This window comes from Scyliorhinus canicula, chromosome 9 (assembly GCF_902713615.1).
Source record: "Scyliorhinus canicula chromosome 9, sScyCan1.1, whole genome shotgun sequence".
Taxonomy (NCBI): Eukaryota; Metazoa; Chordata; class Chondrichthyes; order Carcharhiniformes; family Scyliorhinidae; genus Scyliorhinus; species Scyliorhinus canicula.
Genome location: NC_052154.1, coordinates 59,185,701 through 59,257,789, shown reverse-complemented (window position 1 = coordinate 59,257,789; position 72,089 = coordinate 59,185,701). Strand labels below are relative to the sequence as shown.

The 72,089-nt window shown below is 46.0% G+C and overlaps 1 protein-coding gene across 5 annotated transcripts; it reads right to left on the bottom strand.

The window, feature by feature from the left end:
- Positions 1-35,921: 35,921 nt before the first annotated feature.
- On the bottom strand, positions 35,922-44,887 carry irx6a (iroquois homeobox 6a). 5 transcript variants are annotated; one of them, XM_038806741.1, is made up of 7 exons: positions 44,559-44,887; positions 39,393-39,659; positions 39,136-39,245; positions 38,630-38,937; positions 37,636-38,217; positions 37,072-37,180; positions 35,922-36,559 (listed from the first exon to the last, which is right to left on the bottom strand). In XM_038806741.1, the coding sequence occupies exons 2-7, from the start codon at positions 39,486-39,488 to the stop codon at positions 36,550-36,552; spliced, it is 1,215 nt and encodes a 404-aa protein (XP_038662669.1). In that variant the 5' UTR covers positions 39,489-39,659; positions 44,559-44,887; the 3' UTR covers positions 35,922-36,549. The 5 variants fall into 5 exon arrangements, with proteins under 5 accessions (XP_038662669.1, XP_038662667.1, XP_038662668.1 ...); XM_038806739.1 differs by lacking the exon at positions 44,559-44,887 and adding an exon at positions 40,562-42,698; XM_038806740.1 differs by lacking the exon at positions 44,559-44,887 and adding an exon at positions 40,562-42,696 and having other exon boundaries at positions 37,067-37,180.
- Between the last annotated feature and the right edge of the window lie 27,202 nt (positions 44,888-72,089).

Here is a 72,089-nt window from a genome sequence, read left to right as displayed (position 1 = left end):
CTTAATAGAGCAGATTATTGGCCTCTTAAAGATGCATTTCAGATGTTAGAAAGAATCTGAAGATTCAGGCGAACTACATGAGGATGGCATTGCATGGGCACGGTGTGGCAGATGTGCCCATGGCAACTTTGTATCTACAAGAGGAATAAGGTGAAATCAAGTTGTTATGAGTGCAGTTTTCCTCAGGCTTTGCTGCAGAGGAGACAACACCACCTTTACTGTCATCTTCAACATCTCATGAATGATCATTAATCCCACAAAGAGAAGGAGAAAGAATAAGTCACCTTCAACCCTAATGATGGGGCCATCCTTGGAAGGTACAGTAGCCTCAAGACCACATGGCTGCTGTGAATCTGATAAACGTGCCACCCATCTTTAAGCAACTACACTTAGTGCAGTCTTTCAACCATGGCAGCAACAAGTCATTGGCCATTGCATCCTCCAAGAGGCTGAAATGTTTTTGCCCACATGGATGCATTCATGTCAGTGTGATAGCAGCTTAGCAAGGCAGCCCCAAGATGAAAAACATTTGTCAATTGTTTGTGCTTGACTGTCTCAAGGGGCAGCTACATTTGGACAGCACCATTTCTCTAAACCCCAGCTCTTGTGCATGAGGCCGCAGCTTGATACTGAGCCCCTGATATCATCGGACATCAGTATGCAGTGGTCTCTTACATGCACCCAAAGCTACAAGTTATGTTTGCATTGTCCACACAGAGAATGTTTTCAGAAGAAACATCGTATTATTGTTGACAAGCACTAATTACCCTACATTCGTCGGAAGCCAGCCACATTTACGTTCTGCATTGCCTTGGTATCTGGGATTGCCGTGGCCCAGTCAGTTTTGACACAGCATTCAATAACTTATTCCCTTTATAGATATTGCTGAGTACTCAGGAGATGTGCCGGAGCATCCTTTTCGTACCATTGTAGTCCTTGATCTTGTCCATCTCACAAAAGGCTAATCCTTTCCATGAACCCAAAGTCAATGAGTGCACAGTCATGCAATGAATTCCATATTGATTTGCGTTCTGGGACTTCACAAGGTTCCGTGAAGCAGTGCTAGGCAGCTGCTCAGGAACAAAGTAAGATGCTCACAGATAAGCATCAGGATGGGTCACACACTAATTCCGCTCTAGCAGTCATTTCAAATGTCACCAAGTGGAACCAATTTCCATCGCTCAGCATCATGCATAGGGAAAGTGGGAACTAATAAAGAAATAACATTCAGTCTTAAACCTGGGAATGAAAAGTGCTGCAGGGACGCAAGAAAGGCGAAGGTGCTCAACAATGAATACTGCTTTTCCCGTAACCTCATAAAATAAACACTATTACAAAGTGCACGTGGCCGAAAAGACTCCAATATCGGTCATGACAGATACTCATAACATCTGCAAACTGCAGACGTCAGTGTGACAGCATCAGGATAATCACTCACATGATGGACAATTCCCATGAGGTTACATTATGTCTGCCTGAAATGCAGGGATTATATGTGCACTACTGGACCTGGCTCTACAAGGCGGCTGCCACACTTCCCATGGAGACTTTGTTGTGCTCACACATCAGAGCCACACATCAGACAGAATGTGAACAGCCTCCTCCATCATTTGTTTCAGCCTGGTGATGGCCCCTGACAAAGCTGCCTGATCTTTCACTGCTATGTTTGTATCTCCAATATTTCTCTCAGTGCCGATTACAAGAGGCACATCATCAAACTCGAACACAACAAGGGCCTTGTCTCTCGCAGTCATCCAACTGTCAGAGGCCTCAGCTGTGACTGCCTTTGCCTGCTGTGAACAGGAGTCGGTGACCACAGGATTGTGACCTTGAGCCTACTCTAGAGCTTGGACTCACCAAGGCACGTGTATCTGCGCTGGTGGAGGGCGCAGGTGAATGCAGTGATGGGTCTTTCTCGGATGTTTCCTCTGCTTCCTCATCTGGAGGTTGGGGCTGAGGCACTTGCTTGTTGTCGTCCACCGCCTTTCCTTGTTGTTGGCTGGAATAGAGAGAATATATAATTAGTGATTAACTAGTCAAGCTCCAATATAATTGGGCACTCATAGTCATTGACCCCATGTTGCCAATATATTCTGGATGGACCCTCAGAGGTGTGTTGGCAACAATCTCACCTTCCACATAGGAGTGATCTCTGTCCTTGTTCTGTGTGTCCTGAGCTCTGGGGTCACCCCTCCATTCTTCACTCCCTCCCGTCAGTTTAGGGAGGTCCTGTCCTGCATAAAGACAGATGCCTTAACTGTGAACACTGTGAATGAAAGAGCGTTTCAGAAGTTAGCACGCCTGTTGTGTGTGCTGAGCCGTACCCAGAAGGGATTAAGACACCACATGAGATGGTGATCTTAAAGGGGTTGGCAGACAAGCAGAGCTGATGTCCCATCTGTTGGTTATGTATGACATTCCTGTGGACTCTAACACTTAGAAGCTCTTAAGAGAGAGAGTTTGGAGCGAGTAGACCTTTCACATGGTGGATCACAAGAGATCATTCATTCATTTCCTGCACTATCGAGTGGTCCTTTTCTCTTGGTCATGGTTGCTAACCACCCTGGTGACCCTCTCCAGACGGGCATGGTCATATGGGAGGATCTCCTGCTGCTTTCCCTCGGAAATAGGGCCTCTTGCCTTTCCTGGGTGGCCTGGAGGAGAATTCCCAGTACTGCCTCCCTGAATTGTGGAACTGGGGGTTTGGTAATGCACAAGTTCACAGCCATTAATCACATCGACTCTCCCACTCACTGCCCCAGTTAGCCTCCAGAATGGAAAGTTCCGCCCATAGACTTGTATTTTGTCCAAGCCATTGAGATTGTTCTAACTTGAAATGTATATCACAGGGATTCTCTGCTCTGGAATCTAAGTGCTCCCGTCAGTGGTAAATTGCGATGTGGAGGTTAGTTGGATTGACCATGCTAAATTGCTCCTCAGTTTGCATTGATGTGGAGGTTAGGTTCCGTGGATAGGGCAGAATGGGCGGAGGAGTGGACCTCGGTAGATTGCTCTTTTGAAGGGTCAATGCAGACTCGATGGACTAGATGGCCTCCTTCTTAACTGTAGGTATCCTATGTGTATGACTGTGTCCCGCTGGCATGAGGAATGTCGCTGGGGTGGGATTCACATGGCTTGACGATGCAGAAATATGTGTAGCGCTGAACTGCACTTACTGGGGTTGTGTCACCAATCCCAATGTCCAGGGACAGGCCCCCCTCCCCCTCACAATGCAAATGTTGACCCCCCCCCCTCCCCCCATTAAACAATACAGCTCTTGTTCCACTTACACATCCAGGCAAAGGCCGGACTTTCATTTAGGAAACAATCTTTCTTCTGTCAGGGAATCTCTTTCAGAATCCTATTTCAAAGCTTTCTCTCGCTGTGGCAGTTTCCATGATCTGTTCCACAGCTGCTTACATCTTTAAGTTAGCAGGCTTCATGACCTGATTGGCTGCTCTCCACAGCCTTCTGCTTCCAGGTTTCCTGACCTGTCTTCTTGGCTGCCTATTTGCTTCTGCCTTTGTTCTGCCTTTGTTCCCAAAATTATTACGCTCTCTCTCTCTCTCTCAGCTCCACCCAGGCCTTCAAACAAAGCATCTCCTTGGATCTGGTCAAACTTGAATCTATTCTTGTTATTTGGCTGATAGCCCATTCCCATTTACATAAGAGGCCAGGTCTATGCCATTCATGTGCAACTACCTTCCATTGATAGACCATTAGATCACCAGACTCTGTTAATGGGATAATGGCTCGTCATGCAGGAATGTCCCAAAAGGCAATGAGTATTTGGTGAATCATATTATGCATTCCCTAATGGGTTTAAGTCTGAATGGGAGCAGGTCAACCAGGTATAGGTGTATACCTTTGAGTTCGGGCTAACAGACTTTCCTTCAATTTGTTGAAACCTTTAAATTGTCTGCTTCATTTTTCGTCCCCATTTAAGAACTCACATTTCTAATATCTCCCTGTCATGATAGGACACCCAAATGTCCCATAAGGGGAGTCCCATATCTGGGATGTCCCTTTCAGCGCTGGGCAACCTAAAGATCACTCTTGGCATGTTGATCTCAGGCAGCTTCCTGTTCAAGATCCGAATCCGGGTCTGACCTGTTTAAACTCTGGAGTTGGCATCTCACTCTGAACATGCTCTGCCTGACAGCTGATGTGCAAACAGTGCTAAGTGCTTTCTGCAGTTAGGAAAGGGGAAATGAAACTATTTAGCTGCTTTGGAGTGGTCAGCAGATGCCAACCATAACAAGAGTGTTTATAAACATTTGGTTTGGATCAATGGAGGGTAATCAGATGCATTCAAGCCTGAAAGGAAAGATAAATAAACAAACCTGTGTTTACCGCATTAAGCTTTCAATCAAAGGTAAGTTAAGGGTACTGCACTGTGAAATTGAATGAATATTTAGCATTTCAAAAGATCTAAAGGTTTTGCAAGTGTTGTGGTCTTTGTAGGAAGTCTGTGACTCTTAAGAAAGCAGAAGTTTCAAAAGCATATGGCTAAGAGAGCAGATGTCAGGAAAGGAAGAGTGTCCCTGGGTGATTCTTCACTGAATTGTCTGGTTTCCTTATCAGCTGTCAGGCAGAGTAGCTCAGAGTGACAATGTCACCTCAGAGTTTAAACCGGTCAGACCGAGATGATGATTTTGAACGAGGTTTGACTGAGATCACCATGACAAGAGTGATCTTCAGTTTGCCCACGGCCTGAAGGGGCAGTTCAGACACGGAACCCCCCCCCCCCCCCCCACGGGACAGAAACGGGCCTAACCCCTCGGGACTTCCCCCCTCCCCCACCATCCCAAGGCAAGGTCCTGGCGTCAACCCCTTACCTACAGCCTGAGCCCACCCAACCTCCAGGATCCTTGGGGAGCCTCCATCTGCAGCCTGACAGCCGCAGAGTTGCACATGAGAAAAGGGCTGATCCCCTTGACCCTCCTCAGTCTTTCTCATGCCAGGACTGCACTAGGCAATACTTACACTGAAGCCCCACCTGGTGGAGTTCCACTGTGAAGGCCGGAGCATAATGGGGGTTGAGGGGGAAGGGGGAGATTTGGGCTTCCTGCTCGTTAAATGCAGTCAAATCAATGCAAATCAGCTGTTTGCATGTTCCCGCTGGCATGTGGCAGGAGCAGAGACTAGGGATTGGTCTGCCACCTGGCACCGATCCCATTTTAGGCCCATGTAGGATCCTCCAGCCAATCGGCCTTCCCGATCTTAAAGGTGCGGAATGGAGAATTCTGCCCAATATTTCATATTTCTTCTTTACTGATAAAGAGTGAGAAGATTCACTTGCCTGTCACACAGCAAATAGATCTTGTCTACTTTAAAACCAGAATGTTGTGTGGTTTGACTGAGGAAATAAATCTTTCTTTTCATGATGAACTATATCAAATCAGCAGGAAATAAAGGTTTTAATTGCAACAAAAAAAAATGCAGAGGCGTACAAGTCCTTCAAGTTTCCAAAGTGGTATGTGCTACTATAAACCAGACAAATACCAGAGACATGTGAAATTAAAATACATCATATTTTCATTTGTCTTTTAATTTAAGATGCCTAATTCAGACCCAGACAGCAATCTGTCACGTCTCCAGGAGAGAATCTAAATGCCTTAATAAAATATTGATGCAGCTGCACATATGAAGCCTGACCAAATACCTTACCCTAAACATTGCAGTCAGTCAAATAAAATCATCATCCTGATCTTCAACAGCATTTCTTTCAGTAGAGTGGAAAGGTGCAATGTACTGATCATTTCAGCTATGAATGGGAAACAATTCAGAAACAATAAAAAAACAATCAATAAAGCAAAATATCTGAAATCCATAAGGTTTTATATTGGTTCTGTTATCCCAAGAATTGTATGTTGCTTAACTTTAATTTCCTGGTGCTCATCATTGGTAAAGTACATTCTATCAAGGCGTGCCGATTTTATTAAGTATTAATTCTACCTTTTTCAATTTTTTTTCATGTTTCATATTAGTTCTGCATCTAACCCAGCTACAATTTTAATCAAAAACAGTATTCAGAATATGATTTCAAAAGATTATATCTTTGGAGATTTGCGATACATATCTTCGCTGTATGACAGATTGCATAGACTTCTGATCTGTCTGGATAATCTGAATGACTGTGGGTTGACCTTTAATAAAAAGAAAATAATAAAACGTCTTAGGAGATGGCAACCCGGTCACGTTCTCTTCCAAAGAAATGGCTGGACCCATAGATTTATCTTAATTATTATTTTCAAATAATAAATCTGCATCTGTGGAAATATAAATCATTAGGTATAAACCTCTCAAATGTATTCAGACAAGTGTGCAGATAGTGGAGGACAGGAAAACATTACTATTACATTCCAATAATGCCAGTCTGATTATGGTGTGCAATTCAGACAGGCAAGTGTTAACAGAATGACAAGTATGTTTTCATTGTCCTGGTATTCATCAAGACAAGGTTTATTCTTTGGGCAGTCATTTACTCCACATTTCGAAAAATATTTTATACCAGATTACACTTTTCAATACTGACCGCAAATATTCTATGCTATCACACCTGCAAAATGGCCAACTTCAATGAATTTGGGTACAAAGGTAGTGCTATAAATGTAAGTCATCACCCCCCCCCCCCCCCCCCCCCGCCTTTTTCTGCCAATTTGCTATCCCTGAAGGTATTAATGCATTCTAGGGTACAGTTCTGTCAGTGGACATCATTTACTTGTACCTCACTCAAGTGGTCACGTGAGTCTTGACAGTGAGTGCTGATGGGCAATTCAAGTTTGGAGAGCAGGAAAACTGCGTTTGCGCCCCAGCTGACATTTACACATTCAGAATTCCACCAAGGATTAGGAAAGGGAATTCCAGACAGTTTTTCTTTCCTTAGCTCGGCTGTTTGAGGCTAATTGTTACACTTGTACTTCTGCTCAAGCTTGGATCAGCTAACTAAGCACATTGTGAACGTACTTCTGCTCAAACTTGGATCAGCTAACTAAGCACATTGTGAACGTCCAGATATGTAGGTTGAATGGCTCCCTAAAAGAAACTTGGTGAGATGCTTGAAACTTCGACCATTTTTTTCAATAAGTGAGGAAAGAAAATTCCAGATTCCGAACAACTTATATTTTAATGCTGCGCTTGGGAACATCGAGGACAACTTGCCTTTAGTAAAGAAAAATGTTCCAAGGTGCTTCACACTTAGATGCAAATGCCAAGCACTTCTGGAGGATTTTTTTGAGGCAATCAGGCACTTGGTCACGATATATGGTTTGGAAAGTTTCTTAACGATGGGAAGAGTGAGTGGGATATGGAAACAAGACAGAATCAAAGAACGGGAGGACGCAGGAGGAGACATAATTCATCAAAAAGGTTGTAGAGGGAAAGTGAAGTGAAGCCATGGAAGGATCTGTAAATGAAGAAATTATTGTTTGGGAGGAAAGAGAGGTTGCAATGCCAATGTATACTATTGAGGGGTGGGGGGGGGGGGGGGGGGGGCTGGTGAACATGTGTGGCTGAATGCGGTGCAGAATGATGCTGCTGAAGTCGTGGATAATTTGGAATTCAACGAGTGTGAAGGTCAGGAAGCTTGTGAGGAGGACTTTGGAAAATTTGTATCCGAAATGGAAGAAGGCGTTTTGAAAGTTTACGAAGACTATGTAAGTATGGTAAGAGTATGGAGGTGGAAATGAGCAGGCTTGATGATGGATAGGGTGTGTGTGTTTAAAAAACAGCTCCTGGTGTTGAACAGAATACAAGTGCAATTCAGCCTGAGCGGTGAGGCAAGGTTGAGGATGAATCTAATGATAAGGACAGGGTACTAGGCTGATTTTATTTACTTCACTGACTAATTTAAGTTGTAGTTGTAATGATTTGATTACCTGCAAATGCCTGCATTCCAAGTATTGTCCAGCATCTCTGACTTTGTCTATATAAATGTTTCTGGAACATACCTCGCCATTCACCTGAGGAAGGAGCTGCGCTCCGAAAGCTCGTGTTTGAATCAAACCTGTTGGACTTTAACCTGGTGTTGTAAGACTTCTTACTGTGCTCACCCCAGTCCAACGCCGGCATCTCCACATCATAATTTAAGTTGATTACTAATACGTAGTAAAATCATCTTTTAAAGTCAATGTTTGTTGACATCAGCTACCATCAGCTGCTGTGGGCAGCACGGTAGCACAGTTGCTTCACAGCTCTAGGGTCCCAGGTTCGATTCCAGGCTTGGGCCACTGTCTGTGCGGAGTCTGCACGTTCTCCCCGTGTCTGCGTGGGTTTCCTCCGGGTGCTCCAGTTTCCTCCCACAGTCCAAAGGTGTGCAGGTTAGGTGAATTGGCTATGCTAAATTGCCCTTGGTGTCCAAAAAAAAAGATTTGGCGGGGTAATGGGGATAGGGTGGAAGTGTGGGAATAGGGTGGAGGTGTGGGCTTAGGTAGAGTGCTCTTTCTAAGGGCTGGCGCAGACTTGATTTGCCAAATGGCCTCCTTCTGCACTGTAAATTTTACAAGAACAATGAATCATTTAACCCCTTTATTGAGACATTTTTTGTCATCAATTGAATGCTACCTTTGCAGGAAAACTGGAAATTTCAATATATTATGATTTATTTCATTGGCACGCTTCTTTCAGAAATAAAGCATTTCAAGCTATAAAATATGAAACACATCTATGTTCATTGGTAACCCATAAGTACACATTTTCTGTTTTATTTGTAAAGTGTAAGAATGTAGTAATGGGAATATTCAGGACTTTGAATTTGACTGAAAAAGCACAACTCGCTGAAGAGAATTGCTTCAAAGCATCACTTCGAACTCAGTAAAACTAGCAGTAAAAGTCTGACTGAATCTCAGGGGAACTAACGGATCAATATGCAGGCTAAGTAGCATCAGTAGCAGCACAGACCTATCCATCACCAAGCCTGCTTACCTCCACCTCTCCACCCTTACCTTACCTACACAGTATCTGTAGTCTTTACATCGCCTTCATCAATTTACTGCTAACTGAAGTGTCAGCTGTGGTTCAGTTGGTAGCACCCTCACCTCTGTGTTAGAAGGCTGTTAGTTCAAGTCTCACTCCAGAAACATTGGCACTGACATTGGGAGTGCTGCACTGTTAGAAATGCTGCCTTTTGGATGGGACATTCAGTCGAGGACTATCTCCTCTATCAGCTGGATGTGAAAGATCCATTACAGGATTTTGAAGAACAGGGGAGTTCCCCACCCAGTGTCCGGGCCAATATTTATTCCTAAATCAACATCACTAAAATCGAGTGGCCAATATCACATTGCTCTTTTGGGAGCTTCTTGTGTGAAAATTGTTTCCTGCATTACTGGTAACTTCAAAAGTACTTTGCTGGCGTTAAAATGCTATGGGAATTGTATAAGTCCAAAGGTCATGAAGGGTGCTATATAAATTCAGATCTTTCTTTCTGGCTCCACAACTACAAAGAGAAAGGCACACATCAACATTTTACTTCCATTTGAATGTATCTTTGGCTGCTGGGGTTCGGATGGTTTGCTGTCAATCATGGTCCTTACTGTCGCAACTGCCGTCTGAGTTCAAATTGGTTTTAAGTATTCCACCAAATTAAGATCGAGAAGCTATCTTGTTCCTGTTATTTTGATTTTTAAGTATATGCTAATATCAAACATAAAAGTGATTCCTGAAGCAGATATAAATGGAGATGGTTACATTGTGTGTTGCTACTCTAGGTTGGTGCTTCTTTGCCTTCATACCAGTTAGTTCATTCTGCTGCTATTCAATAAGGACATTTACTGAGCTCTCAGTACTGCTTTTAATTTGGACCACTGGTTTTCCCTGCAGGAATCCCTCTAGTCTTTGAAAAGGAGGAAGGTGAAGATATGGAAGAGGTCAGAATGGCGCCTCTTCAAAGAGTCAGGGTGCATAGAATGCCCCGTATTGCTATACAACAGGGTGTACAGAGTAAGAATGTCTTACTTAACCTCCAAAACCTCCAAGGACAGGATAGACCAACAGGGTAGCACAAGTGGTTAGCACTGTGGCTTCACAGTACCAGGGTCCGAAGTTCGATTCACCGCTGGGTGACTGTCTGTGCAGAGTCTGCACGTCTTCCACATGTCTGCGTGGGTTTCCTCCGGGTGCTCCAGTTTCCTCCCACAGTCTAAAGACGTGCAGATTAGATGGATTGGCCATGATAAATTGCCCTTAGTGACCAAAAAGATTAGGAGGGGTTATTGGGTTACGGGGATAGGGTGGAAGTGAGGGTTTAAATGGGTTGGTGCAGACTCGATGGGCCGAATGGCCTCCTTCTGCACTGTATGTTCTAATAGCAAAACATTCAAAAAAAATAATTCCATCTCAGAGACGAAGGGCGGGATTCTCCGAGCCACGCCGCTCCGACGCCGGGACATGTTTCTCCAGCGACCGGTGAATCGGAGGTAATTGCGTCCACACGGGCACCGCGGCACCGGTCGGGGGCTGCTGAAATAGGCCCCTGTGCCGATTCTCCGCCGGCGACAGGCCGAACTCCCGCCGAGTTCAGCCGAGTCCCGCCGGCATGGTTACAACCTGGTACCACCCGGCAGGTGCTCGGACCTGCGGCCGCGGTGGATGGTCTGGTGGGGGGGGGGGTGGGGGGAGGTCTGACTCCGGGAGGGGGTCTCCAGGGGGTCCAGGCCTGCGGTTGGGGACTTCCGATTTGTGGGTGGCTGCGATCTGGAGGGGCCCTGCCTCCTTCCGTGCAGCCCACTGTAAGGTCACCGGCATGTTGCTCCACGCTGGCGCGGAGACGGCAACCGCGCGCATATGCCAGCACGGAAATGGCAACCACGCGCATGTGCCGGTGCGGAGACGGCCGTCGCACGCATGCGTGGACCCTAGACAGCAGTGCAGGGCCGCCTTTCGCCACCGGAGCAGCACGCAGCACTCCGGCGCCATGCTAGCCCCCTGAAGACGGATGAAATGCTGGGCCAGGAGGCCCGTTTACACTAGCGTACAGCACTCCGGTGATTACGCCAGCGTCAACACTTGGCCGGGATTCGGAGAATCTAGCCTAAGTGTTGACGCTGGTACTGAACCAGTGGACTTCTACCACAACTAAATTGGCACCAACTCCAGTCTAATTCATGATCGGTTAATAGGCTAGCACTGGAGACATGTGGAACACAATTGATTCCAATGAAAAAAGGTGTCTGATTCATCAGGTTTGGGATTGCCACTCGAGAGGCTGAAAAACTGTGGCTGCATATTAGCACTCCATTCCCCACACATACTCATACCAGCCAACAAGATGGCAGCACGGAGAGCGGCACCCAGGTTTGCGTACATCGAGCTGGAAACCCTGTTTGATACTGTGGAGGAGAGGTGGGCCACCCTCTTCCCTGGGGTGGGAAGGAAGCTGCCACCCACCGCCGTACACCGGGTCTGGCCGCAGATGGCAGAGGCCATGAGCACTGTGGGCCCCAGTGCCAGGACCGGCCAACAGTGCCGAAAGAAGCTGCTCAACCTCCTTATGGCGGGCAGGGTGAATAGGCAGCACTGTGTCCCTGGCACCAATCCCCCTCTGATGCAGCCATAATGCCCCCCCCCCCACCCTAGAGGGCGACTGAATCCAACCCGCCGGCAGTGTGCTTGTGCTCCCCACCTTGCACCAGCATGGCCGGTTGCCTTAGCCATTAAGGCCACCAGCCGCCCACTCCTTGTTCTGTCCACGTCCGATTGTCTAACATTCTGCGATTTCTTTCTCCCCACAGCCCCCTCTCCCCCCCCCCCCCCCCCATGCCAGGAGAAGGCAGCACATAACCACAGGAAGAGGGAGAAGACCCGAGGGGGACCACCTGACCTGCGGCTCCTCACAGCAGCGGAACAGCGGGCAGTGGACCTGGTCGGTGGTGGAGGTCGACATGGGCAATGAAGTGAGAACCCGCTGCACTGTGGTTTCCCAAGGCATGTGTAGCACGACCCCCATCCCACCACACCACCCTCACACAACCCCCTCACAAACCCCACGCCACCCCCTTACCATCCCCTTCCCACTCCCACAACACCCACACAGCACCCCAACATGCAATCCAATCATATGTCATGTCTTGTGTCTTGCAGTATCATCTGCCGATGAAGCCAGCCCTCTGGACTCCCCCATACCCAACCCCAACACCAAGCAGATTCCAGTGATGAGGCGGCAGAAGGCAATGGATAGTAAAGAGAGCCCCCAAACACCAGCCCGAGACACCCCGGAACATCAGTCCGGGGACAACACTGTCTTCCCATCACAGCTGTCACCAACAGCCTCCTCCATCCCAGAGACACTCACCTCGGTTGGGAACTTTAGAGTCTCCTAGGGCACTTTCTGGTGTGCACCACACACATGCTGAAGTACATCAGGCGGATGTAAGAATTCCGAGGGGGAGGATGGTTGGAGGGCACCCGACCTCAGGGACTAGCTGCTGTACAGACAGGTCTGAAGCTTTTGAAAGGGCGGTCCCATCGATAATGGAGATGCAGACACAGAACAAGGGACTACATGAGGTGCTGTCAGTAAACACTCAGCGCGGGATTCTCTCACCCAGGGGCCGGGCCGGAGAATTGCTAAGACGGGTTCAAATCGCGCCATGCCGCCCCGATGCCGGTCCACCAATTCTCAGGAGAGCGGAGAATCGGCGGCTTTGGCGCCAGCGCGGTCAGCGTGGCACCGGTCAGGGGCCGCTCTATGTGGCCCGTCCCCGCAATCCTTCACCCGGGATGGGATGAGCGGCCATGCAAACAAAGCTGAGTCCCGCCTTTGCCATTCACACCTGCTCTTACCCGGCGGACCTCAGCATGGATGCATCCGGGGTGGTGGGGGAAGGGGGGTCCGACTCCGGTGGGGGCCTCCTCTGTGGTAGGCCAGCCTCTTGGCCTGGGGGCCTCTTTTACTCTGCGCTGGCCCCTGTGGCCATACGCCATGTTGCATCGGGGCCGGCGCAGAGAAGGGAGCCACTGCACATGCGCGGCAATCACGCCGGTCCCACTGCGCATGTGCGCGTTGGCGCCGGTCCCACTGCGCATGTGCAGACCTGCGGCGCTCATTTGATGCCGGGGATCTGCAGCTGAAGCGGCGTGTGTTGCTGTGCCCTGTAGGGGTCAGAATTGCTGCTCCTGAGGCCATGTTGACGCCGTTGAGATATGCGACGGCATCAACACTTAGCCTCAGGATCTGAGAATCCCGCCCTCAGTGTCTGCAGGTGCAGTTGGAGCAGTCTAACCGTATGCAGGGGCAGGAGGCTGTGCTGACAATACCTCCCACCCAGGCCAACACAGAACGGTCCGCGGTGGAAGCCTTGGGGGTGGACGTATCACCCATGGGTCAGAATGTCTAAGGCCTGGGGCACTCTGAGGGCGGTGGCCGAGGCACAGGACACGGCTGCCCTGTTACAGTCAGCTATGTATCAGGGCCCCCTGAACGTTGCAAGAGCGCTCCAGAGTTTGGCCCAGTCACAACGGGTTGTGGCTAAGGGCGGCTCCGGCATTGCCTGGGCGCGAGCTGACCTGCACCAGTCCCAAAGGGAGGTGGAAAAGTCACTGAGTGAGATGGCACAGTCGCAGAGGGAGGTGGCCAAGTCCTTGTGCTCCATGGCTGCGAGCATGGAGGCCCGTGTTGAGTCGAGAGTGTGCCTCCAGCACCTGCGTCGCCAGGTGATGGGGAGTCCCAGGAGTTTGTTCCAGACACGCCCCTGTTCCACGAAGTAGCCCTGGGAGGATCAGGTGATGGGGACCATACTGGTGACTCCCGCAGGGGAGGTGCCGAACACCACAGGACCTCAGACTTTCCCCCTCCTGTCCATGATGCATTCGATGGGCAGTGGGTAGAACAGGGTGGCAGCACATCACTTCGGACACCCGAGCAACTGCTGGGCCGATCCAGTGCCTATCGCTCCTGAGTACAGCTGCCAAAGGGGACCCAGGTCACAGGGCGCGGTTCACAGTAGGTAGCCTCCACTCCTGGTGTACAGCCTGGGGGTCCACCTCGATGTAGCGTAGGGCCTATAAGGCCAGAAAGGTAGACACCAGTTAAGAGGGCATGGCTGCAGCACATAGGATTGCATTATGGTCTTGTGCACAAACCGTTAAAGAGATGTTCACATGTTCTTTGTAAAATAAACACCTGTGTACAAAATTCCAACCTGTATTCCAGTGTTCCATCAGAAAGGTGTGCGAGATGGGCTGAGCTGGGCTAGGCTGGGCTGGGATGGACTGGTCTGGGCTGGGCTGGGTAGGACTTGGCTGGTCTGGCTGCAGAGAGGAGCACTCGGCCATGAACCTGGATTGTCGATTGGTAACCCCCCATGTAATTATGGCTGATGATCTGGGTTAATTCTCCACAGATGGAGGAGACAACAGGTATAATGAGGCCCATGCCACAATAAGTATGATAGGTCACTCTGAATTCTTGTTTTAGATAACTAGTGGAACCCTGCAGTACAGCAGAGTATGAATCTCAGGAATCATCGTGACTGTGGAGTGCAATGCACCCTTGTGAGAAAGAAATTTTTACTGCTTCTGGAAGCTCAAAGTGTTCATGAGGAAGAAGAGGTGGACACACACAGAAATCCTCTGGGCAACATGAGTGAGGTAAGCAGGAAGGAGAAAATGGGTAATCGTGATAGCCAGCAGCCAGAGAAAGGAGTAAGTAACTGGTAGGAGGAAATAATGTGTGCTTTCAATAAAGAATGAAAGGTCAACTCACAGTTCATGCACTCTCAACATCCTTCAAGATCAAAGGCTTTTCCTGCAAGTTTCTCAATGAGACCAAAATCTTCAGTACCTCCTGCTGTCATCCAAACCACCACACATTGAAAGTATGAGCAGAAATGATGTCTAAGATTGATGTGTACATGGAATTTTTTTTTACATAGAATTTACAGTGCAGAAGGAGGCCATTCGGCCCATCGAGTCTGCACCGGCTCCTGGAAAGAGCACCCTACCCAAGGTTAACACCTCCACCCTATCCCCATAACCCAGTAACCCCACCCAACACTAAGGGCAATTTTGGACACTAAGGGCAATTTAGCATGGCCAATCCATCTAACCTGTACATCTTTGGACTGTGGGAGGAAACCGGAGCACCCGGAGGAAACCGACACACACACGGGGAGGATGTGCAGACTCCGCACAGACAGTGACCCAAGCCGGGAATTGAACCTGGGACCCTGGAGCTGTGAAGCGATTGCGCTATCCACAATGCTACCGTGCTGCCCACTACGTATCATGTTTACAGCACAATTCACTAAATTGTGTGTAAACTTCAAATCATCCGAGGAGCAATGACTTATCTACAATTAACACCGTGTCCATCTTTTGGGTCTCATAATTTATTTGCTCAAGTACCTCTTAACTTAGTTTCAGACCTGTTGGCAGTGAGGTAGTTTAAATTATTCCGTGGAGCTTTAGCCATCCTAAGTGAAGTTGCTGCCTGAGAGGGGCTCGCTTCCCTCATCATTCTCATCAGTCTCAGTTCTTTGTCCAGTGAACTGCATTCTGGGTCTTGATTAACTTTGCACTGACTGAATTTCTGGCCTGGCAGGTGATGGAATGGCAAAATGTGTGGATCTAGAAGTTAGTGGATGGTCATTAAATGGTCACCATCTTTGTCCAAGAAGTCATTTCTAACATTTCCTTGAAGCAGTAGTTGCTGAGTGCAAGGGCATTTCAGTATCTTTGGCAAAGCACATAAAATAGAGACTATGCATGATGGGCCTTGTCCAACTGTTACCTAATGTCTGCGACCAACTTATGTTCAACCATCCCATTTTACATAACCTGTCCAGTCTGTCCGTCCATGATATTTAAGGCCTTCTCCTCCTTTGAACTCAGATTTCACACTCCTTCATCTGTGTTTATGGGTGAGCTTTTCCTTTGGAGAGATTAAAAAACTTTGATGGAATGTAAGTGGCAAGGACACTTAGGGCCATTGAACATCCCATGAGGATGCAATGAGAAGGTCCATTGTCTGTGAAGGCCCATATGACAGACCAGAGAGTCAACATGATGATAATTAAGATGGTTCTTAAGTGCTAGCAAAGGTTTTCCTTGACATAAATTAAAGGTTATTTCAATCAGGAATGATGGAATAGGCTGGGGCTCTTTCCTCCAGAAGAGAAAAGACTGAGAAGTGACTTGATGGAAGTCTTCAAGATTCTGAAAGGGTTTGATGGGCACCGAGCAGATGTTTCCACCTGTTAGTGAGTCAAGAACTAACAGCTATAAATAGAAGATAGTAGCTCATAGATCCGATCAGCAATTCAGAAAAAGCTTCTTTAACCTAGAGAGTGGTGAGAATGTGGAACCTGCTACCTCAGGAAGTAGTAGAGGTGAACAGCATTCAAGGGGAAGCCAAATGAGCACTGAGGGAAGAAGGTATATAATGATGGAGTTAGATGGAGAGGGGTGGGAAGAGGTCGTGTGGAGCACAATCACTAGCATGAACCTGTCGGGCTCAATGGTCTGTTTCCATACTGATAATATTTTGACACATGTTAATTTCCCTTGCTAAAGGAGAAAGTGTATAATAGATCAATTGGTTAATTGAAAGCTTTAGAAGCAGAGGGAGGGCAAAAGGAAGAGTCGTGTTGAACAAAAAGTGAAAACACTCAGGTGCCAAAAGTACCAGTCTCTGAACTCCCACAGGTAGTCACTTAAATCAAGCTAATCTGGTACAGAGGGTTGCTTGAGGAAATATTCCAACAGTATTTTAAATAGAGAATAAAAGTTGTAAAAACCTAATTTGGAATGTGAACATGATCTTTAACAGAGTGCATTATTTTCCAGAACATTATTTGGAGAAAGATCATGGGCGAAACTCTCCGACCCCCAGCAGGGTCGGAGAATCGCTTGGGGGCGCCTAACATCCCGCCCCCGCCGTGGCAGAGATTCTCCACCATCCAGGAAGTGGCGGGGGCAGGACTCTCGCCACTCCGATCGGAGAGGCCCCTGCGGCGATTCTCCGGCCCGGATGGGCCGAAGTCCCGCCGCTGGGAGGCCTCTCCCGCCGCCGAGGTTTAAACCACCTCTGGAACGGCGGGCTCAGCGGCGCGAGCAGGCCCCCGGGGTCCTGGGGGGGCGGGGGGGCGATCGAACCCCGGGGCCCCCCCCCTCAGAGTCCGGGCCAGTGCCCTGGCTGCAGTAGTTTCTTCTGCGTCCGCCACGGCCTCCACCATGGCGGATGCAGAAGAGAACCCCACATCGCGCATGCACCGACAATGACGTCAGCGGCCAGCTGCCACTGACGTCACTGCCGGCGCATGTGCGGACCGGCGAAAGCTTTTCGGCCAGCCCCGCTGCCGGGGGCGCCGGTTTTTTGCGCCCGTCTTCAGGTGGCAACCGCTCCGGCGCGGGGCTGGCCCCCAAAGGTGGGGAGAATTCCCCACCTTTGGGGAGGCGCAACCCCTGAGTGGTTGGCGCCACTCCCCTACTCCAGGACCCTCCGTCACGCCGGGTAGGGAAGAATGCCGCCCCATGTGTGAGATTCTCTGACCCCCCCCCCCCCCGGCTGGGTCAGAGAATCCCCGGATGGCGGCTTGAATCCCGCGTATTCTCCGGCGCCGGTATTCGGGCGGGGGCGGGGATCACGCCGCGCCGGTCGGGGGCCATTGGCAGCACCCCCCGCCCCCAGCAATTCTCCGGGCCCCGATGGGCCATGCCACCGCAGTTTCTGGCCAGTCCCGCCGGCATGGATTGGACATGGTCCCACACGGCGGGACCTGGCAGGTAAATTGCCAGGTGTGGTTCTCGGGGGGGCGAGGGGGGATCCAACCCCATGGGGGGGGCGGGGGGCACGGTGGCCTGGACCGCGATTGGAGCCCACCAATCTGCGGGCGGGCCTGTGCCGTGGGGGCACGCCTTCCTTCCATGCAGGCCCCTGTAGGGCTCCACCATGGCCGACGCGGAGAAGACAGCCCCCTGCGCATGCGCTAGAATAAAACGGCTGGTCTGCGCATGCGCTGAACCATGCCGGTGGTTCTGCGCATGTGCTAACTCGCGCAGTCCTTTCGGCACCAGCTGGCGCGGCACCAACCCCTCCGCCACTGGCCTAGATTTAATAGCCTCCTAATTTTGGTTGTAGCAATGGATGTCCAGTAATTTCTCAAAAAAGGCTCACCTCTGTTCTCACAGACTGCCATCCCATTTCTAACCTCTCTTTCCTCCCCAAAGACTTCAATGAGTTGCCACGCCCAGACTCTGCCCTGCTCCCCACAAAGTCCCTGTTTAATTCCTCTAATGCCCCTTCTAACAGCATCAAAATGGCCCTAATAAATGTCATGAATTAAACCTTTTGCGTTACAGTGACCATGGTGACTAGCCCTCCTTGTCACCTTCTACATTTCTACAATGACCACATTATCCTTCTACAATGTCTCCGTTTCATTGTCCAGTTCAGAGAGAAAGCTCCAGCTTGGTTTCAATCTTACCTGTCCACTTCTACACAGAACATAGAACATACAGTGCAGAAGGAGGCCATTTGGCCCATCGAGTCTGCACCGATCCACTTAAGCCCTTGCTTCCACCCTATCCCCGTAACCCAATAACTCCTCCTAATCTTTTTTCGTCACTCAGGGCAATTTATCATGGCCAATCCACCTCACCTGCACGTCTTTGGACTGTGGGAGGAAACCAGAGCACCCAGAGGAAATCCACGTAGACACGGGGAGAACATGCAGACTCCGCACAGACAGTGACCCAGCGGGGAATCGAACCTGGGACCCTGGCACTGTGAAGCCACAGTGCTATCCACTGGTGTTACCGTGCTGCCCGCTTCTAGCCACAGCATTTCCACCCGCCCATCCTCAAATACCTCTAAATTCTCTCTCAGATCACCCTTCCTTAACTATATGCTCCCTCTTGTAGAAATTATTCAGGGACATGGGATCAGTCATCATTTAGGAAATTCGAAGCGGGGGGCAGCGCGGTGGCGCAGTGGTTAACACTGCTGTCTCACGGCGCCAAGGACCCAGGTTCGATCCCAACCCCAGGTCACTGTCCATATGGAGTTTGCACATTCTCCCTATGTCTGCGTGGGTCTCACCCCCACTACCCAAAGATGTGCAGGGTAGGTGGATTGGCCATGCTAAATTGTCCCTTAATTGGGAAAAAATAATTGGGTAATCCAAATTTAGAAAACAAAAAAGAAGGAAAATCGAAAGGACTTGCATCTGTTTAGCTTTTTTAAAATCATTTCAGGACCTTCCAAAGTCCTTCTCAGCCATTAAACTACTTTTGAAGAGCAGTCATTGTTGTAATGTCAGGAAATGCAAAGCCAATTTTTCAGGGCAAGGCAAATGATGAGATAATCAATTTGAATGATATTTATTGGGGGATAAATGTTGGTCAGGACACAAGAAGATATCCACTGTTGATGATAGCTAATTTTACTTTTCCGTCACCTCTCTGAATCCCTCCACTGCTCTTGCTGCAGACTGTTCAATACTCAATGACCATCCTCTCCAATGCTTTACCGAGAGAGCTGCCTCTAGATCATTGACCCCTCTATCCTTATGGCCTCAGTTGTTGACTGACAATTGCCCTCCTTTGGCACATTCTCTCTTCCTGATCCTGAGGTTGTAGGAATATTGGCTGTATGAGAACCATAGGTATTCCATCAAGGAAAAAGCCAGCATTTTCACCCTCACAGCTGTTGAGCAGTGAGATGTTCCATTTCCGCCATTGCCCACATCCAAAATTCCACCCACCCACACTGGATCGACAGTACTGCCAGCTAAAATTAAGTTTATGTACATGGCCCATTCCACCGTATGAGTGATGCTTTATTTGCCACCTCCACTCTCCCTGCCACCTTTGACTTTGTCCCATCACACTTGACCCTCCCGACACCTCTGTGCGCCTTCCCTCTGTAACCCTTGACCTTCCCGACCATCACCCTGGACACTGTGATTGTGGAAGTGGAAATGTCGTCTCTCCCCCCCGAGCCTTCCTTCATCCCCATCAAGGTTCCTGCTCTGGTTCTAGACTGTCCCTGCAACAACCGTGGACTCGCCATTATATTCCTTGACCCCTACAAGATCTTTGAATATGAGTACCTCAGAATGGACCTAGCCCCACCCCCCTCACCCCCCCTGCCCCCACTGAAATGAAATCTCAAAGACTCTGACACTCCCTCTGCCCACTAACACCCTGAGTTTGACCCATAAGACACAATGTGGACAGTACTGCCCCTGCATTTTTGGCCTCTCATTTTGTTTATCCGCATTCACTGCTCCCCCTCCCCACCTCATGAAAGATGCCAGGCCCTTTCTGCTACATATTTCGACTCTCTCCCCCCCCACCCGCTATCCTCCCTTGAAGCCCGTTTCCATTCCTCCATATCCCGACTCCACCTTCTATCCTCCCTCTTGGTTTCCTCCATGGCTCTGCTCAAAATCCTCCCACAACCCCCACACCCCATCCTCCCAATCTCCGACACGCCCTTGCCGGGCCCAAATCCCATCCAAGCTGCCATTCTCCTGCTCCCCTCCCTCGTGCCGGAGAGTTTAGAAAAACGACAACGCTGACCTCAGACACAACTTCTCAAAGCCAACGAGAGCAGGATACCTTTAAATGAAAGGGAACTGGGTATCACAAGGCCCCATGCACAACTGATGTGTTCTTGACAGTAAGACCTTGATTTCAAAAATTTTAAGATAACAAGTATTCGTGGCATGCAAATGCATTATAAATGGGAACCCATTAGGGACAGTGTATGGCCCAATCCGCCATAGCCATGGCACCAGCTGAATTTTTCATTCTGAACCCATCATTGTAACTTGGTTCCTCGAGAATTTGTTCATCCCAGCCTCTATTTCTCTTGTTCCCAAATTCTTCATTTAATTCTACCCAATGATTCCAATATTCTCCTGATTATCAGCCATCCACCACCCACACTGAACTTTATTTCAATCAAGATGGAGTTTGTTACGACCCTCTGAGCTAGTGTACAGTCAATTTCAGCCCCACATGCCCCAGAGTCACAACACAAGTGAATTAACCAATAATGCTCATAGAAATACCCAATGACTAGCCCTTCGCTGCCAAATAATTACACTCACCAGGTTTGTAAGTTTAAACACAAGTACTATTTATTTATGACAAAGCATATCATGAAATTAGCAGTCAATACAACTGGTTAATGACAAGCTAATACCTACTACCCACTTTAAGTGTCCCACCCTCTACCACGCACCCACAAGACAGACAAACATAGAAGGATGGAAAGTAGTAAAACAATAATAAGGATGAAGGTCAAAAGCTAAGAATCTTTGCTTCATATCGTGGTTCTTCAGCACTCTTTCTTCACAGCAAACTTTCTGATTAAAATCTCAGGTTTACAGCAAGTAATTCTTTTCTTTATAGAGTTATTCATTCAGGGTCCTTGTGGCTTAGAACAAATGCAGTACTCACAGGCAGCACACTTTCTGGAGACACACTTATTTCTCATCAAACTGGGCCTTCAGTTCCCGAGGTTCACCTTCAGGCCTATGTGCTTCTGGAGAGATGCTTTATTTCACTTCAAACCTTGCTTTCAGCTTGTGGTTTGCCTTCAGGCCTCTGAAGTCTCAAGAGAATGGCACCCAGACTTTCTGGAGAGAGAGTCCGCCCTCACAGTGGCCCTCTGGAGAGGATTAGTTTGATCGTTTTGGAGAGATTTAGTTACACCTCTTCATCCAGGCTGCCAGAATCAAAACTGAAACCAAACTGGAACCGCATGATGCTGAAAGCATTCCAGTGGGATCAGATCCAATCACCATCTGTTACCAGCAGAGCACAGCGTTTTGGACCAATTCACTGGCCACCAGCAAAATCAATCAAACCAAGTCCCAGCCAATCTCTGTCATTGGAGCCGGTCAGCCTACATCTCCAGTATGGACCAGCAGAGGATAACGCGTGAATTAAAGGCACAGGCTGCCTTAAAGACACATGTCCATAAATAATCCATAGATCAGAAATGTAACGTCAAAAATAAAAGAAAGTGGAAATAAGGGGATAAAGAGGGAATAAACAAGAAATACGCTTACAAGTTGGCCACATCCTACACTGCACCAGGCTTGAGCTGCCTCTCACCCTTGTTTTCATTGAACTGCATTGGCATTAAGTCCCACAATAGCTCAAATTTAAAATTCTCTATCACATGCTTATGCAACAAATCTAATCAAAGCCTTGTAAATTATTTAACTTGGGTGTTAAATATTATGTCTTACAGGTTCAAGACAGGAGTGCCTGATGTTTGTACAAATTTTTAAGTCATTTGTTTTTCAGTTTTAATATACAATTGAGGATAAGACACAATATTCAGAAGGGTATAACTTAATTGACAACGTTCAAATTGCATTATAAACTGAAAGGAAAACTTGCGATTTTGATATCTGAGATTAAATTACGGTCTTAATCCCCTCCTTTAATATCTGCTTTATTATTTTTAATTTTGAAAGGGGATCATTCAACTCAATATCCTGATCCAGCCTCCCCCCCCCCCCCCCCCTCCCCCCGGCATATCCTTTGATCTCCATCGCACCAAGTGCTATATCTAACTGCTTCTGCCGCAATGTCTTGGCAGCAACTGTTTTCTGTGGTGCCCAATTCAGGACATTCAGGATTTCTGCTGCAAGTGTTATCTCTGTGCATGCACCGGGCCCCAGTTGAGTTCCTTGCCGACTTTTCAGGTGACGGGCAGGAGGCTCAGCCATCCAGGACCCCCTGTAAAGGGGTCAATAGGTCCTGCAGACATGCTCCCAGAAGGCATTTGGAGTAGATCAGCATCATGGCCCACTCAAGAATGAAGCCCTGTGAACCTGGATTCAACGCGACATTCATATGCTCCACCTCATTCTTACAGACATTACTACAAGCCTCTCCCCTTACCAACTATTCAACCATGACAGTCACATCACACAAACACATTACACCACACTCACTGACACACTGACAGATCATGTACAAACTGGAAGGACACGACTGATTTTTAAAGCTACAGCGCAGAACCAGGTGTAAAAATATTGGTCAGATTCTGCGTTACGAGTCCGCCATGCTACTGCTGCTAGCAAGGTCGGATAATTTTGCACTGAGCCAAATTTCCCATTCATTGCAGCGGGACCAGATTTGATAAGGGGAGGGGCTTGCAGTAATGTCTGTCAGAAGGAGGGGCGTGATTCTCCCCGCCGGGCCGGAGAATAGCCAGGGGGCGGCGTGAATCCTGCCCCGCCGCCCCGACACCGGCTGCCGGATTCTCCAGCGCCGGTTTTACGGCAGGGCGGGAATCACGTCGTGCCAGTCGGGGGCTGTTGGCAGCGCCCCCCCCCCCGGCAATTCTCCGGCCTGCGATGGGCTGAGTGGCCCTCCATTTTTGGCCAGTCCCATCGGCGCATGTTACACCAGGACCGTACCGGCGGGACCTGGCTCTGCGGACGGCCTGCGGAGTCCTCGGGGGGGTGGGGGGGGGGGGGGGGGGGGCGGCGGGGGGATCTGGCCCCAGAGGGGGCCCCCACCGTGGCCTGGCCTGCAATCAGGGCCCACCGATCCACGGGCGGGGCTGTGCTGTGGGAATACGCTTTCCCTCCACGCCGGCCGGTGTAACGGTCCGCCATGGCCGGTGTGGAGAAGAACCCCCCTGCGCGTGTGCTGGAATTACGCTCGTACACGCTGGCGCTCCCGCTCATGCACCAACTCGCACAGCCGGCGGAGGCCCTTCGGCGCCTGTTGGCGCGGCCCCAAGCCCTTCGGCGCCAGCTGGCTCGACGCCAACCACGCCGCTGCTGGCCTAGCCCCTGAAGCTGCGGAGGATTCCACACCTTCCAGGCGGCCCGACGCCGGAGTGGTTCACGCCACTCCTCGGTGCCGGTATGGCCCGCCCCACAGGATAGCGGAGAATCCCGCAGGTCTGAGTTCTGATTAATAAAGATTGCTGGTAGATGATTGTGGGGGTGTGGTTAATTGCGGAGTGTCTGATATGCCTAGTGCAGTTAGTGGGCTATGATATTTGAAGGTTCACTAATCTTGACCATTCATGTGGGCTCAATTAATTTCTTTATCATTGAATCCAGGTTCTCAAGGCTTCATTCCTGAGTGGGCCATGATAGTTATCTATTCGCATTCACGGATATTGTGCGGGATTCTTCGACCCCGCCCGCGGGCTCGGAGAATCCCGGGGGGGGGGGCGGCGTGAATCCGGCCCTGCCGCCCCAACGCCACTGCCGAATTCTCTGGCACCAGAGGTTTGGTGGGGGCAGGTATCGCGCCGTGCCGGCCAGCGGCCGCTGGCAGCATCCCCCCGCTGATTCTCCGCCATGCGATGGGCTGAGCGGCCGCCCGTTTTCGGCCGTCCCGCCAACGTAAATCAAACCAGGTCCCTACCGCTGGGACCTGGCTCTGCGGATGGCCTGCGGAGTCCTCGAGGGGGTGGGGGGCGGCGGGGGGATCTGGCCCCAGGGAGTGCCCCCATGGTGGCCTGGCCCACGATCAGGGCCCACCGATCCACGGGCGGGCCTGTGCTGTGGGGGCACTCTTTCCCTCCACGCTGGCTGCTGTTAACCTCTGCCATGGCTGACACGGGGAAGAACCCCCTCCGCTCCCGCGCATGCGCCAACTCGTGGAGGCCCTTCGGCGCTGGTTGCCGCAGCGCCAAGCCCTTCTGCGCCGGCTGGCGCGGAGCCAACCCTGCTGGCGCTGGCCTAGCCCCTGAAGGTGCGGAGGATTCCGTGCCTTCCGGGCGGCCCGACGCCGGAGTGGGTCATGCCAATCCTCGGCACCGGTACGGCCCAACCCGCCGGGTATTGGAGAATCCGCCCATTGAGTTGAATGATCAGCTGTGATCATAATAAATGGCAGAGCAGGTTTAAAGGGCGGAATGGCCTCCTTCTGCTCCTATTTACTATGTCTCTCAACCGATGGCCCACGAGCAGTTTAGCTAGTGTGACTCCCATGGTAGAAATAGGGGTTGGGTTGTACAACAACAAAGTATTAGCCAACCTCTGGCGAAGCGGTTTATCAAATTGCTTTTTCATGGCATTCTTGAAAGTTTGAACGGCCTCTCAGCCAAACCATTTCACTCTGGGTGGTAGGGGGCTGTCCTCTTATGTTGTGTGCCATTTGCTCTCACAAAAACGTGGAAATCATTGCCAGTGAAGGGGGTGCCATTGTCTGAAATAATTGACAAGGAAAACCCATGAATGGAAAACAGGCGGCACCGAGGCTGTGGTCCCCATCTCCTGAACTGATAGATAAGTGGGCATCTACCAGCACCAAAAGCATCTTACCCATAAATGGGGCAGCATAGTCAACGTGGACCCTCGTTCACAGGCCATTCCCTGGGGTGAAGAATGGTGGAAGGCAGCAAAGGTTGTTGCATTTGCCGAGGGTGGCACCATTGTACTAGTTCTTCAATGGCTTTGCCTGGCCACTAGACATAACTGTTCACCAACAACTTCATCTTTGGTCTGTCCTGGATGGGCACTTTGTAATTCTTGAAGCAGGTGCCCCGTGACCTGAGGCAGGATGAATACCTGTGATCCCCGGAGAATCGCGGCATCTTCACATGTCAACTTGTCTTCAGGAGTGAAGTAGGGCATCAACTGTTCAGACGTCTCGTATCGCCAACCAGACTGTATCACTTATTTAACCTTCGAAAGAATACGGTCTCTTTGGGTCCAGCTGTGATATTTCCCGTGGACACTGATAAGTTTAGGGCTGGAGTGATCTCCTGAGGTATCGGTGGAGGTGGAATTCTCTAGGCATGGGCAAGCGACTTAATGCATCCACATTAATAATTTGCATCTCAGGCCAGTGCTGAAAAGCATAGTTGAAAGCCGCCAACAGCAGGGCCCCACACTGCACTCTCATGGAGTCAATGGGCGGAATGGTCTTATTTTCTTTTAAAAGGCCCAGTACTCAATTGTGGTCAATCATTATGTCGAACCATCGACTGTACACATATTGGTGGAATTTCGTCACACCGAATATAACCACTAAGTTGAACATAACCACTAAGCCCTCCTTCTCAATCTTGGTGTATTTTCATTCAACTTCAGAAACAATCCTTGAGGCAAAGATAATAGGGTGTTCTGAAGCATTTGGTGGGATAAAACATCCCCTATACCTTAAGGGGAAGCGTCAGCAGGATTCGGCCGATCACAATGCACCAAGAAGTTTGAAGACTGTAATGCTTGCTTCACGACTCAGAATGTGCTTCCTCTTCGGCGCTCTCCATTGCCACCACTGAACTTCCTTAATAGCTGGTGTAATGGCGCCAATATTGTGGCTAGATTCGAAATAACCTTCCGTAGCATTTGACCATACCAAGGAAGCACTTAAACTGACAGACATATTTGGATGCTGGGCCATCTCATATGGCCTTAATCTAGGGCAGCACGGTAATGTAGTGGTTAGCACTGCTGCCTCACTGCCAGGGACTTGGGTTCGATTCCCACCTTGGGTGACTGTCTTGGGTGACTTGGGTGTGGAGTTTACACTTTTTCCCCGTGTCTGGGTGGGTTTCCTCTGGGTGCTCTGGTTTCCTTCCAAAGGTCAAAGATGTGCAAGTTAGGTGGATTGGATGTGCTAAATTGCCCCTTAGTGTGAGGTTACAGGGTGGTGGATATGGCCTGGGTGAGATGATCTTTTGAAGTTTTGGTGCGGATTTGATGCGCCAAATTACCTCTTTCTGTACTGTAGGGATTCTATGATTCTACGATTTCCTTCCAATTGGTGCAACCCTGTTGCATCACTGCAAACTCTTTGGTATGTTACATCTGAGGCAGACCCCTGCATCACAAAATCTCATTAATACTTCCTCTGGGCTGGCTCTATATTCTTCTGGTGTAGTGCCGGTGATTAGGTAAATTAACACCTTGGGAATCCCCTGGAGGAGATTATCCATCATTTGCTGGGTGATAGCGCAGGCTAAAGAGATGCCAAACAGCAACCTGGTGTACTGGAAGAGGCCTTTATGGGTATTGATTGCAGCAAACATCTGAGACTCCTCATCCAACTCTCGTTGCAGGGAGGCGTGACTGAGGTCCAACCTTGAATAGGTGAGGTCCAACACCAGATTGGCGTAGAGGCCTTCAATTTGGGGAACCAGATACTGATCGACCTGGGCAGCTTGATCTATTGTCAGCTTAAAATCCCCACAAATCCTTAGCGACCGATCAGGTTTAAGGACAGGAACTATCAGTGCTACCCACTCTGAAAACTGCACTGGCTTGATTATACCTAGCTCTTCCGACCTCTTTAGCGCTGCTTCTACCTTCTGATGCAATGAGTATGGCTGGTCTGGCTCTGAAGAACTTGGGTTCGATCCCCCCTTCATGACTGTCGGCTGCAATTGAAAACCTCAACTCATCACCAATGTAGTGGTTCGAGGCATATCCTGGAGGTTTAAAGTAAACAAAGGGGTTTAATGATGAAAGGCAAAGGCAGTTAGATAACAGGTACAGAACATAATACAACAGTGCTTTACACTCCAGCACCCTGATCCACATTACCCGGGGTCCTGCTTCAGGGCCCTATGTAAACTCCCCATTGGCCCGGGCTCGCATGCTCCCCTGTAATTGTACCCACCCCCTTAAAGGGGTTATGCTACCACAAAACTATTGTTGATTGTCGTAAAAACTCATCTGGCTTGCTAATGTGATTTAGGGAAGGAAATCTGCCTTCCTTACCTAGTCTGACCTACTTGTGGCTCCAGATTCACTTAAATGCCCTCTGAAAAGGCTAGGCAAGCCATACAGTTCAAGGGCAATTAGGAATGGGCAATAAAGGGCAGCACAGTGGCCTAGTGGTTAGCACAACCGCCTCACGGCGCTGAGGTCCCAGGTTCGATCCCGGCTCTGGGTCACTGTCCGTGTGGAGTTTGCACATTCTCCCCGTGTCTGCGTGGGTTTCGCCCCCACAACCCAAAAATGTGCAGAGTAGGTGGAATAAAAAATTTTTTTTAATTGAATTATAAATCTCTCATTTTAGAATATCAGTATCAATAGTGGAATTTGAAATTAATAGTTCTACAAGGAAGAAACTTGGAAAGTACATCCCAATCGGGTGCAATACATTATTTCATGAAGATAGTTCTTAGTTCATACATTCCTAATTAACTAAAGATGTTGTGCATGGTGTAGCAAATGAAAGAAGCATGAAATTGGACAGAATATCCAAATGGAAGAAAGGAAGTTGAGAAAGAAAAATGGAAAAGTGAGTTGTGACAGTGTGTTTACATGTAGCCTTTAAACATTAGGTAGATTAAGAGTGGGTTGGTTTAGTTCTCTTGGCTGGACAGTTGGTTCTTGAAGAGTAGGTTCAAATCCCTTACCGGCTGAAGTCATTCTTACCTCACCGCTGCCTATGTTCAGGGCAGCCATGTCACCCATTAACTACTTCTGTTACAAAACCTAATGCTTAAACTTCCATTGCGATTGCTACACCACATGGACTGCAGCGGCTCAAGAAAACAGTTCACCATCACCTTAGCACTGTGGCTTCACAGCGCCGAGGTCCCAGGTTCGATTACCGGCTGGGTCACTGTTTGTCCGGAGTCTGCACGTTCTCCCTGTGTCTGCGTGGGTTTCCTCTGCGTGCTCCGGTTTCCTCCCACAAGTCTCGAAAGACGTGCTGTTAGGTAATTTGGACATTCTGAATTCTCCCTTAGTGTACCCGAACAGGCGCCGGAATGTGGCAACTAGGGGCTTTTCACAGTAACTTCATTGCAGTGTTAATCTAAGCCTACTTTTGACAATAAAGATTATTAAATATTAGGGATGAGCAATGAATGATGGCCTATCTGGCATTGTCCACATTTCACGAGTGAATAGTAAACATCCTTGTGATGAAGGAAGATAACTGCTAGCTTCTTCATTCTGATTGTGGTTTACTAAAGTGATGAATATTCAGATTTTTTCCCTTGTTTGTTATTGAATTTTACGGAATATTTTCTTTTGTGGAATAACTGATTGAATTTTTGAATTACTTGGAACAATCTGATTTGTGCCCGAAAACATTAGTATTCACACCACTGTCAGTTTAAACATCCTGAGAAAAAAGAAAGATGGTCATTAAGTGCACATTTCTGTTTCTGAAAAGAATTTAAAAGAATTGTGATTTTATTCCTGTTTCACATGCATCTTTACATTTAAAAAATGGGTTTTAATTGCATCGACTGGTAGATGAGGAGGCATCCACATTCAATGCCCTCACAGACAGTGTTATGCAACTATGAAAGCCTGTTTGTAGTTCTTTGAGTATTAATAGTTTGACCATATATAAAAGTAGACATGATGCCCGTGTGTCATGATAATCCCCTCACATCAAGCTGTTTACTGCTCTGTTTCTTGTTGACAAAGAGCATGATAGCGTGTGCTTTTAATATCGCACACGAAAAACAGATAGGTCACTGTAAATCTGCCTATGCCTTGTTTTAGAGTTCCACGCTTAGCATTGTTTCCTAATTCCTTGTGCTTCCAACCAATGTGAAATTAGTTCTCAGACTGTGTGAAACCAATTTTGTTTTCTGTGTCAATCTCACCTCAGTTTCAATATCAAAGGTTGTCAGCTGTTGTTCTGTACTTTACAAGGGTTGAAAGGATTATTGCAGAAAGGGCTCTTTTGTCATCTACCTCAAACAACGAGAAGCCCAGTCCATCACAATTTGAGGTGAAAATTTGATTCAGTGACACCAGGTTATTGAGACATCCATAAATTGCTTTTCCTTTCTGCAGAACAGAAGTCCTGTTTGTTCTGGTTACACTGCAGTTGTTGTATATTCACATTGATTGACACATAAGAAGTGTAAACAATGCAGAAATGTTTACTCTAATTGTATTTTGGAGCAAGAACTCCCACCACTTGTTCATCTAATTGTTATTCTGCTACAAATGTAGAAAATTCACAAAGACTATTCAGCAACTGTTCTTTTTTCATCAAGCACTTCCTTATGTTTCTGAAAGCGTTCCTTCTGCCTGCTCTGCTGGATAACATTCCCTATTTCTCCCGAATGCTCCAGATGGATCCCAGGCATAGTTTGATAAATTAGTATTTGTACCTTGGTTGTTTACTGCTGATTATTAAAGGTTTGACAGGATCTGTTGGAACTTAAAGATTTTTCTCCGTAACTTTAGGTGTTTTATTTATCCGTACAATCTAAAGTTTTGCAGAATGCAAAAGCTATCGAGAGGTTGTAACATCGTACTTTAATTAGATTATTCCTTCATGTGTACTCTGCCTCAAGGCCGGTTCTCAGCTCATTCCTTGCTCATACTTCATCCTGAGCTATTTCTTTTGGCAGATTTTGTCAATGGGGTTTACCATTGCTTTCCACACTTGGGGACAGAGAGTGGAGACAGGTCACCTTAGCCAGAATAGGAATCAAATGTGTGCTGCTGGTGCTAATCGGAACTATACACTGGTTAACTGAGTTATGCTGCCCCCCCCCCCCCCTCCCTCACAATAATCCTCATATAGACCTGGATAATAATTGTGTAAAGAACAAAGAAGGGAGAAGAGTTTCTAAGGTGTGGTCAGGGTATTTTTATACACCAGTATATTTTCAGCCTAACAAGAGTCGAGACTTTCTGGATCTCGTACCAGGGAATGAAGGGGGGGGCAGTGGTCAAGTGTCAGGAGGGGGCTATTTAGGGGATAGTCTCACAAGGTTTGGGTTGGCTATGGAAAAAGACAAGGAACAATTCATAGTAAAAATAATCAACTGGAGGAGGGCCATGTCAATGAGATGAGAAGTGATCTAGGTAAATTGGAATCAAAGATTGGCAGGCAAAACTGTAATAGGCTGCCTTTTTATTTTATCCATTGGACATGGACATGGCTGGATGGGCATTTATTAGAAGGGTTTGGAAGGCCATTTCAGATGGCAGCTAAAAGTCAACCACATTGCTGTGGGTCTGGAGTCACGTGTAGGCCAGACCAGGTAAGGATGGGAGATTTCCTTCCCTGAAGGACATTGTTGAGCCAGGTGGGTTTTTACCACAATCAACAAGGGTTTCATGGTCATTAATTTCAGATATTTTATTAAATTCACATTTCAGTGTCTGACATACTGTTATCCAAACCTGGGACGCCAGAGAATTACCCTAGATTACATCCAATGACTAGTACTAATCCGTCATCTCCTCCCTGGAGAACAAAATAGGTAGCATAAACCAAACAAAGAATGGATAGGACAAATGTCAAGTTGATAGTACAAGTGAGTACCAGGCTGAGTATAGAAACTTCAGAGGAGAAGTGAAAAAGGAATTAAGAGCATCAAAGCAAGTATGAGTAAAGACTGGCAGTCAAGATGAAAGTGAATCTAAAAGTCCTCTACAGCCCTGTAAATATCTAAAGGGTCATAAAATGAGGAGGACGGCTGATTAGAGACCAAAATGTTGAGTTATGCATGAACCCGGGGGGGGGGGGGGGGGGGGGGGGGGGGGAGGTAAGGGCATGGCTGAGATATTAAATGAGTATTCTGCATCTGTCTTTATCCTGGAAGGAGATGTTGCCAAACGCAAAGTTAAAGAGGAGGCAGTTGAGATACAAGATGGACTAAAATCAATAAAGAGGAAGGATGGGTTGGCTGTACGAGAGAATGCAATCAGATGTATTAGAGCAGTGCATCTCAAACTATCTGATGTGGTGTACCGGCAGTTTTTTTTTTTCAATGTGCCAGGGACCGGTAAGCGAAACAAGCCAATCCAGGATTACTGTCTCTTTCTTTTCTGGAAACACTCCAAGTACCGGCAGACGATGGCTCGAGTACCGGCACCGGTACTCGTACCACACTTTGAGAAGCACTGTATTAGAGGATACTGAGAGAGGTAAGGTTGGAAATTACAGTGGCCCTGACCATAACGTTCCAAATTTCCTTCGTTATGAGGTAGTGCCAAAGAACTGAAATGTTCAAAAAAGGGTGTAAAGATAAATCAACAGCTACAGGCCAGTCAGTTTAACCTTGAACCCCACGTCCCATGAATGGATAATAATAAAAAAGGTGATTGGTAAAGGAACCAGAGAGGATATGAGAAAAGGAGTTTGTGAGTGGTTGGGATCTGGACTGCATTTCCTGAGAAGGTGATTGTGGTAGGTTCAATCATGGCTTTCAAAGGGGAATTAGATCATTCTTGGACAAGGAAAAAATGGGCAAGGTGACAGGAATGGGCAGAGGAATGAGACTACTTGAGGTCCTCTTACAGAGAGCTGGCAGGGCCACAATGGCCTTCTTCTGTGCTGCAACCATTCTATGATTCTATTTGATATATGTGTTACTGTTCCTGAACACCAGTTATAAGCAGTTTAAAATGCTTTGTCAAAACCTTCCATTTTATGTGTCAAATGATGATGCAATTTGCCTTTGACACATAAACTAATTCTGAGCTCAGGGAGCTACCGGTAAATTTAAACGCTGTGAGATTACAGTTCAGTTCAGGCAACTGTGATTTAGTTTGAGTGGATCAGCCGACTGTTGTAATATTAACTTCGATACTTATGTTGGAATCCACAGTTACCTCAGTAGGAAATCACTGGGCAGCAGTCCAGGGTCAGTGGTATTTACACTGCTGCAGACCTCTGAGGTTTTAAACTTAATTATGCATGCGGTGAGAGTTGACAATCCTGGTGTCTTTTTTTTTAAATTGGAAACAAGATAGGACGTCAAGGCTCCTTCCAAAGTGAGACAAAACACTGTTTAATGTTGCAATCTGAAACCAACAGTGAGAAGGATGAGTTTGTTGCAAGATTAGGAGAGGCTGTGAAGGCTGTTTCCAGAATTATTGGGACCCTTTTCAAGGAAGCATGCGGGAGGCCTACTTGCAATGATTTCTATGCATGTAGGCTGCCTTAGAATTTCTTATTCGGTGGAAGTCATCGGTTACTTAAATTAGTCAGCAACTTGAAAATTCCCCCAAAACGCCTTTCTGATGAATGCTGTAGTTATGTTGCAATAATTTTCATTTTTAGCTGATGTAGATCTTTACAGGGACCCTAAAATAAAGCAGTAGCTTTCAATGCAATCACGCCCCTCTAAAAGCGGAGTTTACATGGTGGAATAAGGCCTTGCGCAGATTCGCATTAACGTGAACGTGGCAGTATAAATGGAGCATTAGCTAAAATTAAATCTGCACTCTGGAGATGGGAGATTCTGAGCCTGAGTAAAATTGCTGCCGACAAGTTCCTTGAGTCCACAAGGCCACGAATAATTTAGTGCAATTGTTAATTAAAACCACGCACAGATAGAGTGGCTGCAAACGGAGCCCACCGAAAATAGCTGGCAAGATGTGGAAAATCTGCATCTCGCCATCTACCCTGTGGCTCCCAAAAGCTCCTGCCGAACTGTTGTTGCTGTGTTAAAGAGCAAAGATGTGTCGAAGGCGGTGGAACCTTCAAACAAGATTAGGCATTCCTGCAACAGAAATCTTTTTGCGTCCAGTACATGCATAACATTTCGCACTGTTGGGAGTTTCTTGGGAATAGTTTTACAACACTAAACCCTACTGCAAACACTACGAAAAGGTGGCTGGGTGGGGGTGTGCAAGCTCTTTTGTTATATTTATTCCGTACACGTCCCAGTGTGTCAAAACCACGCAAGAACTTGCAAGAAGCCTCGGAATCAGACTAATACTCTTTATTACATGAACTAATCCCCTTCAAATCCGACTTGAAATAATGTTTATCTTTTGCCAGCTTAATTCCCTAGCCTGAAATCCCCGGGTCAGTCCCAGCATCAGATATTGTGCCATTTCGACATCCTCTTTTCAAGATTGCCGCCTTCACCCAAATTACATCAAACCCCGCAAGTTATTACCTGGGAATGTGTGAGGGGCATCGAGAACGCTCAAATCTTATTCTGTGGAAAATTGTGCGAATTTCTTCACTCCGTGCCTATCTCAAGTTGGGAAGCTATGATGTGAAATCACATTTCTTAAGCTATAGATAGTAAACATATAGTCGCCTAGGTTACTGGAACGCGCTTGGTGCCTCTATCACTGAGAACAAAGTAAAATCCAATCCAACTAGATTTGCATTTAATCTTTCAATCTTGATCAGATCTGCGCCCGTTAGTTTTTTGCTCAAATATGATCATATTTGGATTTTAAAGTGTTGGTGATAATGGTTCAGAATGATTAGTGTTACTGTGATACAACATTAAACGTGAACTTATATGAATGCTGGCTTCTGGATTATTTGTAGTTTGGAATGAATATGTACTATTATAATGTCGAATATTTTAGAGACAATTATGGAGAATTATACTTCACATGTAACAAATAACCTGCACTTTAGCGAAAACATTGAAGTGTATGCTAACTTAAAAACACACTTCGACACTTCAAGTGTCACAACAGGAGGATCTAGAGTCTTGAAAGTAAAGTATTGTCCATTTGGGATTACTTACATAATGTGGGGACCCACACTGTTTTAGTCGCCGCATCTATTAAGATACCGGGAGTAACTGGGGTTACTTTGGCCTAATTAAATTCTCCCCGCCATATACAGGACTTTTTTTTCTGACTCTCTTCACTAGAATTTGGACCCTGTCGCACTCAGCTTTGTAGGGTCCGCTTTGGTGTCTCAATAAACTGATCCTTCAGCTCTCGGGTGGCGTCATTCACCTCGTATTGCCGAGAGACTGGCATGGTTACAAAATGGGGAATGGCGGTAGCAGCTATTTTTTAAAATATGTATTTGCTCGGATATGGTTTTATTCCGCAATTTATCGACGCCCAACTCCCGCCCTGTCCCGCGGATCGCGCGACATTTAGTTTATTGTGTAAACCCGGGAACTTGAACAGACAACCAGGCTGCACAAAGAAAGTGCGCCAGAATAATCTAATACTGCAACATCTTACATTATTTATTTGGAACGTTCCCTGGTGATATAGACACCCTATTCAATTGTAGAGTAGATAAGGGTTGTTGTTTTTCCTACAAAGAGTTACAGTTGATTTATTTTTAAATAGCTAATAGCGCAATTCCAAACTTGATTCTGTTAAAAGAATAATTCTGAAGAGGCCTAGCAGGAACTAGCAAAGATGCTGCACCAGGTTTTCCTGAAACTTCTCTGCTTTATTTTTTTTTGGTGGGGGGGTCGAGAGGGATAAGCGACAGTAATGTGGTTCGATTTGGAACTTGTGATTTTTGATCCAGTATTTGATTCCATCACAGAAGATTGTACGAAGTACGTTGCCAGTGAAGCTTTAGCGCATCGCGACTCTTTTTAAATGTGTGCGTGTTTTACGCGGCGGCCGTCGTTAAATCTCAAAAGCGAATCTGTGTGAGTCCTTTTAAATTGATTAGTAGAAAATCTGCTCTTTGCAGAATCTTAAAGTAAATGCACGTGTTCGCTCTCCAACGCCGCAACTTTCTTTACATGCAGGGACAAAGGGGAACTCCTCTCCTAATTCTGTCCTCCCTGTTTTATTCTAATGAACAGTATACAAGCAGTGCTGTCAGCCCTAATTAGTAGCCAACAACGGGGGAAAGTTGTCGCTTTGCTTCTCTGGTATATACGCGCACAATGAACGTTCATTGAGCTTTAACCTGCTATGAATAATTCGCTTGGCATTTCGCCAATTAGGAACATTTTGCAGCCTGGCAAAACGTACTTTTAAACTTCAGGGACTGCCAACTCCAAGCTTGGATCAAGGCGCATTTTGGGCAAATGTGGAATGGAATCACAATTGTAAAATATTTCACCGGGTCTATCAATTAGTGCTGCGGAAGAAGATTTCTGATTCTTGATGGGTGTGCTAACAAATTTGAAAATTGGTTCTATTGTACTTATTCCTTGCCTGAGAATTCAGGGATCCGCCAAAACTGCCAGGCATTTCGAAATCGTTAGAATGTCCCCCCTCCCCCCACCCCAACATTGAACTTTTTTTTTAATGTGAACTCTTAAAAAATATTTCTCACAAGGACAAAATATCTGTGTAGCGCTTCAGCGATTTGTGTAATTAATTTAATTGCATCAAACATACCTTCGTTTTAAATAGGTCACGGTGATTCTGCCGTTTTCACAATCATCACGTTACATGGGTTTGACAAGTGTAATTTATTCATATTTCACAGCACGAACAAATTAAAGCTGGTTGGGGAGGGAGGGAAGGAAGGAGGGAAGGAGAACTCTAATGTAAACAAGTAGAATCATCTGTGTGAAACGCAAAATAGTTTTGAATCAAAGAGTAAACTGTAACCAGAGTCCTCCACTGGAAACTGTATAAAGCAGGGAGAGATATGTGTGGCAGGATATCAAGTGCTTTAATATTTTTAAGGTATATTTCGTATAACGGCCCAACGGCCTCCCCTGATTCTTGGACATGACTTCTCACTCGACTTAGAGCAAATAAGTTCGTGCAAGGGGGGAGGAAAAATCGATTGGAAGCGACATGTCTGACATTTCACCAGCCTGGTGCTTGTCCCCTGGTTTACGTCGAAGCGCATTCGTTCGAAAAGTCAAACGCCATGTGTGCTCGGGAAGAAACGGCTCCTGTTTCATCTCCAGTGTATTGTCAAGTCACTAGTGCAGAAAATAACGGAGTTGTGCAGCATCCAATTGCTTCGCGCCATTCTGTCCTAAATAAACCTGGTTGTGTTTTAAAAAAGCACACACAGCGAATAATTAGAAGGTGCAAGAAATCGACAAAGACCTCCGAAGCGTTTTTGAGAACTTTGTAATTACGCATGTGATGTTTACCAAATATCTCAGTGGACCAGACCAATAGCCTACTTATCGAATTATAAATTAAAAATATGAGATGATATAAAGGTTAGATTATTTTTAACAATCATCCAATGGCGAAGCGAGCTATCCCCCCCCCCCCCCCCCCTCCAAAAAAAAACAAGCCAGTCACTTTGGAAGGAACTATCAACCTCAGGAAGGCTCAGCAACATTTAGGCCTATTTCTGTCAGCACTGGAATACATAAATATTTGCAAATATCAGCAGATTTATCAAGTAAAATATTGTACTGAATCCTACAGTGCATTTTGCCAGAGGACATTATATCGACGCAAAGGTCCAAACGATGTCCCCGAATTGGGAGGTTTGGGGTTACGGGTGTGGGCAGTGGGAAGTATTAACTTTCACTTACCTCACCTCTTCAGCACAGCTCTGAAGGCGGTCCTCACTTTCCCTTCTTGGTGCAGCAGACACGTTTCGCTAATATCTGCCGATCCTGAATCAGATTTCACGTTTCTCAAAAACCCTAAAAAAAACACACACACGATCCGTTTTACAACACGTTTACGTCCAATGATCACATTATTCGAGAATACACACACACACTGATCTAGATAGGTAAGATGCACATTGTGTGACTCTAATTAGTTAATCATGTGTTTGGCTACACTAGGACAATGTGACAAATCACAAAATAACACAGCAGTTTGTAAAATCTGTGTGCCGCAGTGTTCAGTATGAAGCGGGTGGTTCTGCCTGACTGATGTGCGATTTCCAAGTATGTTCCCTGTTACAGTCACCAGGTAAGAGAAGCAAAATGTTGGGATAATTAACATCTTGGAAATAACACAATAGATAGGCTGAGGGGAAAGTGAGTGGCTGGGTGGATATGAGATTGTTACTGTATTGCTTTTCAGTTGTAATTTTGACCATTTTAAGACACAGCTGGAGCGACAGGGGACACAGTGAATGTTCGGGTACCTTCAGTCCCTGGTGTATACTGGCAGTTGTCTAGTGCAGAGTAGGAAGCACAGTGTAGCTGGCCAGTGGCTACAAGCGTTTGCAAATTGAGTGCAGAAGTTCTCAGAATGCGGGCTGCGTGTGAGGAGTCTCGGAGTGAAATTATATCATCGACCTGGTTCACCGAGCCTTGGGTCGGCCTGACCTCTGCGCAGTACCTCACTGTCCGGGCCTGGCCACTCTGACACCCCGCCAGAGGACTGGAGGAGGCCGTGTGCGCCAGAGACCAAATCCTCGGCCTGTCCACTGTCCCAAAGCGCTGCAGGAGACTGCTCTCCGCCACAGACACAGGCGTTCTGTCCGTTCTCGTTTCTGGGAGGTCGGACCTGAGGGTGGAATGGTTGATCGGGATGGAGAAGTTGTGCTGATTGCTTCGAGGCGACACACTGCAGTCACTTCCCTCACACTCCACCAAACTTCGCCTCGGACCGATCTCACTTGGCGCCTTTTCTTGGTTGCTGCCAAGTTTCCCCAAATCATCATCTTCCAAAACGTCCAGATCACTCAGCCCCAACTCTTTGTCATCTCTGTATTCTTTCTCATCTGTGTGCACATTTTAAAGAGATTAGCATTTCATTCTGTGATTTATTTGACTATTTCTAACATTCCCACTTTTGAGGTGTCCCTTTCAATTGCCAAATTTGAGAGCAAACCTGAACAATGACCCCCCCCCCCCACACACACACACACACACATAATGTGGTAAGGGATGGCACATGGGCTTATCAAGATTCAGATATCAAAAGGGAATCAACTTTGCTCATATACTGATGATATGTTGGTATTTTCTGTTAGATATCTGAGTCCCTTCAAAATCGCCATCTTCCACCCAGTTATGGTTTTTTTCAGTTATTGAACAATATAATTACATTTACTCAAGACAATCTACGTTGTTGCAGGCAGTGCCCAATGAATACATTCCAGTGAGTTTGCAAACATGAGAGAGGTCCCCCACCTTTGTGCATGCTATCTGCTCCATATTCCTCGTCCTTTTTCTCGCTCCCCTCATTCTTGTCCTCGCCTCCTTTGTTTCTGGGTGACCAGGTCATTTTGTTCTCTTTCTTCAGCCTCCGCCTGGCGTTGGCGAACCAGGTGGACACTTGGGTCAGAGTCATTTTGGTGATGATGGCTAGCATGATCTTCTCGCCTTTGGTGGGGTACGGGTTCTTCCGGTGCTCGAACAGCCAGGTCTTCAGCGTGCTCGTGGTTTCCCGCGTCGCATTCTTGCGTCGGCTACTGCCGTTGAAGTCCACCGTGCCACATCTGCAAAGACCGAGAAGTTCAAGGCCAATAGTAAATCACCCCTTAACTTGGCGGGGGGGGGGGGGGGGGTAGAACACAGGTTGATAGCAGTGAGGAGCTGGTCAAACCCCAAATGCATCGCACTCATCACAATAAAATAAAACCATTTTCCTTTTATTTTGAAGGGGGTGGGGTGATTTATTTGACCAGAGGACATACCTGTCATACTGGTACTGCCCCAAGGAGTGATCGTACGGGTAGTAGGCAGCTGGCGGAGCCATTCCCGTGTGCAAACTCCCAGTGCCATCTTTCATATCGTACTGTGGATTCTGTAGGAGGGAGGCATGGAGGAAGAGAACACACAAAATAGTCAGAAGTTTAAAAGAAAACAGAGTTCACACATGGGCGGATTCAGCAGATTAAACGCTAGAAAGGAACGGTGTTGGACTGAAGCCATCTCCGTGGCCGTTACTCACCAGCGAGGAGTAGAGAGCAGGAGAGTCTGTGCTGTATGTAAGGTAGTTCCCATAGCCCTGGCTGGCTGCACTTGCATAGGGAGTGCTGCTGTACATACCCAGCGCCGCGGCAGCTGCGTTAATCTCCGTCCTGGCGTTGGCCAGCAGTCTGTTATCATAGGAAGTAGGGCAGCAAATTGCAGCCTGGGCCGGCCCGGCGGAGCCCTCAGACACAGATCTGGAGCCGACTTCACAACACGCCGTGCTGGGACTGGCTGACACGAAAAACTGGACGGGGAAGAAGAACGAAAAGGGGGGGAACCGTCATTTGAGCGCAACACGGATCAACAAATCAAACATTATTTAAGAGTAGGGGAAATGCAGAGGTGGATAGACGCAGCATTCGAAATGCTTTGAACCCAAATACATTGAAAGTAGACGACCAAAGCAGCAAAAAGTGGGATGCCAACTGGAAAAAGAATTTACGTGACACCGTTATGCGGTGGAATTGTAGAAATATGACAGTGTAAATAATTAAGGGAACAGGGCAGAAGAACGTCAATGTGGAATGCCTGGCGATGCATGCCTAAGAGGAAGATAAAAGTATTGAAAGGCACAAACACGTGCAGGAAAATACGAAAAGGCAATAAGAAATGAGAAATAATGATTGTGCGAATCATGATGAAAGAGTACGGTCTGGAAATTTGGATCGGTGTTGGGGAAGGAGTAGAAAGCAATAAACTGCAACCAAACTCACAAGAAATCGCGAGCAGTGGGAGGAAACTATGTCATCAGTACAGTGCAGGGCAAATGAATAATGTTTCAAGATGGTCAGGGAACCTAATGCAGAAATAATCTTACATAGTACAGACATTGTGGGACATGTTGTAGGTGTGAGATTGAAGTGAAGAAGTTAATAATAATGAGTGACGGTGTTTTGCAGAACATTTTTGCCAAATGCATACTGAACAATAAGAGGACCAAATGAATAATCAAATATGAAAATTGCGACTGCAATAGAGTTGCGGGGGAGGGGGGAGCGGAAGGGGATTGGTATAAGGTATTGTAAAGTGAACGTGAAACAGACCCCCCCCCCCCCCCCTCCAAAAAAAATAATACTAACGAGCGATAGAATACAGGACAAGTCAAGAGTTGCAGGTTCAACGAATGTCCTGGCTTGTCACTCTTACCTGTGAAGTGGCGTTGTAGGGGTATCCGAACTGGGGGAACGACATCCCCGCGCGTTTCGCGACCACAGGAAATATTTCTTTCTGATTGATTGCGACCAGGAAAAAAAAGAACCTAATTCTAAATGCGCCTTCTTGCAGAGAAATGTACAGGCATGGCCTGCAGCATAATAATAAATGATTCCACTTAGAAGTGGGCAGGTGGGGGCAGGCGCCGTCACTGGCACTTCAGAGCTTACCGGTGTTCATCTCAAGGCACCATTATCGATTATAGTTAGGGTTAAACAAAAAGGACACAACGGAAGTGCTGCCAGATCGAGAGGCTGCTGCTGGTAGAATTTGCCTCTCTTCGGCATTTCATCGCTGGGAAGAGTCTCAAAGTGACGTCACATTAATCCCGAGCCGACAGGACAGAAAGGATATCACAGTGTCTTTGCCAATCGTATTTAACATCTAATATTCTTAGGATGCATTCTACACTTGTTCTAATGTTTGCAGCCTGCTTCCTGATATTCACCCATCTGCCCCTCAAGCACTCTGGGAGCCTTCGTTGTCACTTTACAAGTTCCCCCCCAAACAAATATATATGTGTATGATGCACAGAAATGTAAAGGTCACAGCGACAACAATGTCGAGGGACCCTCGGCGAATGAAAAGGTGGTTCATCGCCTCCGAAGGTTCAAGAACTGGAAATGTCCCTCCTCGGGTCTCTAACCCAACGCACAGGGGATCAGTACATCTGGACATCTCTCACTAAAACTTCATCGCAATGGAACTAGTTAAAACATCTCTTCTGTGCAACATCACATCTTCACATGTAGTCACTTTCAATGTCATTTCAGCACTCAGTTTCTAATCACCCCAATCCCTTATTGTTTTGAGACAATCAAATTCGCAGTGGGAGAACGGGGTGTCACCATCTTTATGAAGCAATATTACTCCCCTGAAAAATAATAATCTTACTTAGTATTAGTTTGAATCGGGATGAATATATACAGTCCGGCTGACGTATTACATAATGTGGACTACATGCCGAACTCCTAATTTGGACCAGGGCAGCAGATACCTGGGCACCCACCAGCCGGAGGTTCCCCACCAAGCCACTCACCACCCTGACTTGGAAACACATCGGCCCTTCCTTCACTGTCACTGGGTCAAAATCCTGAAAATCCCTCCCTAACAGCGCAAGGGGTGTACCTACGCTTCAGGGACTGCAGCTGTTCCAGAAGGCAGCTCACCGCCACCTTCTCAAGGGCGACTAGGGACGGGGCAACAAATGCAACTCTAACCAGCGACTCCCACGTCCCGTAAATGGATTTTAAAAATAATAATGGGTTCATTTGCTGCCAGACCATGGCACGTCTTTTTGTCCCCTTCCCGGCGAATTGGGGGGACAAATTTCGAAAGACGTCAAACGGAATGAAAATCAGAGCGGAGATGCAGTAAATTAAAGTGCAAGTTGACACAGAACAGGCGAGGGAGGTGTGCAGTTACCCAGGAGGCGACTGTTTAACCTCTTTCAGCAGTTAATAATCAGGAGTTTTTTTGGGGGTGGGGGGGTCCTCCAGGGACTCCTTCCCTCTCAAACCGTCCGATCCATGGCCAAAGGGCCAGTCACTAATTAATGACGATGATGTATCCATTTTTCTCTATTAGAGCCAGAATGGTCCCCAAAGAAATGAATAGATGGCTTTGACAGGTCAATGGTGGGTGATTGATGGCTGCCTTGAGACTAGCGTGCCCATTACGCGCAATGCGTAATTGCATCAATTAACAAATGGAAATTGGGGACTTGTTTAACCAACGACTTACAGCGGGGGTAGAAAAAAAAACAGCCTTTCGGCTCCCATCCACCAAAGTTTTTTCGCTCGTCACTCGGAGCTATCTGTTCTGCTCTAATTATGGCCGGCGAGAATAACGACTTGGGAAAAAATGTTTCAATTAATGAAAGTGCTGTAGGCTTTTACGTGAGGTGTAAGGTCGCCTGGATATCCATCATCTTCAAACTTTTACACCGACTTGCGACCCTGAAAACGCGCACATTTCGGGGACCATTTCTATTGGAACGAACAATAGACCCCGGCCCATATTGCAAGCAGCATCGGTGGCCCCTCCTCTCCCCATCTCGCAGTTTCTTTGCTCTTTCAACTGTTTATCTGCCAAATGCTATTTTCCGAGGCCCGGAACATTTATTTTCTTTGGGGGGGGGGGGGGGGGGCAGCTGTCAGTGACCAATGGGTTAAATCTCCCCTTTGCAAACCCCAGTTTTTAACACAAACCGATATCTACCTGCACCGACTGCCTGTTTTAATCCACTTCATTCCTCCAGTTTAATCCACCTAAAATAACATGTTATTGATGATTAAACTCCGTTGTAAAACTTTCACCAGCGAAACGGGACACTTCTGCAGTCAACACACCACAGCTATTTATTTCTAAGCAGAGTTTAGGGGGTAAATAAGTCACTGGCGCCGGGACGGTGCTAGGTATTTGTTATTTTGCCCGTCCCGAGGTGCTGTTAAATCCGTTCAATGCGCCTTATCGCTTGGCGGGTCGCGCTGGTGAAGTGTTGTCCCCCCCTCCCCCGTGTCTGCTTATTATTAACAGCCCCTGTGGAGCGCCACCCGCAGTAATTACCAGCTTCCTCTAACAGTGGCGCAAGTGAGCTGCTGCACAACAACAATGCGGTGGCCAAATGTCTGATCCGATCAAAGAGCAGGGGGTGGGAACTCCAGCACCGCTCTTTCAGGGGGTTTACAAGTAGATCAAGCTCCAATTAATTGCCCTCCAAATATCATAACGACCGCTTCGGTTCTTTACCGAGTGCATTGTAATAAATCAATTTGGCAAGGAATATTTGCAATTTATGGTGGTTTCTCCACCGTCAAACAAATCACCCCTATGAAGCTATTTATTAGGTGTTCCCCAAATGGATGAGGTCAACAACAGCAACGACTTGCACTTGCCTAGCGCCCTCAGTGTAAGAAAAAGTCCCAATGTCTCAAATAAAGGTAATCAGATAGCATCTGACACCAAACTCAAAGAGGGTGACCCAGGAGGTCAGGGAGTTGGGAGCTCAGTCTGCAAGGAGAAGTGCGGAGGCGGAGCGAACAGTTTCCAGGGATCAGTGAAGCTGTACATCGTAAACATCTGGAAATAAACAGAAGGAGTGTTTTGGCCTGGTTTCACATACGCCCACACACGAATGGCCATCGGAGGATTCTAATATTCAAAAGAAAGAAAACGATCCCCTTCTGTGAGAAAGGGCGAGAGAAAGTCCCAAGGAAGCGGAAGAGAAGAGCTGCTGACTGGTGCTGTCAGAACACAGTCACATTGATGTTCAACGCGAACCGACGCTAAAACTAGGATAGTTTGTTTGAACTTGGCCTTAGATCAAAAGTAGGATTAGCAAAACCCATTAGACCAAACAGATGCAGCTGTTGATGTAAATAAAGGCAAAATGCTACGGGTGCTGGAAAACTGAAATGAAAACAAAGTGCTTGCAAAACGCAGCAGGTCTAGCAGCATGTGGGGAGGGAGGAACAGAGGAACAGCAGTGTTTGCAATCTCCAACAGCCTGAAGAGTCTTATTCGACCGGAACTCTGTTCCTCACTCCACCCATGCTTCCAGACCTGTAGTGTTAGAGGGACTTCTTCATTCATATTTTGCTTTGATTATTTTGCCCCTATTCTACGAGAATCCTCTTTAAATTCCTCTTCGTGGCGCAACCACAACTTTTAAAATAATGCACGTTCCATTTTCTCTTAACATTTGCGGCGCACATCAACAACAATTACATCATGAATAACTTTATTTACAGATTGCGTTGTTCAATTCAGGAAAACAAATCGTTACTGAATCGAATGAACCTTATCATTTGTTTTGCGGCAGTGTTTAAAACAATTCTGGCCAGAGGCACAATGGGGGTGAATACACAACGGCACGGGCCACGCTAGTGTGTTATTAGTTAATAAGTAACAGAGATGTCGCGCACATTACCTGAAGGTGTGGTCCATGCTCATGTCACTCTCAGATGCTGCACATCTTGGAGAGAGCGTTTGAATGCATAAGTGCAACATGGACAGGCTTTGCATAATTTATGTTGACCAGTTGCGGCAAAGCAGGAGTGAGTTCAAATGTTTCAAAAGGGAAATGAATGTCACTTTTTTTAATAACTCCACTTCGAATTTCCGTCACATTGCGACCTGTCCACCGATCGTGTCAGCTGGCTTAATCGATTATCTGAATCACTCGTACTACCTGGAGATGAAGTCTGAGAAAGCAGACGCGCTCCCCATACCTACTCAATGCTCAATGTCCGTTTCTGTGTGACAAACCAATTGGAATCACAAGGGCGCCGAGCACTTGGAGTCGCAGTGACAAAGAGCGCCAGCAAGAATGTCCAATGAACACGTTTGCTCGATTATAATCATTATTACTTCGGAATTGCAACTTTGAATTTCTAGGAGACAAACAAGGTTTGGATTCCTTGTTATTAACCTTTTAACACGCTGCCTCTTCTTCTGAACACTTGCAAAGTTTTATTTCAATATTGCAGTTCACTGCGGCAATGGGGAAGTGAGCAAGCATGTCTGTTTAATAAGAGTAAGAAGTCTTACAACACCAGGTTAAAGTCCAACAGGTTTGTTTCAAACACTAGCTTTCGGAGCGCAGCTCCTTCCTCAGGTGAAGGAGCAGTGCTCCGAAAGCTAGTGTTGAAACAAACCTGTTGGACTTTAACCTGGTGTTGTAAGACTTCTTACTGTGCTCAGCCCAGGCCAACGCCGGCATCTCCACATCATGTTTAATAAGAAATAGCGAAGTTCAAATCAACACATGAATGCCTGATCAAGAGTAGAACTTTGACTAGGTTGGCCAGTTAGATCTATGCTATAGGCTGCTTCTGTAATCCACATATTTTCCTCCAGATGATAACGCACAGACATACGCAGACAAATTTGTTTTAGTGCTGTAACAAAGAAAAGGCAGAAAGTTGATGGAAACAATTAGGTGATCTACCCGGGACGGACAACGACAACTTATCGTTTGAGTTACCATCTCTCTTCCGATTATAAAAAAACATCTGGCACATTTCCAGTCAGATTCCCAGCATTGAGAATCTATGTTCTTGATGCCATACCTGACCACCACCAGAGCACCACAGTGAGCTTGAGGTCCTATCTGTATTTGTGCACTTGTCACACAATATCACGTGTGTAACCTCCCTAAAGTGTAAGTATGAATTGCGAAAGTAACAGAATCAGGGGAACTATCCTGATGGGCATGAACACTGCCTGTGAAAGAATTATTCTTTGGCTAATCTTAGGATCAGAATTAACAAATGGGTCTCTTTAATGTTTAAAAGCCACTTTGAAGTTTTCTGCTCCCCTTAACAACACAGTAAATTTTCATAAATTGTACCGATATCAGAGCAGTACAAATGCCACGTCAAGACATTTAAAAAAAAATATTCTGACTTAGCTAATTACCCTCATTTAGCTGAACCTGTTACTATTCTTGCTCCACCTATTATAGATACGAGTAAAGCTTAGAGTGTTAGCCGCTATTAACGTCCCCTGCCATTATTTGCAATTCAAGCTTTCTCCAAGCAATTAACAAAATGGATCTCGCAAATTAGAAACCCAGCTTGTGCATGCATCCATTTCAAAACATTTTTTCCCCTCAGACTGTTTATTTGTGACATGTGACATGCCAGCTGCGAATGAAGAGAGCGGTGACTGACTGTGTGCTGCAGCCTTGCTGGTGATCCACGTGGAGGCTAAAGCAGTAGGGCAGTAACTGAGGAATGGCGCCACTATGAAGTACAAGGAGCTCTGGCAAGTGGACTGAGTATGTCTCACATCCCATTGGCTCAACACTTGCTGCAATCAAACTGTACTCTCTTCAGAGAACTCTGCGCCTGCAATTGTGTCCGCCACCGAGTGAAACTATCACTTTCTGACAAGCAAGAATTGGAGCCTGGTTTAGTCAATAACTTATTATTACCTGCCTGATGCAATATGTTCGGTTATTTCCTTTGCTTTTGCAAATTAAAATCTCAACAGACCCAAGTTTCAAAGTTTAAAAACTAGGTTTTCAGCTTTTGCAGATAATACAATAAAGATTGGAAGGTGATTTGCGGCAGGTTTAGGATTCTTTCCAGGCAATTCCCGGATTGTCCTGTAGATAAAAACAATTCCGTCCGTGCTCAGTGTCAGCGATAATTCTCACTGGATTTGCTCAGTGCCGAGCTGTTCTTGACACTGTTCGCTAAATAGGGGGAATAAAGGTGAAAATACATTTTGTTGACAAAACTACCAGAAGAAAACTTCGTTAAGGTTATTAATTCCGTCTTGTAGCTCTGCAATCAAATGCACACTGGCTCCAAACGTCACAGATGTTGCCAGACCTGCTGAGTTTATCCAGCATTTTCTGGTTTATTTCTAAACTAAGCCCCGTCTGTGTCACTTAGCCGCAGTAACATAACTTAGAAAACAAATATATATATTTTAAACTACCACAGCGGCCAATCAACCTAAAGAGCATCAAGTACATTAAAAAGGCAGACAACATCCCAGGTGACGTCTGTCAACTTGGCATGTTTGTGTGCCAATCCCGTGCCCAAACGCCTCATCGTTAAAAAGGAGGGCTTTTTTTGGAGGGGGGGGGGGCATTCCAGATAAACACCATAATAAAAGCGCAGTGATTGATATTTAACTGTGCATTTATGGAATTTAACTTCCGTTTTTGGACGTTACAATAAAAAACATATCTGATTCCCCAATTTTAACTGTTGCGATGAGTCCTTTTCCTGTTAAATATAATCCGAGGAAAAGTATTGAAATGCTCTGATTAATCTACTATAATTATCTCGGCGTCATTCAGACTGTATAAAGCAGTTACTGAGAACAGTAGTGCGGCTTGAAGTCCAACAATGAAAAGGTTCACACTTATGCTAAGGCTTGCCCTGTAAGTGCACAATGGCACGAAGTTTTAATCTAGAATCCGAAAGGTCACTTTGTCTTTAAGTACTGACTCCGTGAAATCTTTAAGCGACAGCAGGAGAGATGTGCCAAATCTCTCTACCTATCGTGTCCAACAGCATCCTGAAGGTCGGAGCTGTTCTTTCTTGCACGAGTTATTCAATTTACATGTGTGGGGGAAAAGAAAACCCAAGGCAATGTGATTTTGAAATGAAATGAAAGTCGCTTATTGTCACGAGTAGGCTTCAATGAAGTTACTGTGGAAAGCCCAAAGTCGCCACATTCCGGCGCCTGTTCGGGGAGGCTGGTACAGGAATTGAACCGTGTTGCTGGCCTGCCTTGGTCTGCTTTAAAAGCCAGCGATTTAGCCCAGTGCTAAACCAGCCCCTAATTTTACTGTGTGAAGAGATTGTGCCATGTGGCAGCCAGAAGAAGACGCTGGTTACTTGTGGCAGAGTAGAACATTGACCATGAGCAGATATTTCCACCATCACCTAGGCACTATGAAAACAGTTCAAAGTGGACAACCCATTCGCTTCAGTGGCTGAAACATCCAGTACCCAAAGGTCACCTCCTGAATGAGGGACCTATAAATAAATAGCCTTTTTACCAACTTTCTTGTCTCTAATGAGCTATTGCAATGTAGAGTACAGCTCCAATTATTTACCCAGGTGTTTCCAGTGTAATTTATTTCAATGTATTCCTTGCAAGAAAATGTAAATTTTATGCCTTTTCTGAACTGTATGCTCCTCAATATGTATCTTATCATAGAATACCTACAGTATCCTATTCAGCCCATCGAGTCTGCACCGGCCCTTGGAAAAAGCACCCTACTTAAGCCCAAGCCTCCACTCTATCCCGTAAACCAGTACCCCCACCTAATCGTTTGGACACTAAGGGGCAATTTAGCATGGCCAATCCACCTAACCTGCACGTCTTTGGACTATGGGAGGAACCCACCCAGACATGGGGAGAAAGTGCAAATTCCACAAAGTCACCCGAGGCTGTAATTGAACCCGGGTTCCTGGAGCTGTGAGGCAGTAGTGGTAATCACTGTGCCACTGTGCCACCCCATCTCTCTGAGAGAGAATATTATACTACTTGTCACTGCCTCAGTGTGTGGCTAAGGTGGCCTTCTGTCTTATTTTGCTGGGTTAGCAGATAGCCCATCAACTACAGACATTAGAGGTATTGAGGAGGTGACCATTGAGATTGTATCTCTCCCAGCATTACTGTAACCATTTTCACCTGGGAATTCTATATGGTTGTCAGCAGGAGGGATATCTTTCTAAATGATTACGTTATGTTTCTAATCTCCAATTCTGGCCTTTTGCACATTCCTGATTTTAATCACTACATCATTGGGGGCCACACTTACACCCAATTGAGCTCAACACTCCAGAATTCCCTCTCTGCCTTTCTATCCCTTTCTCCTTGCTTAGGGTGCTGCTTAAATATTATCACCAGTTGTGCACCATTCCAGATAGCACTTATATAAGCTGGTGTCAAATTGTATTTGATAATTTTACTGTCAAGCCCCAAGTGCCATTTCCATTAAAGTTACAAAACAAATGCATATTGTACCTCCTCTTATTATTATTAGTCTCCTGCTGCAGAGAAGGCCCACAACATGTCATACATCTGGACAACAAACAGCAGCTAGTGAATCCAGGGAAGACAGGTTTTTGTAGATTGATGCTTAAGGTCTCCAGATCTCCTAAAGTAAGCTAAATGCTTTTTCCTCTACAGGTAGCCCTGCATTTTATATATTCTCCATGGTGAGCTGCAACTTGGCCAAGTGATCATGCAGCTTTATACAGAGGCTGCTTGAGAACATGTACATCGAGGGCACAAATCTTTCAGTCTCCCGGATAGCTGGGGACTGGCTGTACCCTGGGACATGTGCTGCAGGACTCCTCAGAGGTCCCAACACAATGACTCTGTTGGAATTTTCCAGTTAAGTCTCAACGTCTGATGGGAAATTGCCCTGCTCTCCGGAAGCCTGGAGATTGACTCTAACTCAGAATTTGAGACTGAGACTTAGGATGGTTCTGCCTCACCTGAGTAGTTGTTACCCAGGACACAGTAGTCAGGGGAAAACCTAGTCTAACACACGAGCAACTATACAATTGACTGCGGTGGGGGCACAGTGGGGGGGGGTCAAAAGATCAGGGCTGCCTTTAAAAATGGCGCCCCAATCCACGAGTAGTCTTGCTGCTTAAAGAGCAGCGTCGATGGTGAGGTTATCACCTGTGTGTGACAGAGAGGGCTACATATTTATGGACTGCTTGCATGTGTGTACATGTGTGCGTGTAAGGGCAGCACCGTGGCGCAGTGGTAGCACTGCAGTCTCACGGCGCCGAGGTCCCAGGTTCGATCCCGGCTCTGAGTCACTGTCTGTGTGGAGTTTGCACTTTCTCCCCGTGTTTGCGTGAGTTTCGCCCCGACAACCCAAAGATGTGCAAGGTAGGTGGATTGAACACGCTAAATTGCCCCTTAATTAAAAAAAGAAATGTGTGTGTACACCTTTCAGTAAGTTTAATTTTGTGTTTTTGTGTTAGAAGGTGTTGAAAATGTAGTCAGTTTCATGTTAAAAAGGTATCTGCATGCCTGTGGGTTTTGGTCACTCTAAACTGTGCCTGCATCGTAATTAAAGGGTTTACAATGTTAAAGCAAACAGGGTTTAAAGGAAGACTAGGCTGTTGCTTAGCAACCAGGGGCCTAGACTGAAAATAATAAGCACTTGTGATTCAGTTGTATCCAGGTATCTAAGGGGAAAGCAGCTCTGACAGAAACTTCCAGCAGAGAGGCAGGGCAATGGAGTATGATGCAGAAAGCAATCCCAGAAGCTAATGAACAGATAAATCGAGAAACCAGTGAATGAAAATGGAAGTCCCAGGAAGACTGACGTCAAAGGGACAAAGAACAGGAATTTTAACAAGGTACTGTTCACTGAAGTCAAAGAAAGGGGCTGAGAGAAGCTCCTCGTTAAAGATAGAGCTGAAAGGTGCAGACCGGGAAAAGTCAGCTCGTGACAGGCCAGAGGTTGGTGACATCTCAATACAGCTGGTGAAGCAGGAGTATTCTGGTTTGGCACCTGAGAGATTGTGCGATAAGTGAATGCATCTGGCAATCCAGAGCAGAGGAATGCTGAATGGAAAGTTTGAAATTCTGGAACGGATCCTTGGCGAAGACATCCGAGACAAAACATTGTTTGGGAGAAGATTCTAAGGCGTGTTTTCCTGAGAGTGGAATTTGAAAAACTTATGTGGAAGTCAGAGTTCCAGTGAGACCAGTTGGGTCACATTTTGAGAAGCTTCTGGGGTTTGGATCAAGAATCCACAGAAGTTTCATTGGTAGTGTCGGCCACTTGGCTTGAGAGTGTGCTGTGTCTGACTACAGTTGGCATGTTGGTTTACATGGACCTACTAATATCATCATAGAATAAGCGCAAAATACTACAGATGCTGGAAATCTGAAATAAAAAGAAAATACTGGACAGGGAAATAGAGTTAATGTTTCAAGTCTAAATTACCCTTCAACAGAACTGAAGAAATGTAGAAATGTAAAGAATTATATAGTTAGGAAGGGGGTGGAGGAGGTAGCACAGAAGAGAAGAACAGGGATTGTTCGGGGCAAAGGAGATATTGAAAAATCTATGATGGAAATAAGACAAAGGGGAGTGTTAATGGTGTCATTCAGAGAAGAGGAGTTTGAATGGTGTGAAAAGGTGAGATAGCAGAATGTGTTAATGGGAGTGAGAGTGTATGAGGGTGGGTGAGTAAGTTGGTGTGTATATGTGTTTGCACACATGACAGAGACAGAGAGGTGAGTGTTTGTGTGTGTGTGAGAGAGGGGTGAGTATGTGCGTGTGAGATTCGAGAAAGAGTGTGTGTGTGTGTGGCAGAGAGAGGGAGAGAGAGAGGCAGTTGAATGTGTCTGTGAGAGAGAGAGGAGTGAGAAGCCCGCCCCTTGTCCTTGTTCTCTTAACTCCAGTTGTCTTAAACACTTTTTCTGAACCTAACACCTGGTTATCTGGATTGTAGCTTGTACATTAGGAAGCCCGCCTCTCTGCAGCTCCTGTCCTGCCCAGTCTTTCTTCTGGCAGAGTTGAGAGATGTTCACTCCCCAAGATCCTGTCTCCAACTGCCCATAAATTAGACAAAACTAAATCTTAAAAGCTTCTCTACCTTACAAGGCCCCAGTTGCTAAGCAACAGAGCATACCTCTGCTGGCCTATATATTTACTCTTCATGCCATAGCCCTCTCTTAGCACAATAGAAATGCAGTTGGAACGTAACCAATCCCCACACATACAAACACCGTTGTCCAGCATGACTCTCACTGTAGGTTTTACCCTTTGAGGCGCAGAAATGTTAAAGTAAACACAATTAAACTATACCTTATTTCTCATGTTTATCAATATAAATATAAATCGCTTAAACTTCCTTTGTTTTCCTAACAGAGCAGGCGAGAGAGAGAGAGTGTTGTGTGTGTGTAGGTCTGTGTGTTTGAGACAGACGTGTGAGTGTTTATGTGTGTGTGTCAGTTAGGGGTGTGTTTGTGTGTGAGAGAGAGGGGAGAGTGTGTGTTTGTGAGTGTGTGTGTTTGCATGTGAGAGAGGGATGAGTGTGTATCTGAGAGAGAGAGGGGTACATGTGTGTGTCTGAGATAGGGGTGAATGTGTGTGAGAGTGAGAGGGAGAATGTTATGTGTGTGGGAGAGAGAGGGATGAATGTATATGAATGTGAGATAGGGGTGATGGTATGTTTGAATGAGCGGGGTGAGTGTGTATGCATATGTGAAAGAGAGTGTGAGTGTGTGAGAGTGAGATGGGTGATGTGTGTGTGATATTGAGAGGACTGAGTATATCTGTGTGTTTGTGAGAGTGTAGTCACAGTGCTAACTGTGCACACTATGCTACTGTGTGAGTACAGGGGTGAGTATATTGAGTGTAAAGTGGGATGAGTGTGTGCATGAGAGAGGGAGCGGTGAGTGTGTGTGGGAGGGAATTGAGTGTGTGAGAGATGGGTCAGTGATTATGTAAGAAGGATGAGTGTGTGCATCAGACAGCGGGGTTAGTACTTGTGTGTGTGTGTGCGTGTGTGTGAGAGAGAGGGGTGAGTATGTCTGTGTGTGAGAGAGAGGGGTAGGTATGCATGTGCGTGTGAGGGTTGACTGTATGTTTGAGAGGAAGGAGTGAATAATAATAATCTTTATTGTCACAAGTAGGCTTACATTAACACTGCAATGAAGTTACTGTGAAAAGCCCCTAGTCCCCACATTCCACCGCCTGTTCGGGTACACAGGGAGAATTCAGAATGTCCAATTCACCGAACAAGCACGTCTTTCGGGACTTGTGGGAGGAAACCGGAGCACCCGGAAGAAACCCACGCAGACACGGAGAGAACATGCAGACTCCACATGGACAGTGACCCAAGCCCGGAATCGAACCTGGGACCCTGGCACTGTGAAGCCATAGTGCTAACCACTATGCTCCCATGTGTGTGTGTGAGTGACAGGGGTGAGTATATTTGAGTGTAAGGTGGGGTGAGTGTGTGCATGAGAGAGGGAGTGGTGAGTGTGTGCATGTGTGTGTGAGAGAGAGAAGTGAGTATGTATGAGAGAGATGTGTGAGTGTACATGTGAGAGAGAGGGGTGAGTCAGCAGGTGGTATAGAGGGAAGAGTGTGCATGTAAGAGGTTAGGATGAGCGTTAGTTTGAGAGAGGGGGATGAGTGTGTGTAAGAGAGGGGTGAGTGATTGTGTAGTGGAGATGGGTGACTTTGTGTGTGTGAGAGTGAATGGGATGGGTGCTTGGTTATGTGAGAGAGAGAGACAGAGAGTAGAGAGAGGACTGTGCATGTGAGAGACAGTGTTGAGATTGTGTAAGACAGAGGTGTCAGTGTGTGTATGTAAGAGAAAGGTGGGTGGGTGTGTGTATGATAGCAAGGGGTCTGCGTGTGAGACCCTCTCTCAGGAGCTTTCTTCAACACCTTCAACATTCAATTCCTCCGCCACTGACACATACTGGCAGCAGTGCGTGCATCATCTACAAGATGCATTGCAGCAACTCACCTTTCAAACTCGCAACCTCTACCACCTAGAAGGACAAGGGCAGCAGATGCATGAGAACACCACCACCTGCTAGTCCCCCTCCAAGCCCCTTACCATCCTGACTTGGAAATATATCTCCATTCCTTCATTGTAGCTTTGTCAGAATCCTGGAACTGCCTCCCCAACAGGACAGTGGGTGCATCTATGCCACATGAATTGCGGCGGATCAAGAAGGTTGCTCACCACCACCTTCTCAAGGGCAATTAAAAAAGGGCAACAAATGTTGACCGAGCCAGCGACTTCGATTTCCGATGAGTGAATACTAAAAAATCTCAGGTTCTCGAGTATTGCCCAGATTTTCAGGTAGTAATGACTGCGAAATTGTCAGTGTTCACAGTAATTACTCCTCTGCAACTGTTATCAATGTCTGTGGTCTGCACACGTGCAGATAAATACAGATATCTAGAAGCTGCTGTCAATGATTCTATGCTTCTCCATAGAGTGCATGTTTGAGGTACCCCCCAGAACGTCACCAATTTAAAAACATTAAACCGATGAGAACATCTACTGTTCAGCTTTTTAGTCACTGTCAACCAATTGAAAATGTTCCCCTTGTAGAATGGGATGGAATTGGGATTTAACAGCAGACTCGGTGAATAATTGGTGCTAAATCTTTGCCCCTATAAAAGTAAGTTTATATTTGTTGAATGTCAGATTTCTTCTTTATGATCAGAAATTCGCCATATATTTAAAATCATTATTTTATAAGTTTCTTTCTGATATTTTAGCTTCCAGCCTCAGCCCACCTGCATGTGTCTACCATTTATTTTACTACCTGTAAAATTTCAAAAGCAAACAAGTCAGGATTTTATGATTTTACTTCCCAGTTTGCTATTGGTTTTTCGAAGCGAATGACTGCTTACTCTGCTTGATAGCAACACTGTTGCTGGATTCCTGGAGATTCCCAGGATTGGCAACAGATTCAAACTGGTGACGAGAAAGGGGAAGCCCATGTTAGAGTTCACGGGACGTTGGCGGGCAGCTTTCTTTGAGGTTAGTGATGATAATCATTTGATGCTGACTGCAATAACTAGCCCTTTATTTACTGGGGCATGTATCAGGGGTACAGAACCATTGTGGTTATGATACTGGGCTAGTAATTCAGCGACCTTGTCTAAAGGTCTGGGAACTGTGTCAAAATCTTACTAGAGCAGCTGGGTGTTTGAATTCAGCTGATTAAAAAAAAATAGATTTTTAAAAAGCGCCACAATGTAAAAACCCATCCGATCACTAATGCCCTATAGGGAAGGACACAACACCCCATCCTTACCTAGTCAGGTCTATAAGTGATTCAGATCCATGATCAAGGCATTGACTGTCCTCTGAAATTCTGGTCTCTGAAAGTGGTACTCAAGAAGGTAGCTCACCAATATTTCTCAATGGTAATTAACTTTGCCAATGAATGCTGGCCTTGCCAATGTCGTCTATATCCTGTGAATTAGTGAAAATGACTATTCCTTCAGAATGGCCTTGTCAATATCTTGGAATACTTAACCCTAATACCATTGTGGGAGTGCCATCACTAAAGGGCTAGAGTGGTTCAAGGACGGAAGTCTATCACCACATTCTCAGAGCAACTAGTAATGAGAAATAATTAAAGCTTTGTCTGCCCCTCCCATCACATCTGAAGCGCAAACCAAAATAAACTACAAGAAGTAGCATTACCTGCCAATATTGTTAGCAGTGAAACCAATTCATCACAAGTAGGTGTGAACGGTCATCATTAAGTGCAGGAAAGGTTGATTTAGACTAAGACTATGCAATCAATGCTGGAATACACATATTGTACTATTAAATTTAATATCAGTTTTTGTGCAATGAGACATCTGTAATTTGTATCAATGCAAACACATACTCAAATAGTGATGCTAGAATTCTGCTGAGGGCTTTTAAACTGAGTAGAACTGTCACCTTTGTTCTGGTTAGTTATATTTCCTGGACTAATGAGATTTTAACGCGTGCAGAAAGTGTTAGAAGTTGGTCATTTGCTAACGTGATAAGATTTTATCTGAATGTGAGAAATGTAGGAATCTGATGATGTAGCAGTAATGGCTGATTAGAAAAGCACTTCAAAATGTCTTGAGCCTGAGTGCACTCTTATCCTGCTCTGTTCTTTATCATGCTGATATTTTTCACATACTTCTGTGTTAAGAAGGACTGTTCAAGTGAGTTAATTTGGGGAGGAGTGAAAGATCAAGTAGGGCATTTGTTAATTATATCTACTGTACCGACTTGTTACCTATACTTCTGTTATCTGAATGTACACATGGCCAAGTTTTAGCCTTGAACAAATCATCTGATGTAGATATATATTAACCTGTGAGTAGTTTATTTTGTAACCATTATATATTGGTGCACATTCAATTTCATAACTTCTCCTATCAAATAAATTATATTCACTTTGCTGTGATAAAAATAGAAGTACTCTAAAATAGAAAACATAAATGCGTTTTGAGCACTTCTTTTTAAAACGTAAGTATGTTTGGTCAAAAGTTATAAATTGCAAATGTTAAATTTTCTTTGTATTCTTACTCACTACGGCACAGAAAATAACGTGACTCCACATTCCATCTTGCAACTGCAGAGGGAATGTTAATTTCTAATAGTGAAAGGTTTGGAGCATCAGGGGAGGGGATGTTGCCAAAAATCCTGAAATTGACAGTGCAGGATCCAACCCACTTGTGCGTTAGCCTGTATGCAAGCCACCCTCTTGGGAGAGGCGAGTTGCCAGTTTAAGTGCAACAGTAGGTGATTCAGTGCTAACTGCACAGGTGTTTTGCAATTTAACTGTGGGTGTATGGCTTCCTGAGCTTACTGGAACCTGCCAGTGAAAGCAAGGCGAGGGGACAATAGAAATTTAGGGGACTGGATAATGGCAGGAAAAAGTTCACAAAAGAACTGCAACCTCGCTAAAGCTGTTACTAATTGTTGTCTAATGGTATGAACGTTTTGGTTTTCCCACAGTACATGTTCTGAGAGTTAGTTTTCATTACTTTGCAATGATTTCTGCTACTGTGGAGGTGACTTTCACTTCAGGGTTTATACACTTTGCATATGGCGATCTGTAAGATCAGCGTGCAGCCACTTATGGTGTTTGAGTTTGGATTTTAAGCGAGGAACCAGTGATATTTGGAGAATTCCTCAGAGAGCGACCAGAACTTAAACACAGATGACTGATGCCATATTAAAAATTGTATCTCACTTCTGTCTAATTGTTTGCAAGTTAAAAACATTAACTGGAGATTCACTTGACCCCTTGTAATTAGACACAGCCAACACCTCTGGTTGATTCACCTGAGGAACAAAGAACAACAAAGAAAATTACAGCACAGGAACAGGCCCTTTGGCCCTCCCAGCCGATCCAGATCCTTTATCTAAACCTGTTGCCTATTTTCCAAGGATCTACTTCCCTCTGTTCAGCGGCCATTCATATATCTGTCTAGATGCATCTTAAGCGATGCTATCGTGCCCGCCTCTACCACCTCCGCTGGCAAAGCATTCCAGGCACCCACCACCCTCTGCGTAAAAAACTTTCACGCACTCCTAAACTTTCCCCCTCTCACCTTGAAATCGTGACCCCCTTGTAATTGACACCCCCACTCTTGGGAAAGCTTGTTGCTATCCACCCTGTCCATACCGCTCATAATTTTGTAGATCTCAATCAGGTCCCCCCTCAACCTCCGTCTTTCCAATGAAAACAATCCTAATCTACTCAACCTTTCTTCATAGCTAGCACCCTCCATACCAGGCAACATCCTGGTGAACCTCCTCTGCAGCCCCTCTAAAGCATCCACACCCTTCTGGTAATGTGGCGACCAGAACTGCACGCAGTATTCCAAATGTGGCCTAACCAAAGTCATATACAACTGTAACATGACCTGCCGACTTGTACTCTATACCCATGCTGTATGCCTTCTTGACCACTCTATTGACCTGCATTGCCACCTTCAGGGTACAATGGATCTGAACTCCCAGATCTCTCTGCTCATCAATTTTCCCCAGGACTCTTTCATTGACCGTATAGTCCGCTCTTGAATTAGATCTTCCAAAATGCATCACCTCGCATTTGCCCGGATTGAACTCCATCTGCCATTTCTCTGCCCAACTCTCCAATCTATCTATATTTTGCTGTATTCTCTGACAGCCCTCCTCGCTATCTGCGATTCCACCAATCTTAGTATCATCTGCAACTTGCTAATCAGACCACCTATACCTTTGTCCAGATCATTCATGTATATCACAGAATCGGTTCCAATGTCCCAAAAATCTGAACCCCTCCCTCCTGCACCATCTCTCAAGCCATGTATTCATTCTGACTATTCTTGAATTTCTACTCTGACTGTCTCGTGGCACTGGTAGCAATCCTGAGATTACTACTTTTGAGGTCCTACTTTTTAACTTATCTCCTAACTCCCTAAATTCTGATTGTAGGACCTCATCCCGTTTTTTACCTATATCGTTGGTGCCTATATGCACCACGACAACTGGCTGTTCACCCTCCCCCTTCAGTATGTCCTGCAGCCAATCTGAGACATCCCTCACCCGTGCACCCGGGAGTCAACATACCATTCTGGAGTCTCATTTTTGACCACAGAAATGCCTGTCTACTCCCCTTACGATTGAATCCCCTATGACTGTAGCCCTGCCAGTCTTTTTCCCGCTCTTCTGTGCAGCACAGCCAGCCACACTGCCATGAGCCTTACTACTATTGCCTTCCCCTGGTGAGTCATCTCCCCTAACAGTATCCAAAACGGTATACCTGTTTTGGAGGGAGATGACCGCAGGGGACACCTGCACTGCCTTCCTTCTCGTTCTCTGCCTTTTGGTCATCCATTCCCTGTCTCCCTCACCAATCCTAATCTGCGGTGTGACCAACTCACTGAACGTGCTATCCACGACCTCCTCAGCATCGCGGATGCTCCAAAGTGAGTCCATCCGCTACTCCAGAGCCATCATGCGGTCTAACAGGAGCTGCAGCTGCACACACTTCCCGCACATGAAGGAGTCAGGGGCATCGGCCGTGTCCCTGAACTCCCACATTGAGCACGAGAAGCATAACACAGATTTGGGATCTCCTGCCATTTTTACACTTTAACTTAACTGACTACAAATATAACATCAAATAATGAATAAGTGAAAGGAATAAAGATTTTACTTACCAATCACAATACTTACCAACACACGAAGAGTTGAATTTCTCCCAACTAGTGCTAATTGGAGCACTTTCCTTACCAGCCAATCAGGTCACTGCTTTGCTGTGATGTCACTCTTCCCGACAGACCCCTGGCCACTGCCCCCACCGAAAATCTGAAGGCCGCTTCTCTGGCAGCTGTGGCCCCGCCGCTCTCCTCACGTTCTTTCATTGTGTCCCCGCTGCTCTCCTCGTGCTCTTTTATCCTGTGGACCCGTCGCTCTCCTCGTGCTCTTTCACTGTGTCCCCGCAGTTCTCCCCGCGCTCTTTCACTGTGTCCCTGCCGCTCTCCTCGCGCTCTTTCACTGTGTCCCCGCCACTCTCCTCGCGCTCTTTCACTCTGTCTCCGCCGCTCTCTGAAAGCTAGTGTTTGAAACAAACCTATGGACTTTAACCTGGTGTTGTAAAACTTCTTACTGTGCTCACCCCAGTCCAACACCGGCATCTCCACACTGGTTGTTGGATTAGGAAGTCTATGCTTGTAATGTGTAACTCTGCAAATAAATATAAATGTGTGTAATGGATCCAGTCCCAACATTCAGCCATTGGTTTTCTGGAATAAAACAACTACCCAAACAGACAGTTACAAGACGTGCCACTGAGGAAGTCAACAGTAGACTGAAGCTGCAGTTCAGGTGCCTCAACAGGCCTGGAGGCCCCCTTCAGTAGGTGCTAGCCAGGGTCTCTAGAATGGTTGTGGTGTGCTTCACTCTGCAAAACACTACACAGCAGTGAGATTTGGAGTATCAGGAGGAGCAAGGCACAGAACACAGACCCTCTTTGGGGGAGGAGGAATAGTGGGAGGAGGAGTGAGAGGATCATCATGCAGCCAGTGTCCCAGTAAGAGGGCATGTTCCTGCCTGGGCTGCCCTCTTGATGGTGAGGTTTATTTTGGTTGGACCTGGCAGCCACTTGCTGAGCCACTGCCTCCACCTGCCCCCAAGACAATGCAGCTCTGCAATCAACCAAATATTCCTTTCACAGTCACCCATTTCCTGCCATTAACCCATTCATCACAAATCAAAAGGCCACTTGCTTGGCAGCAGTGAGAAAGAGGGATAATTGCTGCAAACAAATAATATTTATCTGGCTGAAAAATGAAACAGAGACTTAACAATGGAACCTAGTAGAACACATGCATGTGCGTGTCGATGTTCAAGCAAAATCTTTAGATCTTCAATATGGTTCAAGCCCTGTGACATCAGAAGAAGCAGAGACACACATTGTCCAGCTCCCTGCTCTAACTGCTGGGATTCTCTTGGCTGCAGTTCTCTCAGTTCTTAAGCCCATAACAGCCCCACCAAAGACTGCTCAAACTGCACATGTGAGGGTCAGGTTTGATCATCAGGAAATGAGGCAGCAAGTAGGGTATTGACTGAGGTGGGGAATAAAGGGGGAAATTGGCAGTGCTTTGAGCAGAGTTTGCACTCCCATGTCCTCATTCACTGTCACCCCTCTCATGCACCATTCGCACTTCCCCGCTAGCAATGAGTTGAAGAGGACTTTACTGTAGATTAATGGTTGGTGAACAGCAAAGGTTAGAGTTTTATCAATCCTATTCAAGATGAGGTTCATTGTGTGCCAACCATTAGTGAGGGTCTGCATACACTTGCTTGGTTGCCGCATTTGATGGTTCATGCTGTAGGTTGCTCCTTCAGTGGACAATCGCATCATAACATAATGCCACTCTTTCAATCTCTCTGCAAGCGTGCATAGTGTGGCTGAAATGTATGCTGGTATATCACACATTCTCCACAACTGTTCCAGAAATATCCACTTGATGAATGGTTCCTGAGGCTCAGCATCCTGCATCCAGCTATGCAGAACTTGGAATGTCCTGTGCCCTCCAGCACAGACTCTCCATTACTGCCCCTGTCTTCATCGCCTACTCTTTCTCACTTGAGAGACACTAGGTGTAACCAAACTATCTTCCTAACTGATGCCACTAAAGGTCTGAGCTGCTGCACGCTCTGCATAATCCCTGTGATGTCACGTCCTCAGAAGATGTGACCTCCTCTGAAGATTCATCACCATCCTTTCGCACCACCTCCTATTCGATGCCTGAAGATCCCCGTGGGAGATTAAAGACACACATTGAAACTGTCAAGATGAGAATTTTATAAGTGATCATCATGTGCATGATCATATTTCACTCACTGCTGACATTGTTATGATCTCGACGGAGACCAGTAAGTTTTAAAAATAAATTCAAACCACCAATTATTAACTGAAAGTGGTACGCAAAAAGATTTCATGCTTGAATCACAAACATCTATTGTGAAAGAGTTAAACAAAGGAAATATCACAAACTTATCACAATATTTCAGAAACAATTATTCTTTATGCCTGAATGTCTCAGCAGAACCCTCCCCATTCTATTTTGACCCAAGAGTTCCCTATACATTACAGAATATTGTTCCTTCACTTCTCCTCGAACCATACCAAGGTGTGCCACAGGTTTCAGGAATTCACTTTGGTTCTCCTCAGTGGTTCCTCCTATTTTCTGAGATATGAGATTTCTTGGAGTCCTTCCACTGGGCAATGCTCCAACTATCCTTAAACAATTGAAGATTGTGGACACCCACAGTTCATGCATGCACCGTACTCCATTCTTATACAGTGACTCAAAATCAGAAGACATCCTTGGTTTCTGATGGTACTTTGATACTGGTCTACAGTTCCTGGCAGATTCTCTCTCTCTGTCTCTCTGTTTGTCTCAGAGCTGCTTCCAGGCTGGCCTCAATTGCCATTCTGTGAGAAATCACAGAAACAACCCCCAAACTCCAACAGAGTCCCACCCTGTATCATTTATCTCTATAGCAATAGGGAGACATTTGGGATGTTTGAGATAGAGCTAATTAACTTTACTTTCCAAGGCATCCCTTTGATGCTGGGGCACAGATGCATAATTTACATCTCTAATGGAGGCAACTGCAATCTTACCAGATTCATTAACTCTGTTATGAAACTCAAAGAGGGCCACCTGGTTTTATTGTTTTCAAACCTCTAATTCTCACCCTTTAAGTAAGGCATGTCCAGCACATGGCCCATGGGCCACTACCCGGTCAACCAGGACTCTCAGGAAGTGAACTTGAAGAATCTTCAGCTAAGCGCTCCTCCAATCACATGTTTGCATTTATAGAATCACCAGTGAACCAATCTGCAGCAAATATGGGTGAGAGTCAGTCTCTGATTATAGAGCAGCTTTCTTCAGCCTGAGGCCTGAAAATATGGTGCAATGACAGTGGTGAACCTGCTGCTGAGGGTGGGAGGATTTCTGGGTGGGGGCGAGAGTCAAAGTGACTGCTGAGTGGGGGACTGGAGTGGCAACCGGGTTGTGTGGAGGGGGCTGCCAAGTGGTGGGGTGGAATGGGGGGAAAGTATCTGCCGGTGAGGGCCTGAGTAGCGGCTGAGCTGGGGGATAATGCCTGCCGAACCGGAGGAAGGGAGCGACTACCAGGCAGGAGGAAGGGACTGGCTGCTGGTGATGGGAGAGAAACCGGCCACTGGTGGGGTGGGTGGTAAGAGAAAATGGCTGCTGGTGGGGAGGGGAAGTGACTGGCTGCTGGTGACCAGGGTTGGGGTGGGGAGGGGGTGGTAGAAGTAACTCACTGCTGGTGGGGTGTGAGCGAGTGCATGTGTGTGAGTGTGCATGTGTGTGAGCGAGTGTGCATGTGTGTGAGAGAGTCTGGCTCACACCCAGTCTCGAGGTTTGCACTCACCCTCACCACTGCACACAAACACTATCATAGCAACTCACACAGTGTGTGTAGGTGGGGGTGAGTTAATAAATACCCTGAGACTGACAGTGAGCTGGAAAAACACAAATCGACACTCTCACACTCAAAGATGTGCAGGTTAGGTGGATTGACCGTGCTAAAGTTCACCTTAGTATCCAGGGATCTGCAGGTTAAGTGTGGTTACGGGGATAGGGCAGGGGAGTGGGCCTGGGTAGGGTGCTCTTTCAGAGGGTCGGTGCAGACCCGATGGGCCGAATGGCCTCCTTCTGCACTATAGGAATTCTATGAAATGGTCATCGTTATTAATTCCTCATTATTTTAAATGATCAATTTACTGCTTTGAGATTGCTTTATCTTTGCTCAGAAAAGTGTCTCTTTTCTTCTTTTTATGACCCATTCATGGAGAAAAAAATTGAAATGTGACCCGCCGCACAAAAAGATTGGACGAGCTGGTTTGGCCAATCTTTTGAATTGTGATTATCTTTGGTCTGTTCGCCAGCTTCTCAGCCCATGTTATTGCATTAATCCTAAATTCAAAAAAAATTTCAATCCCCAAACTACAAGTCATATTCCTAAAACATATAAATCATGAAACATCATATTCAAAAACAAGATCAAGTCAACATAAGTGACTGTTGTTTGGCATGTGACCGCCTGATATTTAATTCTGCCACCAGGTAGCAGGGAAGGCCCTATCTCCAATGCCAGGCATCCTGAAACTCCATTGACCGCCAGTGCCTCAACTTGAGGTGTTGTTACTAGTTGGACTATTGGAGGATTGCCTCCTGTTCTTTGCCTGTCCTTGATGTTCTGTGCCTATGAGAGAGAGGAATGGAATGTGTTGAAAAGATTGATGGACAATCATGAGGTACGACATCGCATAAAGTTGAGGGTAAGTGTTAATGGTGGATTTATTTTTTAATTGTCCAAGGGATATGGGCATCGCTGACTGGACCAACATTTACCACTCATCTCTAATTGACCTTGAACTGAGTGCTCAGCCATTTCAGAGGGCAATTAAGAGTCAACCACATTGTTGTGGGTCTGGAGTTACACGTAGACCACACAAGGTATGGACAGCAGATTTACTTTGTCTAAAGGGCATTAGTCAACCAGGTAGGTTTTTACAACAATGGTTTCATGGTCACCATTAGACTTTTAATTGCAGATTTTCATTTAATTCAAATTTCCACATCTGTGGTGGTGGGATTTGAACCCAGGTCCCCACAGCATTATCCTGGGTCTCTGGATTATTGATCCAGTGACAATACCACATGCCACTGCCTCCTGGACAGATGGGAGTGGGGGGGAAGCGTGCAGCAGAGAGGAACTGGTGCAGCTGTAATATAGGCTGGCAGTGACGTGCTGGACTAGGTTTGGGAAGACAGACTGAGGGAGTTAGGGTGGTAACACACAGCAGAATTATTTGAACGTGCCAATTTCTCACTCTTCCCGCCCTGCTTGTGTCAGAAAACCAATTTCAGCACTGTGTGCAATAGCACCATGTCCAATAACACCCTGACCAATAGCACTGATTCTCACTTCTGCTGCTTACTGCATGGTCAATACCAGCTACACATTGTTGCTCTGAGCAGCAAACTTCTTCATCATGTCAGCAGGCCATCACAGACAGAAGGATTCAATGCAGGAATCATTATGTGAAGTGAGGCGCAGACTTGACGTACCGGGACTCCCTTACAAAACCTACTTTTATCCTATTATTGAAGTTGGTATAACTCCCGCTCACAATAAAAGGTCAGGAGTTTTCTAATTTCCTTTCAGTTCCCTAAATTCTGACTCATTGCAGTTGGGATTTAGGGAATTGGGGCGGCACGGTGGCGCAGTGGTTAGTACTGAGTTTGATCCCAACCCTAGGTCACTGTGTGGATTTTGCACATTCTCTCTGTGTCTGCGTGGGTCTCACCCCCACAAACCCAAAGATGCGCAGGGTAGGTAGATTGGCCACATTAAATTGTCCCTTAATTGGAAAAAAGGATTGGGCACTTTAAGTTTATATTTAAAAAAGGATTTAGGGAGTTAGGTCAGAAATTAGCAGGGCCACAAAAGTAGAAATCTCTGGACCACATGCCAGTGAGCATAGAAATAGGAGGGTAAAGCAGGCGAATGTATGGCTGGAAATATGATGCAGGAGGGAGGGATTTTGATTCTTGTAGTATTGGGACCAGTTCTGGGGTAGACCTGTGTAGGCCAGGCTGATTGCACCGAAACAGAGCAGGCAATTTGCTGGTGCAGTTAGAGAGGGTTTAAGTTAACTTAACAGTGGTGTGGGAACTAGGAGATAATATCAGAGTGAAATCCCAAGGTGCACAGATGACTGGGAAAGAGAGATAGCACTAACATAAGGAACAGATGAATCAGACTATAGAAGGGAGATAGATCACTTGGTTGCACGGTGTGCCGAAAACAACCTCTCTCTAAATGTCAGCGAAACCTAGGAACTGATCATCGACTTCAGGAAGCATAGCACAATCCACACCTGCCCCATCTACATCAATGGTTCTGATGTGGAGGTGGTCAATAGCTTCACGTTGCTGGTCCACTCATGTTGATGTAACAGTCAAGAAAGCCCATAACATCTCTTCTTCCTACGGAAGCTAAAGTAATTTGGCTTGTCTGCATCGACTCTCACAAACTTTTACAGATGTGCCATAGAGAGCATCCTATGCGGCTGCATCAGAGTTTGGTATGGCAACTGCTCGGCCCAAGATCGCAAGAAACTGCAGAGTGTGGTGAACTCAGCCAAATGCATCACACAAGCTTGCCACCCTCTCATTGATTCTGTCGACACCTCCTCAGGAAGGCAGACAGCATTGTCAGAGACTCCTCCCACCCAGGCTTTGCGTCTTCCAGACCATTCCATCAGGCAGAAGATACAAAAGTCTGAAGACCCACACATCCAGGCATAGGAAAAGCTTCTGCCACACAGCTACAAGACTCCTCCACGAGTCTCCCTCAGGCTGACCTGTTCCCTGTAAGAACACTATTCACAACGCCCTATGCTGCTCTTGCTCAAGTATTTGCTTTGTTTGGACCTTGTTCCGCACTGTAACCAATCATTATTTGTCGATGTACTTTTCGATTATTTTTTTTGTCCACTGTATGGTGTATGTTCCCTTGGAGAAATAGGGGGCGTGATTCGCTGATCCTGCGCCGAGTCGGAGAATCACCGGGAGGGGGGGGGGGGGATAAATCCCGTGACGCTGCTCCGAAGCCGGGCTGCCGATTCTCCGGCGACCGGGGAATCTGCAGCAAGGGCGCCAGCTCGGTCACCGGAGCGGCGGTCGCCGGCGATTCTCCGCGCTCGACGGGCCGAGTGCCCACCAAGTTCAGCCGAGTCCCGCTGGCATCATTCGTGTGTGGTCCTACCTGGCGGGACCTTGCCGATCTGGCTGCAGGGGCCGTCCTGTTTTGGGGGGTGGGGATATCCGACTCGGGGGGGGATCTCCTACGATCGGGGGTTATCGATCGGTGGGCGGGCTAATTCTGGGCGGGGGGGCTATGTTCCTCCACACCGGGCACCTGTAGGACTCCGCCATGATGCATGGGGGCCGGCGCGGATACAGCAACCCACGCGCATGCGCGGACCCACGCCACCCGTGCTGGGGCCCACATTGGCAGCTGGAGCTACGTGAAGCGCTCCAGTGCCGTGCTGGCCCCCTGTGGGTTGGGGGATCGCTGCTCCTAGCGGCCAGATACTGCCGTCGTAAAACGCTCCGGCGTTTACGACGGCATCAACACTTAGCCCCATTATCGGCGAATCCCGTCCAGGGTGCCCAAGCGAGGTCAAGAACAGAATAAACTTGGCTTGAGTTAAGGAACAAAAATATACAATTACATTGCTTGGTGTAATCCATAGGCCATCAACTATTGAGAAGGATGTGTAGTCAAAGAGTGGCAGGCAAAACAGTAGCTGGACAAAGGGTTACCTCAAAAGAAAAGATAGGTCGGACACAGTGACAATCCTTCGAAAGGGATAGGTAGGACAAACAAACCCAGAACTCCCTGGATGACAAAATTAAAATAAAGAAGAAAAATTGTGCTTATGACAGACAGATGTCAGGTAAAAATACAATTGAGAACAAGGCTGAATATAGAAGATTCTGTTCGGATACCGGACCAGACCCCAACTTTTGCTAGGATACGGGACGAGAACCCCAGGAGTGATGACTCTGACCAACAGGTATATTTTATGTTAAAACAACCTTTAATTTAAACACAGAATTAACCTCATTAATATCAAAGAAATAGCTTTAAAATGATCATGTTGAACAGTTCTTAAATAAAAGTAAAAACTTGAACGTACTATCTACCCTTGCCACTAATTCCAATTAAGCAACCCAATGTAGTTCAAATGCCACTTATAAATAAAGTTAACAACACAGGTTATTTGCTTAGCTATATAGAGACTTTTGGAGAGAGATCCTTTCAAGAGCAGACCAATACAGTTTTGCTTAACCTAACAGCATTTGGCAAAACTGCTGTTCAACTTACAATCCCACAACACACTGCAAAACTACGGACTGACCTGGATCATCCCATTACTTACATTAATTACATCATGTGTATCTACTAAGTTCCATGGCCTGCTTAGCTAGCCTGAAATACAATCCCTCATAAATTACCTATACTCTATCGAACCATGCAAAATATAAACAATGTTCAATTAGCCCTTTATCTGTAACCAAGTAAGTGGTTGCAATCAATCATTATCTCACCTTTTACGGTTTCTTAATTACAGCATTCATAGACTCACAGCCTGTTATGTATATTAAAATTGAGTTTTTAACAACATTAATGCCACAAATATGAAATATGATATAGAACAATTTCTACATTCATCACAATTCAGAGCAGAGAAATTAGATAGATGGCCAGCATAAAAGGGAATTCTAAAGTCTCGTAAAAACTTATACATTGTAAAAGGGTGGTAAAAGGAAAAGCGGGGCCAATCAAGGTACAAAACGTGGATTTACACATGGATTTACACATGGAGGCAGAGGGCACTAAATCTGCCTTTACCAAGTAAGAGTGCTAATCAGCCATGGTGGAAAAGGAGGTAAATCAGACAATAGAAAGGTTTAAAATTTACCAAAGTTTTCCAGTCCTCCTTCTACTTAGTGGTGGTGTCAGAGGATTGGAGACTTGTAAACCTTCCATCCATGCTTAAAGGAAAGATGTGAAGATAAGGCCAGCAATGCAGGCCCACCAGTTTGACCTCAGTGACAAGGAAACTTCTAGAAATAATAATCCAGGACAAGATTGCTACTCACATGGACATGTGCAAGTTTATTAAGGAAAGCCAGCATAGATTTCTTAAGGGAAAAATATGTTTAACTAACTTGCTGGAATGTTTTGAAGAACTAGTGGAGGATGTTAATGACAGCAATACTGTTGATGTGTTGCACATGGACCTCAAGAAAGCATTTGATACAGTGCCACACAATAGACTTGGAAGCAAAGTTCATGGCCAGGATTCTATGGTTCCTCCCACTCAGTGGTCCTGCTGAAGCAATTTAAATGGCTCACTATGTCCGCCAGTGGGAGAAACTCCGTGACAAGGCTGTAAAATCTTGGACTGTGGAATAAAAGAAACAGTAGCAACACGGATGCCAAATTGGCTAAATAACAGGAAACAGAGAGCAGTGGTTAATGGATGCTTTTTGAACTGGAACAAGATTGATTGTGGCGTTTTCCCAAGATCAGTTTTGGGACCCTTTTTTTCCCCTGCTGTGTATAAAAATGACATAGATCTTGGTGTACAGGGCATAATTTCAAAGTTTTCCAATGAGATGAAACTTGGAAGCACTGTGAATTGTGATGAGAATAGTGTGGAACTTCAAAAGTTAGTGGAATGGGCTGACCGATGACAGATGAAGTTCAATGCGAAGAGCGTGAAGTGATTCAATTTGGTAGAAAGAACATGGAGAGACAATCTAAAATAAAGTGCACAATTCTAAGTAGTGTGGATGTATATGTGCATAGATCACTGAAGGTAGCAGGAGAGATTGAAAGAGCAGTTAATAAAGTATACTGTATCCTAGGCATTATTAATAAGGGCATAGAATACAAGAGAAAGGAGGTTATGCTCAACTTATATAAGATGCTAGTTTGACCTCAGTTGAGTATTGGATCCAGTTCAGGGTGCCACACTTTAGGAATGTTGTGAAGGCATTGGAGAGAGGACAGAAAAGAAACACGAAATGGTTCCAGGTTTGAGCAACTTCAGTTACAAAGATAGATTGGAGAAGTTAAGACTGTTTTCCTTGAAGAAAAGAAGGCTGAGAGGAAGCTTGGTAGAGGTATATAAAATCATAAGGGGTCTGGATAGATTTGATAGGGAGAAACTGTTCCCATTTGTGAAAGGATCTCGAGGAAAAGGGCACAGACTTAAAGCAATTGGCAAAAGAGCAATATGAGAAAAATCTTTTCAGACAGAGAGTGCTTAAGTGAGTGGAAAGCACTGCCTGAGAGTTTGGCGGAGGCAGGTTCAATAGTAGCATGCAAAAGGGAACTAGACTGTTACCTGAATAGGACAAATGTGCACAGTTATGTGGAGAAGGCAGGAGAATGGAATTAAGGGACTTGCTCATTCGGAGAGCCAGTGCAGATACTATGGGCCAAATGGCCGTCTTCTGCGCTGTAAGAGTTCTGTGATTGTGAGAAACTGACCGGCTGCAAAAGTATTAGCTGGGTTAAAAAGCAATGATTCAATGTGCTGCCCTTACTTTCAGTTTCCCTGCAGATTGCTGGACCTCAAAATTCCTAGCTACCGGGCGGCACGGTGGCACAGTGGTTAGCATTGCTGCCTACGGCGCTGAGGACCCGGGTTCGAATCCCGGCCCTGGGTCACTGTCTGTGAGGAGTTTGCACATTCTCCCCGTGTCTGCGTGGGTTTCACCCCCACAACCCAAAGATGTGCAGGCTAGGTGGATTGGCCACGTTAAATTGCCCCTTAATTGGAAAAAATGAATTGGATATTCTAAATTTGTAAAAAAAAAAAAAAAAAAATTCCTAGCTACCAATAAGCTGAAACTCTCCTCCAGTTTCCTGTGCTATTCACATGGTGTTGGTGTAGTTCAGGATTAAAACAGATTATTTCACCCAGAAGAGCAGTAATGGTCAGTAATAGGGCTGCAAGTAGATAGAACCTGACGGTTTCAGGTCATAATTTAGTTTGAAAATGAAAACATTTCACTTGCACAGCATCCAACAGGTTTTGCCGTTATTGAGTAATGATGTTACTATATAACAGCTACTTAGAAAGTAATCATCTAAATATTTGCAGTTGTAAATACAACTTGATATTTGTTTAATATTGGATGACTTTACAGTGAACAAACAAAACCATATGAAGTATACCGAGGTGAAATATACTCATAATTCTTGGCAATTCATTCTGCAAGACAAACATTTTTTATTCTTAGCATTAATAATGCTTTCTTCTAAATAAATTACTGTAGAGGACCCCTGTCCTTCAGACCAACACAAATAAGGAGGTTATTCTAATTTCTTCTTTTAGAAATAAATGATACAATGGCAGCGTAAGCTTGAGGATAATTGACACAACGAAAAAAATGGGCCTGGGCAATTTCCATGAGCAAAGAATAATAGATGAAAGTTTCAGATGCAAGGCGGCAGCTCGTCAGATATAGCTTGGAAGCTGTCTCTTTAATAACGACGGGATGTTATTCTCTCTCAGAGACTCTTGATTCATTGAGGCATACTGCTGCAACTTTTTACTGATCATTCAGAACATCACACAACCTACAGGTCATGTCAATGTTACAGTGGGAAAAGCTCTGATGATTCCGATGCTCAATTGCAGGTCGCGATGACTGAGGTGGTGATGCAGAACCGTATCCATAAGACTTTTAAAGTAAATCCTTTTCCATTGCTGCTCTGGCTTTTAAGAATGACACAAGGCGATTCCACTCTTCTTTCTTAATTAAAGGTTACATCTACATAACATAAAGTTTTAACTTAATATTTGGGTCACTGCTCAACAATAACATCAAATGTCGCCAAAGGAAATTGATATATGGATGTAGGATTACATTGTTCACAAGACTTCATGACGTGTATTTGGGAATTTAGGGCAAAAACTTTCATTACATCAACTTTCAACATGTCCTATTAGAAACCCAGTAAAATAAAGTATATTGTTTCACCAAATAGACACATAATAAGAAAATCTATCGCACTGCATTATACTGAGGCTGACTGAAGACAAATTAAGAACTCATATTGTTATTTATAATTGCTCCGTGATAACTCACCACACTTACTGGTATTGCCCAGCTTTTTTTTTCTGTTGCAGCATCTTATAGTAAAAAACTGCTGCTTAGAGAAAGCCTTGGAGATTTTATGTAGAACACTTTCTTTATCATTAAATTCTGCTCCAGTGACAAGACTGTTTCCACTGCCACCTTTCCTATTCATAATTTCACATCTGGGAATTTTGCACAGAATATTTCTTCCCAAGGTACCTATCGCCCAGTACTTCATGCAAGAACAAGGGACAACTAAGATGCAGTCAGAGATGTGCAAATATATCCCAATATAACATTCAGAGATTTTAGGACAACTCAATGGAAATTCTTCATCCTCAATAGATAAATGAAAGCTGTTTAGTTATCTTTAAATGAATTGCACTTTAAGATGAGAATTCAAAAGTTTAACATTTATGCTTGCATGTTTTATTGAAAGAACCTCAATAATTTCCATATTACATTCAATTTATTTCATGTTTTATTTCAAGTTTTCCAAGCTAAATTAAGCATGTAAAATAATAATAATCGCTTTTTGCCACTACTACAATGCAGAGAAAATAATGATGGGATAAATAATGTATCACCGTTTTTTTTGACAGTATATTACTGTAACAATGTGGGAAAATGCAAACATTTTTAAAAATAAATTTAGCGTACCCAATTAATTTTTTAAGGGGCAATTTAGTGCACTCAATCCACCTTGCACATCTTTTGGGTTGTGGGGGCGAAACCCATGCAAACACGGGGAGAATGTGCAAACTCCACACATACAGTGACCCAGAGCCGGGATTGAACCTGGGATCTTGGCACCATGAGGCAGCAGGGCTAACCCACTGCGCCACCGTGCTGCCCTAGGAAAATGCAAACTTAATCTATGCACAATAAATATTTTTTTTTATATGAAGAAATGCTCATTTCCCCCAACCTTTCCTGTTAAGTTTTTTTTGCCCAGAAATGTTGAGGACCAGACGGTGACATGTGCTTTCATCTCTGGATCCTGGGATTAAATACCAATGAGGATGATAGAGTCACAGTCTCTCTCTCTTGGTACAAAGTTTCCAAATTAAATTAGACCAGGCATGGTAGCACAGTGGTTAGCAATGTTGCTTCGCAGCTCCAGGATCCCAGGTTTGATTCCCAGCTTGGGCCAATATCTGTGCGGAGTCCGCATGTTCGCCTCGTGTCTGCGTGAGTTTCCACCGGCTGCTC

What these genes read in the sequence shown, in the direction of transcription:
- irx6a (XM_038806739.1), bottom strand. Translation starts at nt 40,606, where the DNA reads ATGTCGTTCCCCCAGTTCGGATACCCCTACAACGCCACTTCACAG. An exon ending in CTGCTCTCTACTCCTCGCTG is followed by an intron (nt 39,246 to 39,392) that starts GTGAGTAACGGC and finishes TCCCTCCTACAG; the next exon opens with AATCCACAGTACGATATGAA. An exon ending in GTATACACCAGGGACTGAAG is followed by an intron (nt 37,181 to 37,635) that starts GTACCCGAACAT and finishes TGTTTTTTTTAG; the next exon opens with GGTTTTTGAGAAACGTGAAA.